Raw genomic sequence first — 72,089 nt, 5'->3', positions numbered from 1 at the left:
TCCACTGAGGAACTTTTCTAGATTAATCTGAATGTATCGATAAACAAATTTCACTTTAGGGTATCTCCGCTTCCTAAAACTATGTGCTAGTTGCTAACATATTCATTATATATGTGATCTTGAGAACAAAATCTGTTATTAACAAAATTGGAAATGATTTCCAAATATGCACTTAAGCTCTCAACGTTACAGTGATACTGTAATGGTGTAGCTTGCAGTCAGTTTGGTGTAGTGTTTCGGTGGGCCGCCTTTCTCAAGGCCCAGCGGCCGGGCAAGGGGGCGGGGCAGTGAACTGCTCTTCTGCAACGGGGCATTTGACGGGTCACAAACTCCAAAACTATGGACTGACGCACGGCAGCCTACCCCGGGCGGCTTTCACCCTGGCACTGAGCCCACAAGAGTCAAGACTCCAGCTGCTACCGGGGCCACTTTTCCCCGGGCAGACCAATACCAACGGGACCACCCCACACGGCCTCGTACCACCCCTGTGGAAGCCCTGCACCCCCAGCTGGGGTCCGTTGGTCCACCTTTTTCCCTCTGGTTGTGTCACGCGCTGTCTATGTTTTTCTTTGCGTACCTAGCTTTACTATTAAACATAAATAAAAAAAAAAAAAGGTGGGCTGGTTTAAGGCATCAGGTTAGAAACCAGGAGACAGTGAGCTCTACTTCTGATTTTGGCAAGGAAGCCAGCTGGGGCATGACTTTGGGGCAATCTCCCTGTTGTGGAACAAATTGGAAGAGAAAGGAGTATTAGACATGTTAGCAGCCTTGAATTATATATCCAAATAATTAAGACAGGAAATAGAATAATAAAATAAAATAAATACATGCTTTTAACAGCGGGGATTTTCAAGTTTTTCAGCCTACAGAAATTGTTTGTTAAAAAAAATAATCCAAAATATTGAACGCCTTTTGCATGTCAGCTGATCAAGTCTTGCCCTTTCCATTTGAGCTTGGTGATTACGGCAAATGGTGGTAGTGATGTACTCTCCAGGAAAAACCATGGGAAAAATCTTCCCAAGGAGCTTCTCCCTCCCCAGTCTGTTTATAGAGAGGTTTTTATATCATCTCTAGGGGATAAAATAAAAAAGCTGTCTTGGAGCAATTCAGAGAAAATTCTTCATAGATGCAGGGGTGGGGGGCACTCTTTGTTCCTTGCAGAGAGTTTTGTTTTCCTTTGTCCCTTGTGGAGTGGACAACTCTCCACCTTTACTCCTGGAAAACCCATTAAAACCTTTGCCCAAACTTAGGTTTCCAGGAAACCCAGTTTGTTAAACCCACTAAGAGCCCATATCAAGAAGAAAATTTCTGGTCAAAAGATGTCTTTTGTCCCAAAGCCACCTCATTGTAATGGTGAAAACATCTCCCACCTTTGCTCTTCTACCATAACTGCTCCGAAAGAACTAGGCGAAGAAGACATCTATGGAGATTCTCAGGCATCCAGGTCATGGCTGTCCCAAAGTTGCTTTTTGCAAGAGGCAACTGGGCTTTCTGGTTTTTTTCTTTGAAGATGTTTTGCTTCTCATTCAAGAAGCTTCTTCAGCTCTGAGTGGATGGTGTCAGAGCTGAAGAAGCCTCTTGGATGAGAAGCGAAACGTCTTCAAAGAAAAAGCAGAAAGTCCAGCTGCCCCTTGAAAAAGCACCTTTGGGTAGGTGAAAAAGAGGTTTGTTGGATGTCTAGAGGCAGACTAATGAAGACCTGCATTTGCAGGAGCCAACCTTCACTGGGGGTGGGAAGGGAATGCCATCACTGAAGTGAATTACCATACTTAATTGGATGATAAAAAGAAAAAAAGAAAAAAGACTCGGGGTACTAGAAATAAAGAAGGAAAGGATTTTCCTGCATTTCATCCAGACCAGCAGGAACTTGGAAGAGGCAGTTATTCACATTACTGATCATTTTACACACAAGGCTAAAAAGTAACTATGTCGACTTGGTTTATAAGGTAGAGGTTAAACCGCAACGCTCGTTAATAGCAAAAATTCCTTTTGCCCTTTTTCTTTTCTTTAACTCTAATTGTTAGATGTTCCTAGAAATAGCTCAAGAATGACTCTAAAGTGGTTTGTGTCTACTGCTCAAACCTGTTTAGTGTTTGAATGAAACACTAGATGGCAATAGTCAAGCAAAAGTATTACGTCTCTAGAGTTTCCTTGAAAATTGAGAGGTTTTGCCTAGACAAGATTTTCCCCTCACTGTTTGTAAAGTTAAAAGGGGGAAATCTATGTTTTGGGGGAAAACAATCAAATACTCTTGGAAATTCAGGTGGTGTAGTAAATTCATTTAAAACAATACACACACACACACACAAACAAACAAACAAACAAACACACAATTAATGGACATCGGTTAATTTGCTGGATAAAGCTTAGTACTTATAATTGTAAATGAAGATGTTGCAAACCTATCGAGAAATGGCAAGAGTGTACAGATAATATTTATGGTGTTACAGAATGGCATTTGTTTTTGAGAATATATACAGGCACAGGAACCTAGAGGGAAAAAAAAATCTGTAGAAGTAACCCAGTGGTATCTACAACAAGCTTGTGAGACAGATTAGGCCAGTGATGGCTAACCTTTTCGTTGTTGCGTGCCAAAAGTGTGTGTGTACACACATGCCTGCACCCATCATGCAATGCACACATAACCCCCCCCCGCCCTTGCGCATGTGACCCCCCTGCATGCGCACCCCCCTGAGCATGCACGTGCATCTCCCACACATGCATCTCCCCCCATGTATGCGTGGCAGATACCCAACAATCGGCTGGCTGGCGGGGGGCACGCACATATGTGCAGTGGATCTGTTCCGGGTGATGGCTTGTGTGCCGGCAGAAATGGCTCTGCGTGCCACTTCTGGCACATGTGCCATAGGTTTGCCATCATAGGATTAGGCTAAGAGAGTAACTGCCCAAAGTCCTCCAGCTGATCTTGTTGCTTAAGGAAAGACTTGAACTCAGAGTCTGCAGGTTTCTAGTTCAGTGCCTTGAAGGATGCATATTGCTTCTACTCCCAGATGCTGTGATCCTCATTTCCTTAGACTACAGTTTCTCAACCTGGACACTTTAGAGATGTATGAATTGCTTGCTAGCTGAGGGAATATGGGAGTTGAGCTCTGCACATCATAAAGTTGCTGACATTGAGAAACGCTGCCTTAGACTACAATACTTGCAAAAAATCAGATTGGTTTTTGAACAATAGAGGGGGAAATAAGTAGTAGAAGAATGCATATGAGTTTGGGAACCTTTTCATTGGTTGCTTACTTTCGTAGTCTATAAAACGGTATTTTTGTGAAACTTTAAGCCAATACTAATAGTCAATTTTGGGGGGAGGGAAGTATAATTACTCTTTTAAGGGTTACTTTTTTGTTAATTATATTTTTATTGCCATTATAGAGTTATTAAAACAAGAGCAGCCAATTTAAATCCTGCCCAAATTCTTGATGTAGTCTGGGAATAAAAAAGAATGTGGTTAATGGACTATTTGTAACAAAGGAAGGCATGTAACTGAGCATTTTTCTGTCTAATTATTACTGTTAGTTTCACTCACCCTTCTAAAGTCCACCTTATTGCTAACCTTGGCTGATATTAAGCTGGTATGAAAGTAATTACTAAGCATCTTTTTTTCAGTCAGAGTTAAGAGTGGCTCAGCAGGCTGTTTAATTCAAACAACTCTCAGTGCAGGAAATCTAAGTTCAATATCTCTGCTTGAAGAAAACGGGTAAGAAATTGCTCCCCACTTCTCATTTTAGATTATACTGCACTGTTGTGGAGACTCAGCCTAAGGAATAGCACCCAGTTGATTTTGACAGAATAACAGAGTTGAAGAGACCTTGGAGGTCCTCTAGTCTAACCTCGGCTCAAGCAGGAAATCCTATACCATTTCAGACAAACGGTTGTCCAACCTCTTCTTTAAAATATCTAGTTTTGGAACACCCATAACTTCTAGAGGCAAGTAGTTCCACTGATTAATTGTTCTATCAAGAAATTTTTCCTTAGTTCTAGGTTGGTTCTTTTCTTGATTAGTTTCCACCCAAAAACCAAAACAGGGATCAACCTGTTTGTTTTTTTGTTTTTTATGACATTTTGCTTCTTGGATGAGAAGCAAAACGTCTTCAAAGAAAAACCAGAAAGCCCAGTGGCCTCTTGAAAAAAGCACCTTTGGGACAACCTGGATGACTGAGAATCTCCATGGACAACCAGGGAATCAGAAATCACTCCTGCTGCTTCTGCTTTTTTTTTGCCTACACATGGTCAGTCTGTTTACATAAGTAAATCTTGATTTATTATTGACGATGACCCAACAGGTCATAGGTCATCTAATTGGTATTATAAACCAGAGTGTTTAATAAGACCAGTAAAGGACCACTTTTTCTCTTAAAGTTTCATTGAGTATTTCTGAAGCTTACAGGACAAAAAGCACCAATAACAACAACAACAAAAACCCTCACTGATTTACAAAGCATTAAAAAAAATAGTACTGTAATAAGGATGAGAAGTCTGAATTCTTTTTTCTTCCAGGTATTTTGATGTTTGAAAATGTGAACTTTCTTAGGGATTCTTTATGGCTACAATTGCACCACAAGAAAATGTTTTGAATTATTGATCAGTGGCTAGGAATTCGTTGTTTGTGTCTCATCCAGATGGGACATTTACTGCCACATAGATGAATATTTGCATCTATCTTTGTTGCGTGTGCATGAAAAAAAAAAAAAAAACCACAAAGAAAATGAAACGTTCCTGTTGGATCAGCAGACTTTCCCAGAGAGCGATGGCACTGCTTCCAAATTAGCACCACATTCCTGTTCTCCCAGGCTGTTGCCATCACAGGGCAGAAGAGCCAATGGTGTTATTTCTGGTTCAGCTAGAGCATGGCACAAATCCTTTTATTATTTGTGTTGTATGACGCCCATAGTCACTTTTTTGTGAGGTGAGTGGCATACCCATTTGACAAGCAATTTTCAAAAATCCAGTGCGCAGTTTGCAAGAATTTATTCCCGGTTCCTTGGCTCTTCCTTCTCTCTTCAGCTAGAAAGCCACTGGGATGCCATGGCACTCTTATACCAGATGCTATCAGCTCTTCAACGTAAGCCAGGGCAAAAAAAAAACAACCCCACAACAACACAGAATCATAAGGTTGAAAGGAACCTTGGAGGTCTTCTAGTCCAACTCCTTGCCCAAGGCAGGAGTCTTCATGCCATCCTGGACAAATGGTTTCAAATCTTTTTTTGAAAACCAACGATGGAACACCTAGAACTCCAAGAAGAAAACTATTCCACTGAGTAATTATTCTCACTGTCAGAACATTCCTCATTTCCAGGTTGGATCTCCCTCTGACAAGCTTCCATCCCATTGCTTTCTTGTTCTGCCCTCGCATGCTATGGAAAATAAATTGACCTCCTCTTTCCTGCCACAGCACTTCAAGTATTGAAAAAACTAAGCTTTCTCTTTGTTACAATAAACACAGCTAGTTCCCTTAACCGCTCATGATACAATTTAGCCTCCAGACTCTTATTGTCTCTGTTCTTCTCTGCACTCTTTCTAGGGCTCAGCATCTTTTTTGTATTGTGGTGATCAGATCTACACACAATACAGGTACTCCTCAACTTACAACCATTCATTTAGCGACCATTCAAAGTTGCAATGGCCCTGAAAGAAGTGACTTATGACTGGTTTTCACGCTTGCAACTGTGGCAGCATCCCCCCTGGTCACGTGATCAAAATTTGGGCGCTTGGAAACTGGCATGTACATTAGCCCGGTGCCCATGAAGGAGAAACTTTTTAAAAAAAATTTACAAAACCAAATTTTTAAAAGGAAAAACAGCGGGAAGGTATGTCAACCTGGATACGCTGGGCAGAGGTTGGGGTGGGGAATGGTGAAGGTGGCTCACAGCAAAACACTCCAAAGCTGGATCAAATCAACTCATTGGAGGGCAAACGGCAAGGAAGGAAGGCGTGTCCTTCCCATGCCGCAGCGGCAGCAACGATCACCCCACCTTCCACTTTCTCCTCCTCTTTTTCTCCCCTTCTCCCCAGTTCCTGAAGAATGAACTTCCGCTTCTCACCCTGTCGAAATCCTTCACGCCTAAAGGAAGGAGGCGCCACTGTTAGCTTAGTCGAAGGATCTGTGCGTGCCAGCTGTGCCAAAGGGCAACTGGAAAGGGTAAAACACAGAAGGATAAACCAGAGGAGGAGAGGGGGGGGGTCGGGCGAGGGAAGTGTCACTTTTTTTTTTCATTTGTATAGACTAGAGTGAATCATTCTTCTCCCAGTCAGAAAAAAAAATATCTACTTGTGGGCTGCATGGATTCCAACGCTGCTTCTCCGTATACTTCGTCCTCACACACACACTGCTTCCCAATCTGCTTCGCTGCCCTGGCAGCCCCCCCGCCTTTTAAATGAGCCTCTCGGTTGGTTAGGAGTTACGTCGGTGAAGGGAGTAACATCCACAGGGTGGTGGGGAGGGAGAGGGAAGATATTAATGTGAGGGACCCATATTAGTCTTGTTCCAGCACTTAATAATCCTCTCAGCCGCCCTGTGCAGCAACCAACAAAGCCAAAACAGTCCTGCCTAAGTACTGTAGAAAGTCAGCACCCACCCTCCTAGAGAATGAAAACATTTTGGGGAATATTAAAAAGGCAGGATAGAATATTCCCCCTAAAGGAGAAATGGGGGCAAAATCTTAAGGAAGACAGAAAAGAACACCAGTCTCCCTGCCCCCAGCAGAAATTGAGGAGGTCAACTTTTAGAAATGCAGATTAGGTAATACATTCAGAAAGACTGCGCCAGACGGAAACTCCAGATAATCAATTAGGCAAGACAAGATTAGCTCAGACAAACATCTAAGATTTGCACTTCTCCTTTTGCCTATAGAGCCAGCCACGACCCCTACCTGACCCCATAGAAATAAAAAGAAGATATAAAACCCCACTCAACTCCATTTTGTCCACCGTCCCAGAATTGCAAGCTGTGTGTTAGTTCTGTTCACCAATAAACAGAATCTCTCTTTCCAGTCAGCTGACTTGGAACTGGACCTGGATTTTTTTTCTTTCAACAATACAGGACTTTACTTACCACTGAATTGCTATCTTGTGGGATAGTGCCCAATGCTCCAGTCTGTCAAGATCCTTCTGAATCTTGTGACTATCTTCCAAAATGTTAGCAATTCCCCCCAGCTTGATGGCATCTGCAAATTTGATGAGTACCCTTCAACCCCCTCAACAAGGTCATTCATGAAGATGCTGAAGAGCACAGCCCCCAAAACAGAAGCTTGAGGCACTGCATCGAGAACATACCATTGGTCATCCAACTGCAAATCCATTTGGTGGTGGTTTAGTCTAGCGGCTCTAGCCCACCTTGCTTTATCTTACTGAGAAGTAGTAAGTTGTGGTCTACGTTATCAAAAGGCCTTTACTAAATTCTAAGTACACTATATCCATAGCATTTCCATGATCCACAAAATTAGTTATCAAAGAAGGCAACAGTATTTATTAAGCATAGCCTGCTTTTAACAATTCCATGCTGGCTCCTAACAATGACCTGGTTCAGTTTCTGGTGCTCACAAACTCAATGCTTGATTACTATTTATGATGCAAATACTCTAAGCAATTTAGTCCCCATTCCACTACCTCATCTACCGGGTAAAGTCCCATTTCTCTTGGGCTCATGGTGAACTCTTCTTCACTCCTCCATAATCTTCTGGTGCTATGCAAATATTTCCAGTGATGCAATCTATTAGCTTGATCCATTGGATGAAGTCCTACTTCTCTGTAGCTTGCGACGAGCTCCTTTTCACTCTCCCAGAATTCGCTGGTGCTATGCAAATACTGGCAGTGTCATCATAAAGGCTACCAGAACTTTTAGGGTGTAATAACAGAAGATGGAAGCTGATAAGAGTTACTTTCAGCCTTCTCTTACATTAAAGAGGAGCCATCTCACCCAAATCGGATTGGCTCACCCAACTAACACTATCAGAAGAGACCTACTTGGCATTCCGTCTGCCAAAGAATTTCAGCTAGTAGGATCCAGAAAAGCCTTTTCTGATTTGGCCCATCAGAGGTAAGGTCCACCTCCCTCCTCCTGATCTTCCAGAACAGCGCTAAAACTGAATAATAAGTTTATGCAAATAAAAAGGGGCAGAGCTTGAAGTCCAAGACTGCTTTTATCATTCTGCCCTTCCTTGCTCCAACACAGATTCCACTGACCCCATAACCTGTTATCCTGTAACTTAGGACAGAGGTCTCCAAACTCGGCAACATGGAGCTGGCTGGAGAATTCTGGGAGTTGAAGTCCACAAGTCTTAAAGTTGCCAAGTTTGGGGACCCCTGACTTAGGATAACGTCATAGTAGGATTCTAAACTCCCAGGCCAGTATGTATGTATGTATGTATGTATGTATGTATGTATGTATGTATGTATGTGTATGTATATATATATATATATGGTGTTCGGCTTGGTTCGAATTATTTTCCCACGTCATTGTAGTTCTTTTAAAGTTGTAGCAACGTTTCAGCAGAATCTCATCTGCCATCATCAGGCTTCTGTATTGGCCCCAATACAGAAGCCTGATGATGGCAGATGAGATTCTGCTGAAACGCTGCTACAACTTTAAAAGAACTACAATGACGTGGGAAATACCCTAACCAAGCCAACACCATACATGTAAGTACCAGCGAAAACTTAAGAAAACAAATATATATATATATATATATATATATATATATATATATATATATATATATATATATATATATATATATACACACACACACACACACACACATACATACATACATACATACATACATACATACATACATACATACTGGCCTGGGAGTTTAGAATCCTACTATGACGTTATCCTAAGTCTTGGAGTTTGCTGTGTTCTGCTTCTAATATCTTCTGTCTGTAGATATTAGAAGCAGAACACAGCAAACTCCGAGACCAATAAACACAGACCAAGACTCTCAACCAATCAGGATGAAGAAAAACCATTCTGGCACAGCAATAGAGCTGCCCCAAATTTAAATCTGAAACCACTGTAAAAGTCTAACTCACAGGCAGACGACACAATACAAAAGCCTGATGATGGCAGATGAGATTCTGCTGAAATGTTGCCACAACTTTAAAAGCACCACTACTATGACGGGAAAAATACCTGAACAAAGCTGAAGGCCATACATATAAGTACCCTGAAAACTTAAGAAATATATATATATATATATATATATATATATATATATATATATATATATATATATATATATATATATATATATATATATGTTTTCTTAAGTTTTCATGGGTACTTACATGTATGGTGTTCGGCTTGGTTCGGTATTTTCCCACGTCATTGTAGTTCTTTAAAGTTGTAGCAACGTTCAGCAGAATCTCATCTGCCATCATCAGGCTTCTGTATTGTGTCCGCTGTGGGTCAGACTTTTACAGTGGTTTCAGATTTAAATTTGGGGCAGCCTATTGCTGTGCCAGAATGGTTTTTTCTTCATCCTGATTGGTTGGGAGTCTTGGTCTGTGTTTATTGGTCTCGGAGTTTGCTGTGTTCTGCTTGATGGGTGTCTCTGATATCTTCTGTCTGTTTTTTGGCTCTTTTTGTATCTTGATTGGCTGGCAGCATTGTGTTACTTTAATGGAGGCCTTTAGTGCAGCTTGGCTTCGGGTAAATGGACGGCTATCATTAGTTAGGAAGCTGGGTTTCATCTGGGTGCCTGGTTGGGGTGTGTTTGAGCTGGAGGTATCAGGGGGATCTGTTTGTGCCCAGGTGTTTGCCTGGCTTGTGGTGTGGATATTTTTTTGTTTGTGAGTGCAGGCTTCCAAATGATTGACAGCCTGGTGGAATCATCTCTTCTGTTCATGCTTTCTGGTCTTTTTTCAATCTCTATGGCTTCTCTGATGACTCTGTGGCTAGGGTTTTCCATAGTGGCCAGGGTTTTGGTGCCATTGAAGTTGATGCTATGACCTGTAGCTTCCATGTGTTGGACTAGTGAGGAAGTGTGTTCCAGCTTTTTGACTGCATTTTTGTGTTCATCCAGGCGGGTACTTATTCTTCTATTGGTCTGTCCAATGTATGTGGCCGGGCATGATGCACAGGGGACTTCATATATGCCTTGGTTTTCCAGGTCAATTTTATCTTTATATATATATATATATATATATATATATATATATATATATATATATATATATATATATATATATATATATATATATATATATATATATATATTTGTTTTCTGAGGTTCTCATGGTATTTGTATGTGGATCTTTGGTTATTGGGTTCTCTCCCGCGTAAGATTCAAAGTATCTAGGCAACGTTTCGGCGAGGTCCCACTCGCCATCTTCAGGCTGGTGCTTTCGGCTTAGTGCCAGTGCAAGCAGTGTGTGACCGGAGCTGCCATCTCTCTATATATACAAGTGGTGGGGGATGGTGTGCTGGGCTGGTTGGCTGTGCTGCAGCCTCTTGATTGGTTGATGGAGTTGATGTTGGTATAATGGGCTGTGTAATGGCCTTTTGTTGTAGAGATATCCTGGATCTTGTGCTGTCATCTCCTGGGTCGTTAGCCTCTTGTGTTTTAACGGCTTGGGTAATGGGTTGTGTGATGGGCTTGTGAGTTCTTTTGTTGTGGTATCCTGGGTCTTGCGTTGTAATCTCCTGGGTCGTTTGTGTTTTGATCTCTTTTCGATTAGCCTCCTGTGTAGTAACAGCTTGGGTAATGGGTTGTGTGATGACCTTGTGAGATTTATTGCTGTGGTATCCTTGGTCTTGTGCTGTGATATCCTGGGTCATTTGCTGTGTTGTGACTTCTTGAGTTCTTGAGGTGTAGTTTCTTGAGTTTTCTGATGTGATGTCCTGAGCGGGTGGCTGTGATGTAGCATTTTGGGTTTTTAATATGGCTTTGAGTTTGGGGTCTGGGTCTGTGTTCGTTTGGCTTCGAGTTCGTGGTCGTGCCACATCTTCATGGTGGGGGTCAGTTCGCTTCATGTATGGTTCAGAGGAGTTTGAAGTGGGTAGTGATGCAGCTGCAGTGCGGCTTCTGGTCTGTGGTCGTGTCTCATCTGTGTGGGTGTGAGTCTGATTTTTACGTGGAAGTGTGGTGGTGGCATCTTGTGTGGCCCTCATGGGTGTGGGTCTGGTGTCATTTATCATGTTGGGTACATCCAAAACAAATACAACCCCCCCAAGCACATCCTAGATCTGACCAACCACTGTCTATCCAATACATACTTCACCTACAATGGACAAAAATACAAACAAATAGAAGGAGCACCCATGGGATCACCCCTCTCACCTGTCATCGCAAACCTCTACATGGAACACTTTGAAACACAAGCTCTAGAAAAATATGATCACAAACCCAAACTCTGGCTCAGATACGTAGATGACACCTTCATAATCTGGCCACACGGGAAAGAAAAACTGAACAACTTCCTCACACACCTCAACAGCCTACACCCCAAAATACAATTCACCATGGAAACAGAAGCTAACAATCAACTTCCCTTCCTAGATGTCTTGGTATACAAAAACCCAATGGCTCCCTAGGACACACCATCTACCAAAAGAAAACACATACAAACCGCTATCTACACGCACTCTCACACCACCACCCAGCACAGATCAATTCCGTAGCTGAGACACTCATCTCCAGAACAAAATGCTTAGCTGATGAACAACACCTAAAAACCGAACTAAACACTCTCACCAACGTACTAACAGCCAATGGATTTCAAAGAAAGAAGATCACCCACCTAATCCAAAAAGAAACCCCAACCAAAATCCAAGACAGAGAACAAGAGAACGGCAAAGCCCTCCTCCCATATATAAAAGGCACTACAGACAAAATCAGCAAGATCCTCCAAAAACACAACATTAAAACAGCATTCTGCACAAACAGAAAAATATCCACCATCCTAAGAAACCCTAAAGACAAAATCGAGTTAGAAAACCAAGGAGTATATGAAATCCCCTGCACTGCCTGCCTCACCACATACATTGGACAAACTAACAGAAGAATAAGTGCACGCGTTGAAGAACATAAGAACTCAATCAAAAAGAAGAACCAACCTCTTCCCTGGTCCAACACCTCAAAGCCACAGGACATGAGATTGACCTTAAAAATACCAGAACTATCGCCAAAACTGAACACCACAGCAGCAGAATAATCAGAGAAGCCATAGAGATAGAAAAACGCCCACACAGCATGAATAAAAGAGATGACACCTCCCGCTTACCAGCCATTTGGAAACCCGCCCTCATGAACAGACGAGTACCCAACATGATAAATGACACCAGACCCACACCCATGAGGGCCACACAAGATGCCACCACCACACTTCCACGTAAAAATCAGACTCACACCCACACAGATGAGACACGACCACAGACCAGAAGCCGCACTGCAGCTGCATCACTACCCACTTCAAACTCCTCTGAACCATACATGAAGCGAACTGACCCCCACCATGAAGATGTGGCACGACCACGAACTCAAGCCAAACGAACACAGACCCAGACCCCAAACTCAAAGCCATATTAAAAACCCAAAATGCTACATCACAGCCACCCGCTCAGGACATCACATCAGAAAACTCAAGAAACTACACCTCAAGAACTCAAGAAGTCACAACACAGCAAATGACCCAGGATATCACAGCACAAGACCAAGGATACCACAGCAATAAATCTCACAAGGTCATCACACAACCCATTACCCAAGCTGTTACTACACAGGAGGCTAATCGAAAAGAGATCAAAACACAACGACCCAGGAGATGACAGCACAAGACCCAGGATACCACAACAAAAGAACTCACAAGCCCATCACACAACCCATTACCCAAGCCGTTAAAACACAAGAGGCTAACGACCCAGGAGATGACAGCACAAGATCCAGGATATCTCTACAACAAAAGGCCATTACACAGCCCATTATACCAACATCAACTCCATCAACCAATCAAGAGGCTGCAGCACAGCCAACCAGCCCAGCACACCATCCCCACCACTTGTATATATAGAGAGATGGCAGCTCCGGTCACACACTGCTTGCACTGGCACTAAGCCGAAAGCACCAGCCTGAAGATGGCGAGTGGGACCTCGCCGAAACGTTGCCTAGATACTTTGAATCTTACGCGGGAGAGAACCCGAATAACCAAAGATCCACATACAAATACCCGAGAACCTCAGAAAACAAATATTGCACCTCTACGGGAGGAAACCCACCATCTGACCAGGACTTATGAAAAACTTGAAGTCCAAAGAGCTTCCATTTTATGTGACCTCGCATTCCTATGCAACTGCCGAGATCAAAATTTAATTCCCACAAGCTTCCAATTGAAATTCCACACCAACACAGCAGCCACCAAACGCATCCTAAAAAGAACAGAATTGGCCCTAATTAGAAATGAACTTCACACAAAAAGATTTCTCCTAGACCAAATCAACAAAGATCTTCTTACACTTCACCTCAGACTCAGCAACAAGATTCACCCCTTACTTTGGGACAAATCCAAACAACTCGCTGTCTGGAGAGCCAAACACAGACCACCCTCAAGACAGACACACACACCAACAAACTCAGAAAACTACAACAATGCCAGAAACCAACTCCCCCCTCACAGCCACACATGAAACAAACAGTGCACAACATCTCAGACAAGATCCTCACCGAAGCCGAAACCAAGGTCCTTTCAAAAGGATTCAACTTTGCTGTTGCTCCCAAACACATCCCCACAGAAACCATCATATGCGGAGTTGAAACCAGCCTGACCAAAACCAACCCTGATGAGGCTAATAGAATCAGACTCGAAATCACCAACATCCTCTGCACTAGCAAACCACCCAAAAGCAACTTATCCAAAGAAGAACAAACTGCACTACGTAACCTGAAAGAAGACACCAGCATAATAATCCTACCAGCAGACAAGGGCAACGCAACAGTGGTTATGAACACATCTGACTACCAAACCAAGTTAACCAACCTACTCCTAGACCCCACATACAAACCCCTAAAGACAGACCCCACCACCTACCTAGAAAAAACCACCAGATCCAAAATAAAAGCCTCCCCCATCAGTGAAGAAATCCAGCAAAGAATCATACCCAGAGAGAAATCATCCAGATGCCCTAAGCTTTATGGTCTCCCCAAGATACACAAAGAAGGAACTCCACTTAGACCAATAGTCAGCTCCATAGGCTCACCTCTACAAAACCTAGCCAAATTTCTCGCCAAACAACTACAGCCCTATGCAGAATCCATCAACTCACATGTAAGAAACTCATTCCAGTTCATCGAGATCATAAAGAAACAAAACTTACAACCCAGCGACCTACTAGTTAGCTTCGATGTCATATCCCTCTTCACCCAAGTGCCAATAAAAGAAGCCTTGACAGCCATCCAAAACAAATACAACCCCCTCAAGCACATCCTAGATCTGACCAACCACTGTCTATCCAATACATACTTCACCTACAATGGACAAAAATACAAACAAATAGAAGGAGCACCCATGGGATCACCCCTCTCACCTGTCATCGCAAACCTCTACATGGAACACTTTGAAACACAAGCTCTAGAAAAATATGATCACAAACCCAAACTCTGGCTCAGATACGTAGATGACACCTTCATAATCTGGCCACACGGGAAAGAAAACTGAACAACTTCCTCACACACCTCAACAGCCTACACCCCAAAATACAATTCACCATGGAAACAGAAGCTAACAATCAACTTCCTTCCTAGATGTCTTGGTATACAAAAAACCCAATGGCTCCTAGGACACACCATCTACCAAAAGAAAACACATACAAACCGCTATCTACACGCACTCTCACACCACCACCCAGCACAGATCAATTCCGTAGCTGAGACACTCATCTCCAGAACAAAATGCTTAGCTGATGAACAACACCTAAAAACCGAACTAAACACTCTCACCAACGTACTAACAGCCAATGGATTTCAAAGAAAGAAGATCACCCACCTAATCCAAAAAGAAACCCCAACCAAAATCCAAGACAGAGAACAAGAGAACGGCAAAGCCCTCCTCCCATATATAAAAGGCACTACAGACAAAATCAGCAAGATCCTCCAAAAACACAACATTAAAACAGCATTCTGCACAAACAGAAAAATATCCACCATCCTAAGAAACCCTAAAGACAAAATCGAGTTAGAAAACCAAGGAGTATATGAAATCCCCTGCACTGCCTGCCTCACCACATACATTGGACAAACTAACAGAAGAATAAGTGCACGCGTTGAAGAACATAAGAACTCAATCAAAAAAGAAGAACCAACCTCTTCCCTGGTCCAACACCTCAAAGCCACAGGACATGAGATTGACCTTAAAAATACCAGAACTATCGCCAAAACTGAACACCACAGCAGCAGAATAATCAGAGAAGCCATAGAGATAGAAAAACGCCCACACAGCATGAATAAAAGAGATGACACCTCCCGCTTACCAGCCATTTGGAAACCCGCCCTCATGAACAGACGAGTACCCAACATGATAAATGACACCAGACCCACACCCATGAGGGCCACACAAGATGCCACCACCACACTTCCACGTAAAAATCAGACTCACACCCACACAGATGAGACACGACCACAGACCAGAAGCCGCACTGCAGCTGCATCACTACCCACTTCAAACTCCTCTGAACCATACATGAAGCGAACTGACCCCCACCATGAAGATGTGGCACGACCACGAACTCGAAGCCAAACGAACACAGACCCAGACCCCAAACTCAAAGCCATATTAAAAACCCAAAATGCTACATCACAGCCACCCGCTCAGGACATCACATCAGAAAACTCAAGAAACTACACCTCAAGAACTCAAGAAGTCACAACACAGCAAATGACCCAGGATATCACAGCACAAGACCAAGGATACCACAGCAATAAATCTCACAAGGTCATCACACAACCCATTACCCAAGCTGTTACTACACAGGAGGCTAATCGAAAAGAGATCAAAACACAAACGACCCAGGAGATTACAACGCAAGACCCAGGATACCACAACAAAAGAACTCACAAGCCCATCACACAACCCATTACCCAAGCCGTTAAAACACAAGAGGCTAACGACCCAGGAGATGACAGCACAAGATCCAGGATATCTCTACAACAAAGGCCATTACACAGCCCATTATACCAACATCAACTCCATCAACCAATCAAGAGGCTGCAGCACAGCCAACCAGCCCAGCACACCATCCCCACCACTTGTATATATAGAGATGGCAGCTCCAGTCACACACTGCTTGCACTGGCACTAAGCCGAAAGCACCAGCCTGAAGATGGCGAGTGGGACCTCGCCGAAACGTTGCCTAGATACTTTGAATCTTACGCGGGAGAGAACCCGAATAACCAAAGATCCATATATATATATATACATACACACACACACACATACATACATACATACATACATGTCTAGGTGTGTTCGGGTCTTTTCCCATGTAAGATTAAGAGTATCTTGGCGATGTTTCGGCGAGGTCCCACTCGCCATCCTCAGGCTGGTGCTTTTGGCTTTGTGCCAGTGCAAGCAGTTTGCCGAAATGTTGCTTCAACTTTAAAAGCACAACTATAATGACGTGAGAAAATACCCGAACAAAGCTGAATACCATACATGTAAGTACCCGTATATGTATATGTATTTGTATTTGTATTTGTATATGTATACGTATACATATACGTATACGTACATGTACATGTATATGTACATGTACATGTATATGTATATATGTATATATATGAAGGAAGTGTTTGATGTAGCCAAAACATCTAGGAACTGAGGGGGAAAAAATAATGAATAAGATTCCTAGGACAGCCTGATGACTTTTTTTTGACCACCCCACCCTCTCCTGGACGATCCCACGGCTTCCATTTGGATCCTGACTAGGCCAGGACATAGAAAGCTTACATGTGCAGCAGCTGACTTTGAAGTGATTAATATAGGCCCTACCATTCTGGATGTGGGTTTGGAATGACATTCTAATATTTCTCACATTAAGTAAGAAGCACATATAGTTCTGCATAGACAAACAAAGAATGGGTTTCAGTCCTGGAATCTTTCTCTTGTTGAAAAGAAATCTTAAAACCCTCCCCTCGCATTCAGTCAGATTTGGCAGAGTCTGTTGCGCTTCAGGATTCCACAAGGTCATTTTATCTTCCCAGGTCAAAGCCTGAGAGTGAATCATTGATATGTTTAAGAGGGAAGGAAGTCATTAATATTTCTGGGCTGCATCAGGTTAAAGGAGCAAAAAGAAAATAAGGCTAACTGACATTTTAGGTTGTTCCTATGCTTTTTGTGGGCTGTTAACTCTGGAAAGAATGGCCTTTGCATCTTGGCTTTTGCGGAAGAAATTCAGGATAGAAGCCATTTACTGGCCCTTATTCAGTTCAAAATCTGGACTTTGTTAAAGTCAGCTTTTCGGCTTTTAAAGAATAGGTAATCTATTGCTCATTGCTCTTTGGCTTTGCACGTGTGAGTTGCTTTCTGTCTTACTGCAATTACACACACGCATGAGTGTACCTTGAGTTATGTCCAATCAAATGCGTTTGCTAATCTAACTTGTGTATAAATTAAAGAGTTTATTTGGGTTGGTTTTGTTTAGCATGTGCTTTGGTGCATAGATTCACAAGCAGGAAATCAGTAGATTTATTTCAGACTTTTCCTGCTTTCATTATCCAATTTCCTTCTCAGGCACACCAGATTCAGGCAGTACAGATGGCGGGAATAAGTAACATTTTGCTTGTTCCGCTTGAGAAACCATTATCTAGCCTCGGGGCAGTCCCTGAGATTAGTTCCTTATGTTCACGACTAAATATGTTACGCTCCCAGGAGATTTTGTGTCGATTGGGTTAGCTCTGAACAATAATTATTTGGAAGATGCTGGGTGGGAAGCACCTTTAATGATCTGCACTGTGGTGTGTAGGAATCTTTGTGTCTATTGCCTTTTGTTTGAGTTTAAAGTTTCTCAAGCTCAAGAGGTGCCGCAATAGTACAGAATGAGTTCACTGGTAGTAACTCATCTATTCCTATTCTTCTATACAGTCTTCAGAACTAAACCTCATTTGTTTCATTGCTCTAGCGCAGGGGTGTCAAACTGGCGGTCTGCCGGCTGGATACGTAATGCACAGGCCACGCCTACCCCAGCTCCGCAAGGGGGGAAAACTATACGATACATCACGTGATAGCAACGTGAGGTCGCAAGTTTGACACCTGTGCTCTAGAGCAGGGGTCTCCAACCTTGGCAACTTTAAGCCTTGTGGCAAAGCTGTCTGAGGAATTCTGGGAGTTGAAGTCCACAAAGCTTAAAGTTGCCAAGGTTGGAGACCCCTGCTCTAGAGTTTCTCAGTTTCTCAATCTCTATAACTTTAAGATGTGTGGACTTCAAGTCCCAGACCTCCCCAGCCGGCGGGGAAATCTGGGACTCGAACTCTACAAATCTTAAAACTTGCTGAGGTTGAGAAACTGTTCTAGAGCACAGGGATCAAAGTCGATTTCGTCATGTAACATATCGCAACATGTTTTGTCTTTGCAGAGCCCAGGGTAGGCATGGCCTGTGTGTGACGCATCTGACTTGCATACCGCCAGCTCGACAGGCCTGCTTTACAGAATCTATACAAAATCATAGCCCAATGGTTATATCACTGCTTGATTTTTTTCAACAATTTATGTTTTTCCCCCGGGCATTCTTTCATTTGATCTGCAAAAAGATACTTGAATTGTCAAAATGATATTGATGAATTTGGTGGAAGAAGATTGCCATCAGATTAGACCAGTGGTGGGATTCATTTTTTTTTTTACTACCAGTTCTGTGGGCGTGGCTTGGTGGATGTGGCAGGGGAAGGTTATTGCAAAATCCCCATTCCCTCCCCACCCCACTAACCTGCTTTCCAGCTCCGTTCTCCTGTGCAGGGCAACAAAAGAATCACCAATCATCTGGGACTCAGGAGGCAGAGAATAGATGGGGCGGGGCCAGTCAGAGGTGGTATTAGATGGTTCTCCGAACTACTCAAAATTTCCATTTCCGGTTCTTCAGAACTGGTCAGAATCTGCTGAATACCAGCTCTGCCTTCTACGGTATATAGAGAATGCTGGCTGATGCAGTGTAAGGTACAAATTCTACTCAGGATTGTCCATTGTTGACATGATAATTCATGTCTGGCACCTTTTTTGTGGAGTCATTTATGTGTCTACCTATGTCTGGGCATTCAGCGGCCCATTTGACTTTCCATTGGAAATCAACAACCATATTTGCCGGTTCTCTGAACTACTCAAAATTTCTGCTACCGGTTCTCCAGAATTGGTCAGAATCTTCTGAATACCACCTCTGGATTAGATGCATTCTCCTTTTCTGCACTGTTATTCTGCTTGTCTGATTTGCAGAGTTCCAGCGTTCCTCTCCTGATGCAAATGTTGTCTTTCCTCTCTCCTTTTAAAACCTAATGTTGATAAATGGTAAAAACATTACAACTATAATCATGGTCATTGTTTTTCTAAAGCATGGTTTTCCTAATAAAAATAAAAGAGGAAAACCTCTAAATGTTACAACCTTTTAAATTTTACAGGCTGTTTTCCTAGAAAAATAAATTGAATTATACAAATATAGTTTGAAACCTAGAACCACGCCACCTTCGGTCCGATCTAAGTATAGTACATAAAATTATATATTGCAATGTCCTACCTGTCAATGAATACTTCAGCTTCAACCATAACAATACAAGAGCAAACAATAGATACAAACTCAAGGTTAATCGCACCAAACTTGATTGTAGGAAATACGACTTCAGCAACAGAGTGGTCAATGTTTAGAATACTCTACCTGACTCTGTGGTTTCTTCTCCAAACCCCAAAAACTTTAACCTTAGACTGTCTACTATTGACCTCACCCCTTTCCTAAGAGGTCTGTAGGGGGTGTGCATAAGCACACCAACATGCCTACCGTCCCTGTCCTATTGTTTCTTTTTATTATTCTTAGATGTATCCACTTCATGTATTCATAACTATATTTATACTTATACCTCTTATCTTTTTTTAATCGCTTAACAAAATAAAATAAATAAATAAAAATAAAAACATGAAAACTACAACATGCAAATGACAGTTATGTAAGTTTGCATAATTTGTGCAATAATGTCATGACACCTATGTCAATATTTGAATCCCTCTTCGGTGGACATTTGGGATATAACAGACATCAAAGCATGCTGGCACATGCTTCTCCTTTTGGGTAACATCAAAATGCTGACTTCTGTATCTTCTTTGTTTGTTTCATTGATTGATTTTTATCCCACGTTTGTTATGTTTATTGTATCATTTATACTTTCTCAATGAGGCTGTTAGAAGGTGTTATGATCATAAAGCTACTGTTTACATCTTCTTGTTTTTCAAACTAGCAAGAGATTCTTTATTTCTGGAATCTCCTTTCACCCCTAAAATCCAGGAGGTTCTTCCTAATAGCACAACATTCTGAAATATTAGAGCCTCTGAAAGTTTTTTTTTTTCTTCAGACTTTCCAGCATTTTATATATATATGGATCCTTATTAAATTGTTTTCCAGTCAAACTGGATTCTGGAGGTATCCCTTAATCTTTTCAATAAATTAATAAGCAGATGTTTTATTTCTTTTTTCAAACTTGACTTTATAACATTTCATGACATCAGCTAAATGTTAATTGAAACAATATGCATGACTGGCAGAAGTGGTAGATCTTTTCTCAGTGGTTGTCTGAAATCATTCTTAATATTGCTACTGTTTGGTTTTTTTTCTATGAGAATATTAGGTTTTTTTATGTGGAGTTTGATGGAGAACAGTAAATCAAATATTCCTAGCCAAAAATTACCTAACCTAAAATTGATTAGTTGAGATTCTTTATGTTCAAGGAACACACATCAAGCTGCTTCCAGATACAGCTTCTTAGTGCTCACTCATTTAAAATATATTTTGTGGTTCTTCCATTCTTCTTTTCTTGCCAGCTTTTTTTAAAAAAAAGTAAAGCAAAAAGGTGAAAGAAATAGTGGGGAAACATGGAAAATGTTACATTGAAGGCAGCAGTTACTTTTCTACCCTGAATAGGGACTGTAATATAAAGCTTCCTAAAATAAAAACATTTATATGAAAGTAATATGAGACTCCAAAACAGGAGGGAATTAGATTGATTTGGCAGATTTCCCAATATTTTCTTCTCCTAACAGCACTTTTTATATTTTTGATCATCAAACAAGATCATCAGAAAGATAGCTTCTCATATTTCTTTAGTGGTGTTTTTTTTAATTAAAACAAAGGATAAATTCTAGTACTATGCTGGATTGCCTTATTTTCTTGACTGTAATAAGAATGGGCATTTTGGATAGATTCTTGTCTCCAAGAATCAGCATGGGGTAGCTGGAGGAAACAAGGAAATAAAAGAACATTTGTTCTATATATTTTGAAGAAAGTGTGGCATTACTGTATGCTTTACACAATTCGGGTTTAATTTATTCATCATTTTTATTGCATGCTATACACAGTGCATAGTTAATGAAACTTAAGTTGACCATTTCAGATGGCTTTTCCCCCACTTTGCATATTGTTTTACTGTAGGCAGAGAAAGCAGTAGCATATAAAAGGGTTGGAAGCAGCTTTCCCCAATAATCATTCTATTAAAAATAATTAGCCTCTTTGGAATGTTCTGAAATTTTTTTCTTACCACAAAATGGTAGCCAGAGCTCCCTGTGGTCCTAAGTGATTTATATTTAAACAAATAACACTGTTCAATGCCTGTTTAATTGATTACGTGACATCTAACATGCAATATGCCAAAGTAAAAACATTAATTACCTTCTTAGAATCAGTGATTAGTTGCTGCAACAACAGCTTGTGTGTATGGATTTGCTGTTTTGCTGTATGGCCCATTTGTGCTTCAGCTTCAGCTGATCGACAGGTGGCTGGATATTCTTCTGTAGAATTTTACTGATCGAAAACAAAATCCATATTGCTTTCCATAATGGCAACTTATTAATGCCCTGAAGTAGTAACGCATCCCCAAAACCAGAGGTGGTATTCAGCAGGTTCTGATCAGTTCTGGAGAACCGGTAGTGGAAATTTTGAGTAGTTCGGAGAACCCACAAATACCACATCTGACTAGCCCCGCCCCCATCTATTGCCTGCCTCCCGAGTCCCAGCTGATTGGCTGGGTCTCCTTTTGTTGCCCTGCACAGGAGGATGGAGTTGGAAAGCAGGTTAGTGGGGTGGAGAGGGAATGGAGATTTTACAGTATCCTTCCACTGCCATGCCCACCAAGCCACGCCACACCCACCAAGCCACAGTCACAGAACTGGTAGTAAAATGTGAATCCCACCACTGCCCAAAACAATGGCATCAGGGTAGGTGATGGGAAGAGGGGATCAAAGGCATCCAAAGAGCAGGTGTGACTGGTTCATCTAAGATCTGCCCTTTTCTTACATGTATTGTTTATGTCACACACCTATAGAAAGGGAAGGGTGGCAGCTGCCATTTTCTTGCCAATGTCCTTCCTCCTTGCAAAGGCTCCTGCCCCAAACTATGGCACTATCCCCTTCTTGCTTGACAGCCAGTGTGTGATTCTTATTGTGGAATTAAATGCTTGGTTTCAGCCAGTCAACTTGTTCCTTCAGAAGTGTGGTGGGTGTTTCAGGCATTTTTTGACACCCTTGAGGTAAACGTTAACTTCCTTTGTAGCGAGCAGTGGCTTTTGCTCTGCCGTTTTCCATGAATCCCAGCTTCATCTACTGGAGTGCTTTCTAGTGGTTTCCTAAAGGCTAAGTTATGAACATCGACTCTAGTCAAAATGAGAGCTCTGAAGATGCCTCTGGGACACGTAGTCCTCAACCTACAACCACAATTTCTATTGCTAAGCGAGACATGTGTTAAGTGAGTTTTGCCCCATTTTATGACTTCCTTGCCACAGTTGTTAAGTGAATCACTACAGTTAAATTAGTAACCCGATTGTTAAGTGAATCTGGCTTCCCCATTGACTTTGCTTGTCAGAAGGTCGCAAAAGGGGATCACATGACCTGGGATGCTGCAACTGTCATAAATATGAGACAGTAGTCCAGTGTTTGAATTTTGATTACGTGATCATGGAGATGCCACAGCAGTTGTAAGTGTGAAAAATGGTCACTTTTTTCAGCGCTGTTATAACTTCAAATGGTCACTAAACGAACTGTTGTAAGTCAAGGACTACCTGTACCTATGTGGGGAGAACTTCACTGCAACGATCAAGTCAATCTTTCTGTGGTTTATATTGGTTATGATTAATAGGAGTTGTCACATAATTGTTCCTAGTTATTCATTTAATTGGATGGATTAAATTCAGTTGACTGAAATAAAGGAAAAAAGACACCCAACTTTGGGGTTATATGCTGATTGATCAGTAGCACTATCATAAGCTCTTGAGAAATAGAGTGGCATAGTAAAACAAAAAGTAATAAATTAGAAGTTTTAAAAGTGCTCAGTAGTAAGATAAACAAACATTCAGAAAATCTAAAGAGGGATGTGTGATTCAAAAAATTACAGTTCTTGTAGAAGGTAATACATCAGGTTTGAACTGTAGAGTCCTTGGTGCACCAAGGATTCCACAAAAATAATGTTATGTTATTTACTTCCAAGAGAAATTCTTTACAAATGCATATGTATTTCTGGTTCTGTGTAAATGCAGTACTAACAAATTTATGATAATCAAAATATACTATTTATAGTTTTGGAGAAAAGCAGAAACTGTAGAAGTAGCCCTGTGCATATGACTTTGATCTGTCTGGCAAATTAACTTCTACTGTTCAACCTCAGTCAGTAATGAAATTAGTTAGACTGTATTGCAAAGCAGTTGCTCATCTTGCAAATTCTCATGGAGAGAAATTAGCAATTATTAACTTCAAGGACATAACATAGCACCCATGGAAATAAGTTTTGGTTTACCAGCATAATAAGTAGTAGGCAGAATGGCAACAACTGCATTTAATATATTTTATACAGTTGTTATATATGTAGACCAGTATTCATTTTGTCTTGTTTTATTTATTTTATTTTGTTTCTTAGATCTTGAGTTGGTGTCAGTCCATTGCAGAGATGATGCAGAAAACAATATGTTGGCTTGACATGTAGTCTCTTGCGTCCAAGGTACAATTGTTCACTTAAATAAGGGTAGCACTTTCTGGCACAATGACCTGTCATTACTTAATTTGGAAAAGTTTACTCTTTCTCCTTCTTTTCTTCAAGCTACCATTATGGCCTTTGGCCAATGAAAGTAAAATGATCAGATTTATGTAACAAAATTCAACCCAGGCTTCTTCTAGCATCTGTATTTTTCCTTCCACTATGGCTTAGTCTTTGGTCCAAGTCCTCTCTAAATGTCTCTCCCTACACAATCAGAAATGTATTTGTAGAAACTAATGGGACTACATTACTGTAAAAACTCATGGCAGATGGGTTCTGTCGGTATTTCTCCTCCACAGTTGCAATTCTATGTGGCATGTCATGGTGAGGGAGTACTATGACATCTGCATAAAGGATAAATTCATCAGGGCTACCACTACTACATGACTGGAACAACACCAACTGGAAATCTGAATGCATTCCTCCACATGTAGATTCATGGATTTTGACATGAAAAACCACTGTAGTATATGCAGTTGAATAAATTTAATCAGGAACTGCTGGTTAGTAGAATGTGCCTAAATCTGAGAAGACAAAAAACATCAGGTTCGTCTGACAAAACAGAAGACCCAAATGGGGGATGAAATAAGGAGCATATAGTAACGTCATTATATCAGTGTGAGTTGAAACTCCATGACTTGTTCCCTAGTCCACATCTTCTCCCTTGAGTCTTCTTCATATCTCTGAGCTCTCAGCCCATGTTATACAGGTTCATAAGATCCATCCCAGTATTACAATTTGGGTTGAGTTGGACAAGCATTCAGATGGAAGACTTCCTGCACAATGGCAGATGAATTTCTGTCTGTTCCAGGTTTCCCTGTCGCACCTGTCCACTTGTTTGATATCCAGGACTAAATTGAGTGAACTTTCAACCTAGCATCAAGGCAGTATCAGAGACTAACTCAAAGCTTTCTCTTCAACAGGATTGTCAAACATTTCAAATAAACTGGGCAAAGGGCAAATGTTACAAAAGAAATATATGCAACTGATTAACTTTCTTTCTTTCCTATTCCATTGTAAAGTATATTCATTTTTATTCACTGTTCTTTCCCACCTACATGGTCCTACAGACTCACTCAAAACACTCATTTTTCAGAAGTGATATTCCAAATAAGATGCTTTTCTCACATCCTGGTAAATCTGTTTGTTTTAATAACAACTGGGGATCTGAGTATATTTTATTTTATTTTATTGTTTTATTTTATTTATCTAACATTTTCCTATCTATTTTAATATTTTTTATCTTATTTTATTTATCTAACATTTTCCTATTTACATCAGCCAAACATTGCTGGACTAGAAGTAATTGGCTCTCCTTTTTTAGGAGAAACATTAAAACTGAGTTTTAAACATTAAAACTTCGTTGGATTATTCTACTAACATATTTGACTCATTTACTCAGAACAAGCTCCTAGAATTGAATTCTAAGTTGAGTATCTTATTGCCCCACACTTACAGAGGAATAAGTTCCACTGAACTCCATTGGAACACTTTTCAAAATACCAATTTTAATACTAAGTTATCAGCTTCAGTGATTAAAATGACCATCCTACTTTAACATCCTACTTTAGCTAAACTGGCAGCATTAGCTAACACCCAAGAAGATAGGCTCAAGATCCAAATGGATCTTGACAGACTAGAACACTGGGCCGTATCTAACAAAATGAAATTCAATGTAGAGAAAAGTAAAGTCCTACACTTAGGCAAGAAAAACCAAACGTACACATATAGACTGGGTGAAACCAGGCTCAATAGCAGTAACTGTGAGAGGGATCTTGGAGTCTTAGTGGACAACCAGCTAAATATGAGCCAGCAGCAGCCAAAAAAGTTAATGCAATCCTAAATTGTATTAACAGAGGGATATAATCAAGATCAAGGGAGGTACTAATACTACTCTATAAAGCCTTAGTAAGACCACACCTAGAGTACTGCATCCAGTTTTGTTCACCACATTACAAAAAAGATATTGAGAGTCTAGAAAAAGTACAGAGAAGAGCAACCAGGATGATTAGGGGACTGGAGACTAAAACATATGAACAACAGTTACACGATCTGGGCATGGCTAATCTAGTAAAGAGAAGGACCAGGGGAGACATGATAGCGTTCTTCCAATATTTGAGGGGCTGCCACAGGGAGGAAGGGGTCAAGCTATTTTCTAAAGTGCCTGTAGGCCAGGCAAGGAATAATGGATGGAAACTGAACAAGGAGAGATTTAATCTGGAAATAAGGAGAAATTTTCTGACAGTGAGAACAACCAACCAATGGAACACCTTGTTCTCAGAAGTTGTGGGAGTGCCATCATTTGAGACTTTCAAGAAGAGATTGGACTGCCATCTGTCAGAAATGCTATAGGGTCTCCCGCTGGGTGGGGGGTTGGACTAGATGACCTACTGGGTCCCTTCCAACTCTGATTATCTGTTATCTGTTAACATGAGAACAAGTGGATCTGAACCATTCTGGGAATAAGAAGAAGATAAACTTTCTTCTGCCTCCTTCTCCCTTATCTTTTGTAAACTAATTCTATAATCCTTCTTCTTCCTTAATAGTACAAACCCTCCTGTAATAATAATAAAAAATACTACTTTGCTTTTGGTTCCTTTGTAGTTTTCATTAGGATGCCTTTGCAGAATTCATATCTAAGGTTAAAATACCACTTAAAACTATATGGATGAATGGACAGGTGGCGAAAGAACTGAGTAGGCTTGTATATTAGCTTCTATTCTAAGCTCATAGATTTTGGAAACTACTGTGCTTGAGATAAAAGACTTAACATCCTCACCAATACAAATAGATGGCCTGGCTCCTTGGCTCCTGTTTTACCCTGAAAAAAAATCTTTGCTGAATCCTAGGCCAAAATTAATGGACAAAATGTTGGAGAAACAAATGTCTGCCTTCCCAAATTACAGTGCCACCCTCTCTGGAGGTCATGCCCTTCTAATGCTAAAATTCTTTTGTTAAGTAAGTTCACCCAGTCTTTTATCCATAATAAGATAGCTGCCGAATAATATAATTCCCAATTTGGAAGGGCTAGACCCCTCTACTTTTCGCATCTTGTAAGGCCTTTACATTGATCCTGGGTTTTTCCCCTGCCAAATAAATTTAAGTGTGATCTTATTTAATTCTTCAAAAATTTTTGGCAACTTAATTGGGATTGTCTGGAATAAATAAAGAAATTTTGGTAATATATTCATTTTAATCGAGGCAATCCTGCCCAATAAGGAAAGCTGCAACTTATTCCAGGATTCTAAATCTTTCTTTGTTTGTTGAAGTAGTTTATCATAATTGTTCTCTTTGAGTGATTTACCTTGTGGTGTTAACCATATTCCTAAATATTTGACCCTTTTGTTACCTGTATCCCCATCATTGTTTCTAATTCTTCCTTCTGGTTTTCTGTTAAATTTTTGGTCATTAATTTCGTCTTTTTCTATTAATTTTTAATCCTGCCACTGTGCCAAATTGTTCTAATTCTTTTATTAGATTATAACCTTTTTCCATGGGTTCCTCCAAAAAGAAAACCATATCGTCAGCAAACGCTTGTAGTTTATATTCTTCTGATTTGACCCTCACTCCTCTAATTTCAGAATTTTGTCTAACCCGTGTTAAGAGTGATTCTAGGGCAAAAATGAAAAGAAGAGGTGAGAGAGGGCAGCCCTGTCTGAAACCTTTTTCTATATTTATTGGATCTGTTTGTTCGCCATTGATTAGTATATTAGCCTGTTGTGTGTTGTAAATTGTTGTTATAATGTTTTCAAATTTGGTGCCAAGACTCATATTGTAAATTTTTTGAATTAAAAGTGCCAATTTAAGTTATCAAATGCTTTCTCAGCATCTAAAAACATGAGTGCGGATTGTTTCTCCGGTGGGCTTCATAATATTCTAGGACATCGATAACGGTTCTTAAATTGTTCTTTATTTGTCGGGATGGAAGAAATCCATTTTGATCTTCGTGTATATGTGGATTTAAAGCTTGTTTTACTCTATTAGCTATGATAGAAGTAAACAATTTATAATCGCATTTAAAAGTGAAATCGGTCTATAGTTGTTGATGTATCTATGATCTGCATCCTCCTTCGGGATTAGCGAAATCAGCGCCCCCTCCACGAGTCCGGCATCTTGGCTGCCAGAAGTACCTCATTAAACACTTCCAGCATCAGTGGTCCTACTAGTTCCAATATTGCTTTATATAGTTCTGCCGGAATCCCATCTGGTCCTGGAGATTTGTTATTACTTTGGTTCTCCATTGCTGACTTCAATTCAGACCATGTAATATCTTTATTCAATAACTCTATCCATTCCTCTCCAATTACCTTGTCATTCGTCTCCTCTAAATAAGTTCTTATTTTATCTTCATTAACTTCCTCCTTTTTATATAATCTTTGAAAATAGTTGTAAATGATATCTTTTTTCTTCTCTATCTCATGTTGTAAGACATCTTTCTCATCCATTAGTTGGTGTATCAATCTCTTTTCTTTCACTTTTTTTAAGTTTATGGGATAGCCATCTTCCTGGTTTATTTGCATGCTCAAAATAATTTTGTTTGGACCTTTTCAAGTTAATTTCTATTTTATCTTGTTCAAGTAAGTTCAATTTATGTTTAATTGTTATTAACTGATTTTGTGTTCTCTGGTTTTTAGGGGATTTTTGAAGTTGTATTTCTAATTCTTTAATTTGTTGTTGGAATTTATTTTGTTGGGCATGTATTCTTTTATTTCTCATGGCATTATAGGAGATTGTTGTTCCTCTTATAATTGCCTTCATTGTATCCCAAATATTTTGTTTCAGTGGTTGCTTTATTATTATTTTCTTTTAGAAAATAATTTAATTCCTCTTTCAGCTTCTTAATGTATTCTTCTTCGTTTATTAACTGAGTATTTAGTGTCCATCTTTTCTTTGTTTTTCTCCTATCTCTCCAAATTAGTTGTATTGGGTTGTGGTCGGCCCATTCATTTGGTAGGATTTTAATTTCTTTTATTTCATTGGCCAATTCCCCATCCATCCAGGCCATATCTATTCTGGTCCAGATTTTGTGTGGATTTGAATAATATGTGAACTGTTTCTCTTCTGGGTTTAGTTTTCTCCATAAGTCTATTAAGTTTAATTCTTTCATCATGTCCTTACAGGGCATAGAAAATTCTCTTTCCCTTTCTTGTTCTTATTCACATTACTATGGTCTTTTGATGATCAGCAATGGAGTTGAAGTCGCCTATCATGCAGATATTCCTTTTTTCGAAACCTATTATTCTCTGATGAAGATCTTTAAAAATTTCCCTTGTTCTTCATTTGGCGCGTAGATTGCTACCAATAAAAATGTGATATGATTAATCCAAATTTGTATAACCAGAGTTCTTCCTTCCGGATCCGACCAGATTAGTTCTGCTTTTACATCATCTTTCACAAATATTGCAATTCCTTTCTTTTTATGTTTGTCTGCTGGTGCTGTAAAAAGTTTTCCAAGTTTTGGGCAAATTAAATATCTTTCATCCTTTTTCCTAATGTGTGTTTCTTGTAGGCATATTATGTCAGCGTTTTGTCTAATTAATTTAGTTAATATCCTTTTCCTTTTAGATGTTGAATTTAAACCATTTATATTAATGGAGAGGAGTTTCTTTCCTATCTCCATTTATCTAGGTCTGTTTAGTTTTTGTCTAGTGATGATTCGGTTTTCTTCTTGCTGTTGTTGTGAGATTGGTTCTTCTCTCCCTGGTTGTGGTTTGTCGTTCCCTAAATTTTGAGGAAGTCCTTCTTTTTGGTTTCTATGGCGATTACGATCATCCTGTGGTTTCCTTTTAGTTTCCTCCTTGGTGTATTGGTTATCCGTGCCTATTAGCTGATCATGAAAGTCTTGGGCCTGTTCTATAGAATCTATTTTGATTTTTCTCTCTTTCCAAGTTATTAACATCCCTTCTGGGATTAACCATTTAAAAGGAATTTCTTTTTTATTTAAATAATTGGCCAAGAATTTATAATCCTGTCTTATGACCCTCACTTTCCTTGGGATTTGTTTTAGGATCGTAATCTCTTTACCTCTATATGTTATTGTTTCTTCTCTGGACCTTTTAAGAATTAGGTCTCTCACACACCTCCTTGTGAAACGAATATGAATTTCTCTTGGGCAGTTATGGCGTCTAGCATAACTTGTGCTGACCCTATACACCTCATCAAATTCTTTGATTAGATCATCTTTTTCTTTCCCTAACCATTCAGCCAATAGTTCTGCCATTAATTGTTCTAGTTCTTCATTTTTCGCTTCTACCACATTTTGAAACCTTAAATATGCCGCTGCTTTATCCATTTCGAGGTGGACGAGGGAGTCTTCGGTTTCTCTAGTTACATTTCTAAATTCCTCCTCTATCCTTTCAAAGTTTGTCCATTTGAGACTTTCAAGAAGAGATTGGACTGCCATCTGTCAGAAATGCTATAGGGTCTCCCGCTTGGGTGGGGGGTTGGACTAGATGACCTACTGGGTCCCTTCCAACTCTGATTATCTGTTATCTGTTAACATGAGAACAAGTGGATCTGAACCATTCTGGGAATAAGAAGAAGATAAACTTTCTTCTGCCTCCTTCTCCCTTATCTTTTTGTAAACTAATTCTATAATCCTTCTTCTTCCTTAATAGTACAAACCCTCCTGTAATAATAATAAAAAAATACTACTTTGCTTTTGGTTCCTTTGTAGTTTTCATTAGGATGCCTTTGCAGAATTCATATCTAAGGTTAAAATACCACTTAAAACTATATGGATGAATGGACAGGTGGCGAAAGAACTGAGTAGGCTTGTATATTAGCTTCTATTCTAAGCTCATAGATTTTGGAAACTACTGTGCTTGAGATAAAAGACTTAACATCCTCACCAATACAAATAGATGGCCTGGCTCCTTGGCTCCTGTTTTACCCTGAAAAAAAATCTTTGCTGAATCCTAGGCCAAAATTAATGGACAAAATGTTGGAGAAACAAATGTCTGCCTTCCCAAATTACAGTTCACACCCTCCCAACTACTGGATAGTTTGCAAAAGAAATTCCAAAATCTGAAAGCAGCTCTTGATTTGGCTAGCTGTAAAAACCAAGTGATAAGGAGTGGTTGTTTTCATCATGTACATCTAGCGGGGAAAAGGAAAAAGAAAAAAGAAAAAGAAATGGGTGGTTACTTAAAAAGGCCTTTATACTGATCAGCCTCTGTTTTCTGTTCTCTGTTGATGGTCAAAGAATTCCCTGCAGTTCTGGTTCTTTGGGAAATGAAAAATATAGCTGGGGAAAGAATACAGCGTCTCTCAGGCTTACGGTAGAGCTTCAGTTCAGTTTGTCAATTTTTATTCTCTTTCAACGTGGGTAAAATGAAAACTCTTCTCTTTCAAAACCTGAGAGAAATGACAGGAATCATGACAGGGCTTGTTTTGACATAGGACTACCTCAGAACCTCATTTCCTTTAATGAAAGCTGAGAATCTGGGATTTTAGAAGCATCAAAATCCTGGATTTCTTAACTGTTTTTATGATGTAGGCCAGTGGTTCCCAAAGTGGGCTGTACCGCCCCCTGGGGGGCGGTGGGATGCCTTAGGGGGGTGCTAAGAGGCAAAGGGGCCGGCAGGGGAGCACTAAGAGGTGGCAGGGCACCCCATTGACTGTTGCAACGCTCCGGAGCTGGTGCCTCGAATGTGGCAGCTCCGGTGCAACAGTCAATGGCATTGGTGGATCACCTAGGGCAGGGGTGGGCAAACTTTTTGGCTCGGGGGCCGCATTGACTTTTAAAATTTGACAGATGGGCCGGGTCAGCACAAGATTTTTTGGGAATCGCCCTCCCCCCCTCTTCTCCTCCTTCCCCTCCCCTCAGAGGCTCCCTGAGTCAGGAGTTGCTACCACCGGCGCGGCTCCAGTCCCGCGTTGCCTCGGGAAGGGAAAGGCAAAAAGGAAGAGCCGCGGCGGTGCTTTGCAACGGCAGCAGCGGCACCAGAGGCTCAGGCTCAGCGGCTCCTGGTTTTGCCTTTTCCTTCCCAAGGCAATGCGGGAGTGGAGCGCTGCGAGCTGCGCCGGCGGTAGCAACTCCTGACAGCCCCAGCCGGACACCTGAGCGGAGCCCGGGCGGAACTGCCTGTTGCTGCTGCCGGAGCACCGCCGGGTCGCCTCCTCCAAGCAGCCCGCCCGTCCGCCAGGCTTCCCTCCGCCGCGTGGCTTGGGGCCAGGCGCGAGCGCCTGCGAGTTAAAAGGAAGCCGAAAGTTGCTGGGAAGTTGCTCGGGTTTCCGGGGCTTCAGGCTTAAACTTTGCACAGGCAAAGTTTGCAGGCGGGAGCATCTTCCCTCCGAGGAGCGGGAAGGGTTCTGCCCGGCGGGCGGGCGGGTGGGCTGCTTGGAGAAAGCGACCCGGCGGTGCTCGGGTTTCCTCCACCGCGCGGCTCGGGGCCAGGCGCGAGAGGAAAAAGGAAGCCGCAAGTTGCTGGGAAGTTGCTCGGGTGCTGGGAGCAGGCTTTTAAAGTGCCGCCCGAGCAGGACCGCCGGGCCGGGAACGGGGCACCAAGGCAGGGCAAGGCTCCACCAGCAGCGGCCTAGCTTTAGGTGGCTCCAAGCAGCCCGCTCCAAGCAGCCCGCCCGCCGGGCGGAACCCTTCCCAATCCTCGGCCGGAAGACGCTCCCACCTGCAAACTTTGCCTTTGCAAAGTTTAAGCCTGGAAGCCCTGGAAAAAAGGGGATCGGCGGGACTCACCTTCGGAGAGGTTGCACTCGAAGGTGATTTCGAACTCCCAGCCGAGGCCTTTGCAAAGTTCTTTTCTTTCCTACTCCGCACTGTTTTGCAGCTTTGGGGGCACGCGGCGCAGGGCAATAGCCCAGCTATTTTTTTTCAGGGGCGGGCCGGATTGGACAGACCAACGGGCCGGATGTGGCCCGCAGGCCGCAGTTTGCCCACCCCTGACCTAGGGGGAGGCAGAGGAAGGGGGGCTTTGACCACATGCCCAATATCCAGTATCCCGCTCAGCCAAGCCCACCCCTTTGTAGTTGCCGTGCCTGATAGCAAGTTCGCAGGCTGCCCCTCCCACCAGGGAGCAACCTCCCAAGCTGCCCCCCCTCCCGGGGCACTCACATCGTAGAGGGCGGTGCTGTTCCCTCCTTCCTGGAGCAGGGCAGGGTTGAGGAAGCCCAGGGCAGGCAGCTTTGCTCTACTTTTGCAACATGCTGCCGCTGCATTCGACGTGTCAGCTCCTCAGGCTCACCCCATTGAGCCCCTCCCTGCTGTCTCTTAGTGCCCCAAGGGGGCCGGCAGAGGGACGCTAAAAGGCGGCAAGGCAGCGTTCGAGGCACCAGCACTGCAGGCTTACCCCATTGACTGTGGCACCACTCCAGAGCCAGTGCCTCGAATGCGGTGGTGGCGGCTTTGCTTTACTTTCCCAAAGTGCCGCTGCTGTTGCATTCTGTCTGTCTGCCTGCCTGCCTGCCTACCTACCTACCTATCTACTAATATAGATCTATCTATCTATCTATCTATCTATCTATCTATCTATCTATCTATCTATCTATCTATCTATCTATCTACTTACCTACCTACCTACCTACCTACCTACCTACCTACCTACCTATCTATCTATCTATCTATCTATCTACTTACTTATCTACCTACCTACCTATCCATCCATCCATCCATCCATCCAAAAGGTCTGTCTGTCTGTCTTCCTGCCTGCCTGCCTACCTACCTACCTACCAATATATCTATATACCAATATATCTACCTACCTACCTGTCTGTCTCTCTATCCATCCATCCAGCCAGCCATATTCAAGGGGCCAGCCCCACAGGTAGATCGGGAAAGTAGAGCAAAGCCAGTCTGGGAGGGAGGGAGGGAGGGAGAGAGAGAGAGAGAGAGAGAGAGACCTGATGCATCAGATTGAAATGAGGCTTAGTTTAGACGGAGGTCCTTTTCCACATTGAAACATCTTTGGCTTCTATTAAAGGTTTTGTGGATGAAACATGGTCAAGATTATCAGGAAGCTCTCACATTTTGTTGAGGCTTTAAACAGGATCCATTGGACCAGATCTCCACCCTAAAAAATTACTTTTCCCCAATGTATTACAGTGCCAATTCTGAAGAAGGCAAAACCAAAATGTACTGGTAAATTACAAGGAGAACACATATAAACACACACTCCCTTCTAACTCTACTGGAGCAAGTGATTGGACTAGAATAGATATCTCATCATCTTTCTCCTCCCTTCCTCCCTCCTTTATTTCTTTTTCTTTCTGTCCCTTCCTTCCATCCCCCCTCTTTCTTTCTGTCCCTTTTTTCTTTCTTTCCCTTTTCTCTTTCTTTTCTTCTTTCTGTCTCTCTCTCTTTCTTTTCTCTCTCTCTCTTTCCCTCTCTCAGGCTCACCCCATTGACTTGGTGCACCACTTCACTCGGACTTGCTTGGGCAGGTCCCTCCAGGGGAACAGGCTCAATGGGGTGGACCTGCGGGACCGGCACCTAGAACACGACAGTGGCGGCATGTTTGAAAAGTAGAGCAAAGCCAGAGGTTGGTAATTTTTGCTGCAAAGAATCACAAAAGCTTCTGGGCTGTGCACAATGTCAATGCAATTCAGCAACATAAAATAAAGAAATAAAAATAAAATAAATCAACAAGAATCGGCAAAGCAACTCTGATTAGATTTTATTCACTACTAGAATCGGAGATGCTTTGCCGATTCTAGTCCAATGACCTGCTCCAGAAGGGTTAGAAGGGAGTGTGTGTGTGTATGTGTGTGCATGGCTGTCAAAAACACGTCAAGTAGCTCTGGGGAGGCCAGTCATAAATTAGAACACTTGCTAAACAATCGGCCATTAAGTGAGGACCACTTGTTTTTGGTTTGCCAGTCACCTGGCCATGCCCATCCAGTCACATGACCACCAAACCACACCTACCCGGTCATGTGACCAGCAAGCCACACCCAGCCAGTAAGCCACGCCAGCCAGTCACATGACCAGCAAGCCACACCCACCCAGTCATGTGACTAACAAGCCATGCCCTCAAATTAGGCCACACCCACAGAAATTTGAATCCCAGCCCTGGGTGGGGGGCACCGAAGATGCGTTTGTAGCACCAAGGGGGTGGTGGACTTAAAAACTTTGGGAACCACTGATATAGGCCAAAAGGGATTTTTAAAAATGTATCCCCTCCAGTATGCAATTACTTCTTTAAAGCCAGGCAGGTTGGTGGAAGAAATAAAGAAGAAACATGTCTTTTGAGGCTACAATTTGATGCAAATTTATGAGGCAATAAACCCAGTAAATTCACTGGAGCTGACTTCAGAATAAATAGATTTATTCTGCAGGCCCTTAACCAGTTCCTTTTTCTTTCTCTCTATATTTCTCACATGATTACCTTTTGTTCTTGGTAAAAGGTCCTAAATTCATCCCCCCAAAAAAAAAATTATTCTGATATTCTGACTTGAGAATTCAGAACTTAAGACTGAGTCAATGAGACCAGCCTGCAAGGGACAAACAAAAAGCAATGAGCAAGTTTCATATGAGGGGGACAGCTAAAGAGATTGGAAACTTATGATGCAAAGAATGAAGAAAGGGCCAAAGAAAGTGGAAAAATAAGAAACGGATACAATAAAAGACCAAGCCCATTGTTTAAAAAAAAAATAATTGCCAGCAGAAGATCTTGAGTGTTTCCATTTTTCCACAGACTGGCTGGTTACAGCACACATACCTTAATTTTCCTAATCAGCAAAATAGGTAAAATGATATATTGTCATATTGTAAAACAGCCCTTAAGTGTTTGTGTTTGCTCTTCTGCCTTCATTAAGCCGTGAAATCTACTGGGTGGTCTTTGAATGTTATTCACTTTCAGCCTAATCTGTTGCAGAGGCTGGATAAAATAGAATGGGGATATACTGTAATGGCATATAATCAAGCAACTGTAAACAAATTGTTAATAGTCTGAAATATCTTTGAATATTAGTAGCTCGGGTTGGTAAATTATGTTGTTGGTTTGAACTCTGAACTTGGCAATTTGGTTGCAAACGTTTTGCCCCATTCGAGGAGAAATCTTCAGTGATCTTTGGATTGTGTGTTATTAGTCTTTTATTTGAGGAAATCATTTTCTTCTTATTCACTGCACCTCGTCCTAACCTCTTTTGCAATTTTACTTCCTTTTCAACATAAACATTATAATCATGAGCCACATTCCAAAAAGAGAATATATGTATGTAAGGGGGAAAAAGTACCTCTTTGGGTAGTTCTGTAAAGTCCTGCATTTTAGTAAGATTAAAACAAATTGAACTACAATGAGAATTGGCCAAAGACATTAAATATCAAAAGGTGCCAAGCTATGTTCCCAAATATTAGGGACTTTCAGAGTTCTTTTGTTGTGCTCTTTTATGATACGAAAGAAAACGATATGTTTCATCCACAAATTACACAGGACTACACTTGCCATTTGAAACTTTCCAAGAGTTAGAACAGCCAGGGATATTCTTAAGACCTGTGGTTTGAAACCATTCCAAGATTTGATCCCAAAGCGGGTTTTACAAACAAAATACCCCAGTGGAGACAGAATTACAAAATCTCAAGCAGTGATAGTCATTAAAAAAACGTTTTAAAGAAAAATGCAAGATTCCCATAGTTAGCAGGTGTTTGGAGAGAAAATTAGGCTTTTGAAAAAAACGACCACTGGAAGTATAGAGTGGAAGAACTTCCAAATTGCATCCGATCCACCTAGTTCTGTAGCTGTAGCAGAAGATTGCAGAGCTTTGAAAGTAGAAGATCAAACTTCTCAGATGCACCCTAATAGTGCCATTTTTGTGCTGGTTCACTTTTGAAACAGACAGTGGGCTAACTCAGGATTCTAGATTAATAAGGAACAAAGGGAAAAGAAACTCTCCATCTCCAACTACCAATCCCCTGGTCTCCAGATGAAAATCTGGGTTACATTATGCTCTGTAGCATCATCCCACATATGAAACCTAAATTCTTTAAGTGATTTCAGACAAGGTCTGTATTGTATCTTACAAAACTTCCATAACAGCCCGCTATTTGTCTCTTTTACTGGGCTCATTTATTCATTAAATTTATATTCCCGGATTAATTTACTTTCCAGCAAAACAGAAACTATAAAGCTCTTCAGCTTAACACACTCCAAATGCTTATTTGGTAAGTTGTTGGGGTGAAAGTTCATCTAAGTAAATGGCAGGATCTGTGGTCAGCATGCCCTGCTTCAAGTCCAAATTGGCTTTTGGAGGGACTATGAAATCCAATATTGAACCGAGAGGCGAGATGGTCTGAGGTCAAATTCAATGCCTTTCCCATCCGGCTAAATAAATATCATTTGGGATAGTCAGAGCAACCCTGAAGCTCTGTGAAAATTGAATTAGTCCAGAATCTCTAGACAGCAAAACCTATATAATGTAGACAATTAAATAAAACAATATCAAAAGACAAAATGTTTGCAGCCAAAATGTATTCAATAAAAAGTGGGAAGGAAAGGTGAACAAGTCAGATAATACACGCTTTATAATAATTTGAAAGACAATATAAATACATAAACGATGGAGGCCACTAAATCAAGTCACTGCTGAGCATTTCACCTCAGTTGGGAGACAAAATCTTTTCATTCAGGCACATTGTGGCCTCAACCCTGTTGCAGGATGAGCACTGTGAGAAGGTGTTTGAATGCAATTCTCTTCTTTATGCCGTTCTGTGGCTGTTACTTTTTTATTCACTCCCCTGTCACTTTGTAGTTCTAGATTTTCTTCTTTAATTGCTCCATAGAATTCTTATGGCAGCTCCTCTGAGTTAAAAATGTGATGATCCAGGCAATCTAGAACATAGACTTTATAGCAGTGGTGGGATTCAATTTTTTTTACTACCAGTTCTGTGGGCGTGGCTTGGTGGGCATGGCAGGGGAAGGATACTGTAAAATTTCCAGTCAGAGGTGGGATTTGCCAGTTCTCTAAACTACTCAAAATTTCTGCTACCGGTTCTCCAGAACTGGTCAGAATCTGCTGAATACCACCTCTACTTTATTAGGGTCCCATGCAACAAACATAGACTTGGTAAGGTCCAGTGGTGGTATGCTACCAGTTCAGACTGGTTCACCTGAACCCGTAGTAAAAAAAAAAGCCGAGGATCAGCTGAGAGGAGGAAAAAAATCCTCCAACTATCAGCTGAGAGGAAAAAGAAAAGTGGAAATATTGGCCCTCCCACCTGCCCCTATGCTTTTTTCTCAGCTGATTGGCGCTGCAGGTCTCAGCTGGTATGGGGAAAGCTGCGTGCTGTGTTTGGCAAAGCAGGCCCACCAAGCCATGCCCACTGAACCGGTGGTAAAACAATTTGAATCCCACCACTGGTAGGGTCCAGAGGTGGTATTCAGCAGTTCTGACCAGTTCTGGAGAACTGGTAGTGAAAATTTTGAGTAGTTTAGAGCAGGGGTCCCCAACCACCGGGCCCCGGCCCAGTACCGGTCCGTGGATCATTTTGTACCGGGCCGCCTATTTTGCTTGGGCGCCGCCATCTTATTTCGACGGCACTTGAGAAAGTGCTTCCGGGTGAGCTTGTCGGTTGTCGATTGGAAAACGGCGTTTGGGTGCTGAAGGAATCCTCGAAATCCTTCGTTTCGTCGAAGAGGGGGGGCGGCTTCGAACGAAGAGCCGTCCCGATGGCGGTGGAGTCTCGCGTTACTCAGGAGGAGATTAAGAAAGAGCCCGAAAAGCCCATCGACCGCGAGAAGGTACAAAGGAGGAGTTGAAGGTGGCGGGGAGAAGCGGGGGACGGCTGGCTGGCCAGTCGCTCGGCTCGCCTTGCCTTGGTCGTGCGTGCTGATGCCGGTACCGGTCCATGAATCATTTTTTACATTTTGTACCGGGCCGTGGTACAAAAAAGGTTGGGGGCCACTGGTTTAGAGAACCGGCAAATACCACCTCTGGCTGGAGATTTTACAGTATCCTTCCCCTGCCACACCCACCAAGCCACACCCACAGAACCAGTAGTAAAGAATTTTGAATCCCATCATTGGTAGGGTCCCATGCAATAAACATCTGTGTTTATATTCCTTGACCCAAGTACAGTTATAAATTTGATTTGCATACCCAATTCAGGACATTAACATCTGGCTGCAAACCAATGCAGCATGAAGTGGCGAAAATAAATTGCATCTCTATCTGAAATAAGGCATGCAATAAGAATATAATGTTCAGGAGGTGTAAATAGACATGAAGGATACTAGGCTTGGCTGGTGCTCTAGGAAGAGCAAGGAAAAGTTAAAGCAGTTCATGTTTTTACTGTTTATATAAAGAATTCTATGTTTTGTTTAGAACATATCAAGAAGGACTTAATTAATTTAATTAGGGATCCTGATCATCCCAAAGGTACTTTTTCAGCAGGCAACTGGCCTTTTTTGTTTTTTTCTTTTGAAGATGTTTCGTTTCTCATCCAAGAAGCTTCTTCAGCTCGGAAAGGATAGTGGAGAATGGAAGGATTTATATTCCATATAAATGTAATCCTTCCATTCCCCACTTTCCTGTCAGGGCTGAAGATGCTTCTTGGATGAGAAATAGATAAAACTATGGAGTCCTTGGTGCTCTCTGAGCTTGGTTGTCTGAGCTTGGTTGCTTTCTTGCAGATATTTCACTACCCAGCAAGGTAATACCATCAGTACTAGAAAGGAGCACAGTTTGCTCTTTTTATATATTAGTATTTTTCCTATCAGTATTGGTGGGAATATTCTTATGATTAGGTATTTATTTACTGTAAATTTGTTTGTCTGAGCTGGCAGTTCCTCGATTGTGGTATTATTTACTTCTTGATTGGAACTACTAAGTCAGACAAACAACAGTAAGCAACAACCTAATCAAGGAACCACCAAGAACACTCCCACCAACAAGCCACTTGCATATAAAGAGAGCAAATCCCATTCCCTTCTAGCACTGATGTTATTATCTAGTTTGGTAATAAAACATCTGCAAGAAAACCACCAAGCTCAGAGAGCTTTAAGGGCCCCACAGTTCAACCTTAAGATACAAATATTCTCTCTTCCATTGATAGCTAAAACTAGATTAAAGAGGCCGTTGCTAAACATTTGACCAACTGAATTAGAACTACTTTTGCCAAAAGAAAAGGGTCATTCCACTCACCTGCACTAGACTTTAAATCTGACAGAAAAATGGATATTAGCTGACATTTTATGATTACCATAACACAAAAGAACGAAGGAAGTAGTACCTTCATAAGCATTTCAGCAGCTTTGCCTGCCAAATTTGGCCACGGTTCTTTTAGATAAATAACTTCTCGGTGACGTGCTGTGCTGAAATTACATAAACAGCAGAAATTACTAAGACCTAGGCCCCCGGGATTTGTGGGTTTCAAGATTTTCTGCAATCAATATTCTGACATCTGCAAACATTTATCCCTAAGAGTTGATGCCAAAAAGCTGCAAAAAATGAAAGAAATGCCATCACTTCACTTGATACACAAATTATTTTGCCGCTATGTGCCATTATTTATTCTGTAGCTGAATTTATATAGAAAGGAGGATGGTGCAGACTTGATTCTAAATTTAACAGAAAGTGTTATGAAGAGCGTTACAGGTGATAGCATGTATTAACACATATACATAAGAGCTCTCTGGCAATCCAGCCTATGAATTTATTAATATATTGCATACAATTATTTGCTAGAATTATTTTCTTGTCTTTCCTCTAAGAACTCAAGGCAGCTTACATAGAAATGCTTCATTTTACCACACCACTGAGGGTAAGTGACTCAATGAATCTCTGTGACTAAGAATGACTATGAAGCTGAGTTTCTCTAGCCCTGATTCATCATTGTTGCATCAGATAGTGAAGTTTATAGTTTTAGGATTATGACTATTTTCATGAAGATTCATTGAAAGATCTAACTAGGGCAAGATGACAAATGAAGATACTGACAGAACTATGCCAAAGATTCTCAGTCTATGGGTCTTGTTCAAAATGTACTAGTAATATAGTTATTGGTCTCAGCAAGTAGGATTACCTGAATAACTTTGGGCAGAAACTAGGCATTATTTGGCCTTCATAGCGGAGAGATTTCAGGACTGTAGGTTAGACTGGACAATCAAAATAATCCGGTAGAAGGCAATGGCAAACCATTTCCATATTGCTACTAAGAGAGTGTCATAAATATGTCCATAAAATAATGAAGAGCTGAGCTCAACTTGAAGGAAGCTTTACTTGAATTAATTTATCTACTCCTGCTTGAAAATGGAACTGTTGATCACTGTCATCCTTTTGGGCTAGCTTCGGAAATTGTTCCTGCTTTTCTCCTTCCTCCAGGGCCGGTTCCAGTCCACTGACTGGAGGGATAGAGGGAAGCAAATCTAGCCCATGGCCCCTACTTTGTGGGATGACTGAGAGATCTTTTTTCCCTTTCTATTTAATTTTTACATGAAGTTGTTGGGTGAGGTGGATCCATCCGTTTGGGATCTCTCTATCCCAGGACCTTTGAATGATGCTGTGGATGTCCTATCCTAGTATCTGGGGGATGTTGGGGGTTGGATGGGATGAAATGGGCTCTGACTTAACCCAAGCAAGATGGAACAGCTATGAGTATTTAGACCAGGGGTCTCAAACTCAATTTACCTGGGGGCCGCTGGAGGCAGAGTCTGGGTGAGGCTGGGCGCATAAGGGATTCCACAAAAACGTTGTTAAAAAAATATCCTCAAATGTCATCAACAGTTAATGATTTCTCCAATACATGAACTGTCCTGAACACATGAATGGAACATTGAATGAAGATCATGAACAGTTCCTCAGAACATGGCTTCTCCAGCTTAATGCTTGCTGCCAGAGACTTGACAACGCTTCCTCTCACATATCTGAGCCACATTTGGCTTGAGAGAGGAGGCACTTGAGACCCTCAGTATGGCTTGAAGATGATCATCAGTAAGTCTGGACCTGTACTTGGACTTGTTAAAGTTCAGGGTGGAGAAGAAGCCACGACAAGGAACAGTGGGCGGGACTTCCTTCAGAGGTCCATTCCCCCTGTGGGCCGCACTAATATTATACTTTCATATCACGGTGGGGGCCACAGGATATCGTCCCTGCGGGCTACAATTGGCCCACGGGCCATGAGTTTGAGACCCCTGATTTAGACTCTCCTGAGACAGACAAGGTTCTTCCATCTTTGGTTCTGGATAGTTGCACTACCCTAGACAGACCCAGTGTGCAATCGGGGCATCCTGGATTTACAGCTTCTGCTTGAGTAGCGGGTGGTAGCTGTGGCTCGAAGGGCCCTTGCACACCTTAAGATGCTGCACTAGCTGTGCCCTTATCTGGACCGGGAAGCCCTGCTCTGGACTGGTGTGTATATTAATTTTGGAAGTTGCTATTATTTGTATTGTTTTAAAATGTTCTTAGTATTTTGACTGTCATATATTTTCTGAATTGTAAGCCGCCCAGAGTAATTGACTGAGATGGGCAGCTATAGAAATTGAATGAATGAATACCCATAATTAGATTTACATCCCATCTTGTATGTATCCACTGAGACTAATTGTATTACCCCCAGCAATCCTATAAAGTAAGTTAAATTGAGACATATTGGATAAGTTTGAGTTAAGACCGTACCCTTTCACTCTTGATTCTGGAATTGAACCTTAGTTTCCTGATCCTAAAGTCACATCTAAATTGACTGTTATTAATCTTTTATTTTTCAATTTAGGGAACAAATTTTTTTCATTCTATACCAAAAAGTGAACACAAATCTAAGAAAACTAACTTTCTAGCTTTATTCAAACAGAGATATTGGAAAAGCAGTCCTTTAAAAAAATAAAATAAGCATATGCATGCCTCTTCATTTCACAGTGCAGTAAAATTTGACTCTAGTTTTGCCATGGTTCCTTGACTACAGAATGCTTCTAATGCAAGGTTATTTTTCTCCATGGGCATTAGAGATGTATTCTTACTTAGCAGAGCCTAGACTTATGTATAGAAAACACATTTTTATATTAGAGGCAAGATAATTGAACATTCATTGCAATCTTATGTTTTTTTAAAAAAAACTTAGAAGGGATACCATTTCATTCTAAAGTATGTCTACCTTGCAAGCTTATTATTGTCTTGGAAAATTGGTTTCAAGAATTAAGGCAGCCCTTTGACTGGGATATGTTTGTAATTTGTACAGATTACTTTTATTACGAACATACTATCTTTTGTCTGCAGACATAATTTTCCAAATAAGCATTTGTTATATTTTATATGATGGCTTTTATTTTTATAAAAAAATATGATTTTATTTTGGTCATTCCCATAAATTCATCACAAAATTATAACACAGCGATACATACCAATCAATAAGCTAATGCTGTATCTGTACATAGTTTTTACAAGAAAAAGATATTGTAGTCTATACAATGAAAAGATAACAGTTCCAAAGGCATATGAAATAGAAAGTAAATGATATTATATGCTCTTAAGGGGAAAAAGTTCCAGGTCCTCGGAGTCAGTGTTTTCAATACTCCTCATAAAATATAAATTCTTGAGCAATGCCTTAAGTTCACTTTTACCAATATACATCATCTACTATATTAAGATTAAATTGTCAGAATTCCCCACCAGCAATGCTGTCAGAGGAGCTACATGTACATGTATCTTACAATGAATGTTGCTTTTCTCCTGCTAAAAACAAACTAGGGAAGCATTTGTCAACAAGTAGCAGAAGTAACAAATCATAATGATCAATCCCCCCAGATCTGTGAAACTAAAATATATAAATAATTAACTCATTGCCTACCAGAATAATTCATTTATTGTATCTGCCCCCAGCCAAATTTAAACCAACTATTAGGAAGCTGCATGATATAATAGGATTGCTAAAACCGAAGGACATAGCAAAAAGGAACCCTTCTCAGATTTCAGTCCCATTATATAGATTTTATGTTGCCATTTCTGAGTGCATCACAAAGTGGTGAAACAATCAAATGCACTTTGAAATTTTTTAAAAACCTGTCCGAAAAACAGAAGTATATTTACTACTTTAACTAGATCTAGATCAACACTGCTCTGGAAATAACATTTCTCAGATTTTTGGTTTCATTTTAAAGAGCGACCAACTCTAATAATACTTTAACACACACACAATAGAGTGTCAAAGGTCTTTTTATTGCTTCACGTTTCTGAAAAAGGAATGCTGCAGAGCATCCTTTGCAGTCATTCTTGTAGCAGGGTTTAAGTCCAATAGTTTATCAAGGAGATCATAGGCACTATTAGGAACTCTGTCCCATCCTTTGGGATCAGATGGCTTTTGTATAGTTTTCTTTTCTTTGCCACCATCTTCATGAGTGCTTTGTTTTTGATACTGCGTGTGCTTTTTGGATGCCTGAAGGGCAGAATCTGACACGTTGCCTATTCCAACTGATAAAGAAAATTCCTGAGAAGGGTTCATCTGTACATCACCTGCTGAGTTGTCAAAGCTGGTAGTTTTCCCCCTCAGCCTTTCACAGAGTTTCTTTAAATCCTGTGCTGGGATTTCTTTGCTGCACAGGATTGATTTACCTAAATGAAAAGCACTTGTTAGAAGATTCTTCAGAACGCACAGCCATTTTCTGCAACACTTGTCTAACATTGCAATTAAAGAGTTAGTAGCAGCTGCTGGTCCCTTAGTGGAACCAAGTTTTTAAAAGTGAAACGCTGATTTCACTCTTCCAAATTTTACATGTATGGACTTGACATACAGGCAATTCATTTTCCATACTGCTATTTTGCGAAGAAATACAGAACAGCAAAGCAAAGCATTGCTAAGACAATTCTTATTGAATCCATTGGCAATATTAAGATACACAGCTATGGGTATATAATCAATAGTGCAAATGCATTGCCCCAGGCTGAGACAATATCTCTAGACATCTTCACACAGAGAGGGGAAGGAAGAAAGAAAAGAAGGAACGAACACATCGCACCTGATCATACATATTTCTGGAAAAAATAAGTATGCTGTCAAATTCTGGGTTGATTGTCCTGCATATGTTGGTCCCACTGTGCATGACTATGAAGATATAGCAGCCAAGAGTTGACTTAGCCAGGCCTCAACTTTGCAATTCATGGCTGCACTTACCTCATCAACTGGAAATCATTGAAGCTGTGTTGCTAGAAATGGATGTGTTGTCTTTTCACAGCCAAAACAAAGCAGCCTGTTTTTATTCTGCACCTGACTTACAAGTCAGACCTGCAAGTTTTGTTCTCAGTATGGAATTCTCAAATCAACTGTTTCAAGCTTAAAATATCTTTGAGCTACTTTGCACTACTCTATGAAGAGGCAGAAGACTGTATCTACTGAGTAACCCTTAATATTGGGGATGCAGAAGACACTACAAGGTGACACAATACCCAAGACATATAAACAAAGACTTAACTGCTACTATCAACAGTGAGTTTGTACTTTTTGTTGTTGCTTTGATGGATACGGGAGAAATCTAGAAACCTTCTAATTTGGTGAAAAATTGTTATCCTCACATATCTGAAGCGTATTCAAACTGAACACCTGTGGCTCTTTGGAGTGCAGCAAAAGCAGCACTGAGACGGTGGCTTTTGTTTTATCTGTTTAATTTTTACTACAGTGCCAAATGTTAACTGAATTGCTGATTCTGCCATAGTAGGGTTTTGTTGAAGAGATTTAGAAACATTTCCCCATCATGATCTTTTATTGTGATAAGTTTGATGCTTCGTGCAAAGTACTTTGCACAAATCTCTGGATGATTATCCGGTAACAACTAAACACTGTAGGTAAAATGGAAAATGAGGTGGATTGCTCATCCAGGTGAAGCAATCGTGGGAATTGAAGTTCTTCTGTTGCCAGTCTTTCTGTGGAGAATACAAGTAGTCCTCAACTTACAACAATTCATTTAGTGACTGTTCAAAGTTACAACAGCACTGAAAAAAAGTGACCATTTTCACACTTACAACCATGGCAGCATCGCCATGGTCACGTGATCAAAATTCTGAGACTTGTCGAGTGACTCATATTAATGACTTTGTGGCTTCTGTGATCATCTTTTGCGACCTTCTGACAAGGAAAGTCAATGGGGAAACCAGATTCACTTAGCAACCATGTTACTATGATTCACTTAACAACTGTGGTGGGAAAGGTTGTAAAATGGGGCAAAATTCACATAAAAAATGTTTCACTTAGCAACAGAAATTTGGGGCTCAATTGTGGTCGTTAAGTCGAGGTCTCCCTGTACTGCTATTGAGAAATACAGCAAAAAGAGGTCTGATTTACAATTCTGGGAAAGGAGAAATTGAATAAAAGAGGAATACAGATCTAAGGAGGAATAATTCAGAGCCAGTAACATTAATTAGAATTAATTAGCCACATATTTGCTTGCAGCTTTTTCATTTCACAAACTGGATGCTGCTGATTTGATTTGTATGTTTTGTTTCCTATGGGATTATTTAGAAGCCTGACATGATTTAAGGAATTTGGTCCTGACATTTAGATGAATGAATTCCAAGGCTATTTTATCTGAAGTTGTGTAGAAATCCATGAACATAATCCTAATTATCTACATATAGATAAATAATAATGAAGTTAGTTACAAACAGGTTAGAAAAACAATGACAAAACCTGCATACCAAATGTTCTAGCAGCTTGAATGGTTTCTCTGGAGCCACGAATAGTCATGATCTGTGCCAAAGCTGTTAAATCATCACTAGCCCTGTAAAATGGATACCGACCACTCAACAGGGAGAGAAATATAATTCCTGCAGACCACATGTCAATTGCTGCAAATAGAAACAAGACTTTAGTAACAATGACTAGTTATTCTGATTCATTCCCAGGGTTAAAAAAAAAAAATCTAAGGAGTCAAAGCATATTATAGAAAGCAGTATTTATATGGTTCAATGTAAGACTGCTGTCTTCCCGGGATTTCTTTTGGCTTTTCATATTTTATAATCTTCCCCAAATGAACTTCAGGAAGAACCAAGCAAGGACAAAGGATCTGCAATAATATCTTATAAATACTCGATGCAATTTATGAAAAGAAAAGGGTAAAACAAGCCCTCATGGAAAGATCAATGAAGGAATTAGTTCAAAATTAAGTCAAAGCAAAATGTTTCTGATAAGCTTGAATTTGCATGACTTTTTCTCCCCAAGAGGGAACCTGGGCTCCTCACTATCTGTCTCATTGCAACATATCCTAAAAGTATTGATCGTAAAAGATATCAATAGACGTAATGATTCAGCAGCAGCAAGTTTTTTAAAATAAGAAAACATATTATAGAATTCAGATACTCTGACTGAAACAACATCAATTTAGATGAGGTTTTCTGAGAGACAGGTGGAGATAATATTAATATTCCCAAAATGCATAAGTTCCTCATCTAACAGCTAGTTTCTATCTGCTTAAAATATTAAATAGTTTTGTCAGTTGGAAACTTTAAAAAAATCTGCCTGCAAGAATATTATGTTAATTATGCTGGCTCTAAGCCAGCATGCTAATGAATCTTACATATTCAGAAGGGCTTTTAAAACATTAGCACAAAACTAAAATCACTTGAATTTTCTACTTTCCCCCCCCTTTGTTTAAAATAGAAACATTGCAGTGAATATTTCGGATAGTTTCTATCTAAAGTTCTTTTAGGTAATAAGTTTTAATAAAAGAACATTTTAACAGTTTTAATGGATTAAGTAGTTTGTGTAATTTACTGTACCTGTGGTTTGATTAGGGCACTTTGTTAATACTTCTGGTGCTCTGAATCCAGGAGTTCCTGCCCTTGGGGCAACCTGCTGACGTCTTGGAGTTAAATAGAAAAAAACATTAGAAAGTAATAGCATATGATTAGAACAGGGGTTGCTAACCTTTTGCACCTCAGGGACCACCAAACTCATAATTTTAAATCCCAGGGACCACTAACCAGTTCTGTTTGCGTGGCCTAATTTGTGGGTGTGGCTTGGTGGTCATGTGACTGGCTGGGCATGGCTTGTATGTAAATATTATAAATACAGTATTTATATAAATATTGATTTTTATATATATATATATAAAAAAGAGCAACTTTTACCCAAAATCAGGCAAAGCAGGCAGGCAGATTGAGTTGCTCACAGAATCACAGATTCATTCAGAGATCTATCTGCAATTGGCTAGCTCAGTCTGTCACATAAAATTTGCTAGCAAGCAAACTCACAAAATTAACTCACAACACACCATGTATGTAAATGTTGGATTTTTTATTAAAAAAGAGCAACTTTTATCCAAAATCAGGCAAAGCAGGCAGGCAGATTGAGTTGCTCACAGAATCATTCAGTGATCTATCTATCTGCCATCGGCTAGCTCAGTTTGTCATGTGAATTTTGCTTGCTGTGAGTCTGCACTGAATAATAGAACCTTCAGTCCTAAGGGAGATTTGGCTGTGCTTAAAAGAGCCGAAGATCTAAAGATTAGCTAGAAAGCAAGAAATCCAACCATTTCCTGCTTTCTAGCTAATCTAAATCTCCCGGCACAGCAGAACAGCTGATGGTCAGAAAAATAGCAATTTAGCAGGCAAGTTTGCCGGATAAGGAGTGAGTGGGTGGGGAGGGTTCTCACGGGCCATGTGGGCGGAGCAGCCTTGTGTTTTTGCGCAGCCTGGATTAATTGCTTTGTGGGGGGGTGCTCTGGGGTGAGATTTCTCTGCGGCCCACCAAAAATTTTTCACAGCCCACCAATGGGCCGTGGCCCACCGGTTGGCGACCCCTGGATTAGAACGTTCCATAACCAAAGTACTTTCTAGATCAGGCCTGCTCTACACATTGAGGGCAAAAAACCATATGGATACATTAAAAATCCTCATGGGCCACAAAGAAATTATTGGAATGATGATAATGTAGTTTGAGGAACAGTGGAAATGCTGGAGGTATTTGATAGCATGTCCTTTGTGATTGCTGTAAGTTTACTATTTTTTTTTAATTACAAAGGTCTGCAGGCCACACAAGGTTACCTGTATATTGTGCTGGCCTGATCTAGGATGTACTTTTATATGGTGATATTAGACTTCTAGCAAGATAATAGGAGAGATTTCCAGCGATTGCAACTCCAGAATTCTCTGCCAGCACATCAAAGCCCAACTTGGAAGCCTAAAAATTGAAGCTATCACATCCAGAGGCACCATGTTAAGGAAGGTTGTTCTACATCTTGCTTTCTGGCTGCAACATTTTTAAAATTAACCCAAATGTTTACTTCTCCTTTATTAGGAATACATACATAGATAGAGATGCAACTTATATTTCTTTACATAGTACTCATGAGTAGAATTGCAAAAGGTTATCATTATGATTCTAAAGAACCTATCCATTTAAGCTTAACGTATAGATTTTGGACATTATTTTTTCTACTGCTCTGTGCCTACGATTGCTGTTTTGATACTTGTACAAACTATCTAACTGATACTAACCAAATCAGTTTACATAAGGAGTATAATAATAAATGTACTTTTCTATACTTATGCATTCTGCATCTGACATCCTCCCAAGCTGACACTGCTATAATGCAGAAATGGAACTGGAAAGGGCTCAAGTCTTTGTTGGTGTTGAGAATTCTTGTACGAAAAGTGTTACGCCATTATAACATTATGTGGGTGAACTAAGAGTTTGATTTTTTTCTCCTACTGTTGTATTTCAAGGTTCTAAATGTAGCATGTGCTTAGTAAATCCACTAATGTATCCATAGTTATAATGCTGCCTGGCAACAGAGTGAATATTTTTTCCTGCATCAAAAATGGATTACCTTGAAAGACAAACGGTGCAGACGCTATCTTTTGCGTAACAGTCACAGATCAAGTGAGGTGGGGTACCACTGGCAGCTTTCTTGCCTAAACCATTATTTACAACAGAAGTTGCCTTCTTCTTCACCGACAGTTTCCTGACTGGAATATCCATTATCCTGGGTTGCTTTATGAGCAGTAAAATAAAAGTTGCATTTTAATGCAAGGCATACTCAAAACACAGTACTGATTTATTTCATGAGACTGAAAATGGTTTGCCGCACGAATGCACAACTATTAAAGAAAAGAGTTAAATATAAAAACTTACTCAAGAAAACATATCAAATTACATGGATCAAAATATTACAAATAAAATGCCATTCCTATTCCCTAATTGCTTAGCAGAACTCAACCAGTCCAGGCTTCAAGTTTTCTAATAGCAATAGCACTTAGACTTACATACCGCTTCACAGTGCTTAGCAGCCTTCTTTAAGTGGTTTACAAAGTCAGCATATTGCCCCCAACAATCTGAGTCCTCATTTTACCGACCTCAGAAGGATGGAAGGCTGAGTCAACCTATAGGTAGTCCTTGGTTAGTAATTGGGACCAGAATTAAGCTATGCAGTGGTAAAGCATGACATCACATGACTGCATCATTGAGTGACAACAACCACAGCAGTCCTTGTTGTATTAACTGTATCCTAGCTGGCCATTAGTTGAGGATTGACCCTGGTCCCTGCCAGCCCTTCTCTTGAACTCCATCTACCCATGTTCCTCCCCACCCCACCCAATCTCTTCTCTTCTGGCTACCGTACACAGTGGCGATGGCACTAGGACTAAAGTACCGCCTGGATCTTTACCAATCAAGACCAGCCACTATAACCTCCCCAGCCTGTAACTCAGCTCCAGCACCACTAGCACTGCTACCACGACAAAGTACTGCCACAAACCTCATGCTGCAACCAGTTCCCCAGTGCAAACTCTCCACCACCCCAACCACTTAGTTGGTGTGGCACAGGGCCACCAGAAGCGCCCCTGTACTTGCAAGTACAGGTGGGCTGCCTAATGCCTAAATATTGATCATGTGACTGGGGGGGGAAAAACTGCAACGGATGTAATTTTGGGGACTAGACATAACTACATTTCTTCAACACCGCTATAACTTTGGTCATTGAATGAATAAATGAACGGTGGTTTCCCAAAGACAAACTGTTCCTCTGAATATGAACTACATTTATCTGTGATTAAGAATGCTTACCTTAACTGTGGAACGGGCTTGAAATGCTGAGCTTCGTACGTTGAAATTTTTCTCCCCAAAAATCGAACGCTGAACACAATGACAGTCTGGATCCTCCTGTGAAGTCAAGAAAGGACAATGAGGATTCTACCTCTAATTCTTAGCAGTGCATCCTTTAATTAATCAGCAGATACTAAAACCACTGTAGTTTATCAATTATCCTGTTTTTACTCAGGAGCTCATAATGCTTCATCCTTCCATTTTATAAAAACATCCCTGTGAAAGAGTGGAAAATTAGCATGGTTTTAAAACAGGAAGAACCATGAATAACATGTGCTTTATTGATGACATCATCCTTAAAGTCAAAAATATAAAGGATCTGCAAGATCTAGTAATAAAAATCAAGGAGCACGGTAGAGAAATTGGACTAAAATTAACTACAGTGACCAAACTAATAACAACAGGAAGAACAAACCTTACAATTAACAATGAAGGTACTGAACAATGGATAGCTTTTGCCTTTTTGGATCCACCATTAACAGTAAAAGAAGCTTCATGCAACACTCAACAGTTAGCATTTGGCAGAGCAATCACCAAGGTTTTGGAAACATTACTCAAATACCATGATGCACCTGTACCTACAAAAATCAGAATTGTACAAGCTACGGCAACAGTCCCCAACATTTCTGGCTTTGTGGACCTGCAGGGGGGAGGGGATGGTTCTGCGCAAGTGGTGGGTGAGCAAACGTGCAGCTCTATTTGCAGAAGCAATGGGCATAAACGCCCATCCATCACCTGCACCAATAGAATTGCGTGCACGTTCACCTGCTGGTCATGCAAGTGGAGCTGCACATGCTTACCTGCCACTTTCGTGGCCCGGTTGGGGATCCCTGAACTCCATGCAACACTCTATGGAAGTGGAAATTAGACTTTGAAGAAACAAGAGCAAATTAGTATTGATGCTTCCGAGCATTAGCACTTCTGAAAAACCATGGAGCCAAGAAAAGAAACAAATGTATAACTGAACAAATCATCCCAAAGAGGCACAAACGAGCAGGCTCATCTTACTTTGGAGACATTATGTGAGCATCTGCTTCTCTGAAGCAAACTCTCATGCTGGGAAAATCAGAGAAACTGCCAGCAATAGTGTAAATAGAGTCAGTTATAGTGATGATGGAAAAACTGAAGGACCAGCTAAAGTCAGATCATCATGAAAAGTATCTGTGACCTGATGACATATAACCAACCAATCAATCAATCTATCTGCGAGGTAGGTCGGCTGAGAAACTGAATGTGGGTCAAAGTTACTCAGTAAGCTACTGGGATTGTGGTGGATCAGAACCTGGGTCTCCCCAGTATCAGTATAACAGCCTAACCACTTCACCATAGGTGAGATGGGAACTTGGTTTCCAAGTCCATATTTGGTTGGTCACGTGTTGCCACCTGCTGAGACAAACCCCATATTCATTCAGTGTAATGCATGGAGCAGTTACACTTAAAAATGAAGAGGTATATAATGAAGCAGACCCAGATTTTTTTTTATTCTGTAGTAACCCATCTGGAACCCATTAATACACAACCTTCTCATAAAATATTATATAAGAATTCCCCTCCCTTACTCTTCCCCTTTTCCTCTCTTAGGCTTTCCTCTCTTTCCCTCTTGGCCTATGCTAAGGCCTGTTTGTCTTTTTGTTGTACATAACTGGTAGTTGTGTTGTTCTTTTAAAGGTAAAACTAATAAAGTATTTTTTCAAAAAAAATATATATTATATAAGAATAATTATTTCAGAATAACGAAATCCGATTTTGATTATGATATCTGATACTGATGTTCCTCCAATATTTCACAGAAATACAAAAACTCTGAAATAGAATGAAATATTATTCTGGTGTTATATCTCCCCCTGTTGGATAAAGTTACTTATTAAATAAATCCATCCAGCAAAATTATGGGGAAAAAAAAGAAAGAAAAGAAACTAGAACCTTTCTTTTGTGTCCTTGTTTAATCTGTGTTTGTGAAATGGAAGAAAGCCTTTTATTAGCTGTTTTTGTAGCTGGTTGATGAACGAGCTGCCTTGATGTTGGGGAAGTAACTTGGCTTCCCACAGTTAGAGGCGGTTTATTGTATGCAGAAATCCTTTGCTGAGTTTCGGATGGAATAACTTTGAGAAGTTCCACTTTTGTCTCAGGAGTTCCTTGTGCCAAGCCAAAGTCAACCAAGGCATATCTAAAGACAATTAAAAATATAGTTAATGATAATACTGACTTTTCCTATTAACAGAATCTAACCACTTCTTCCTTGTTTAATACTATTCAGATATTGAAATACCATTTATATTATATCACATTTAATAACAGAATGAGAATCATAAATTGAAAAACTATGCATAAACAAGTCTGCTAAATGTGGCAAAATTAATTTGCAAATTTATCATTTTACCAAACTGGCAGGCTATGACTTCAATATATCTCCTCCCATCTACCATAAATACTTGATTTTTCTTGACCTTGTTAAGACATTTGTGATCCAATTATTTTTTACTAAATACATTATTAACTTACTAGATTTAATACACTCTACCTTATAAGATCATAGTGCATACAAGGTAGGTCAGACTTACTGTTGCAGTTGCCTGTTATAAAGGAAATTACTGGGCTTGACATCACGATGAACGATACCAAAGTGATGAATGCGCTTCAAAGCTTTCAAGAGGTTAAACATGTAGTTTCTTACTTCTTCAAATGAGAGAGAATCCAAGATGTCCTGTACAAAGGTTGTAATAAGTAAGTGTGCATTCACTCACAATCAAACTCTCTTAATTCTTTTAATAAAAAGTATTTAGAACTCACCGAAAATGATTCATGTTCCAGATAAGGCATAACGATTACCACGTGATCATTTTTTCTAAAACAATATTTAACTCCCATGACATTATCTTGTCCTCTACCGAAAGGGAAAAAAGTTCTCTCACAAAGAGAGAACATAGCATTGTTAGCATGTTTCCACAGATCTTTTCTGAACAAATACTTCAGTATTCTTTAAGGAAAATCATTTCACACTAACAGCTTTCCGTTGATGACATACAGAAAACAAGTTTATGAAAATGGCTGGTGTCATTTTTCAAAAACTACTTTTGTAATCCTAATGATGTTTGCAATCATGAAGTGAGATACAAATTTAAGATACACAATAAAGATGATTTAGAATGTTCAGATCTATGCTTGTATATGTTGAAGATATTTTCAAAGGGCTAGATATAACACCCTAAAATATGTCTTGCAAAAAAATTGTGCACATTAAGAAAACAGTGCACATTAAACATCATTTAAATTCTTTTTGCATCTATCTATCTATCTATCTATCTATCTATCTATCTATCTATCTATCTATAGATGTATATATGGAGGGAGGGAGAGGGAGAAGGAGAGGGAGGGAGGGAGAGAAAGAGAAAGAGAGAGAGAGAGAGAGAGAGAGAGAGAAAGAAAGAGAAAGAGAAAGAGAAAGAGAGAGAGAGAGAGACTTGGAGTACTAGAGTTTAGGTTATATTATTTGACAATTTTATTTCTTTAAATAATTTTAGGGCATATTACAACCTTACCACTATTCAGTATTAGAATGTAAATATTGTTTGACTAATTACAATTTAGCCTACAAATTCTGTTAGTAAGCAAGGTAGTTGTTAAGTGAGTTTTGCCCCATTTTATGACCTTTTTGTCATGGTGGTTAAGTGCATTGCTGCAGCTGTTAAGCAAATCTGGCTTCCCCTGCTAACTTTGCTTGTTGGAAGGTTACAAATGGTGACCATATGACCCCGGGACAGTGCAAATTTAATAAATACATGCAAGTTGCCAAGGATCTGGATTCTGATTATGTGACCATGGGGATGTTGCAACGGTCCTAAATGTGAAAACTGATCAGAAGTCACATTTTTTGATGCCGTTGTAATTCCCAACAGTCACTACATGAAATGAAATAATATATACAGTACCTATATATTATTTCATGGTCCATTTATATATATATACAGGTAGTCTTTGACTTACAACAGTTCATTTAGCAACCATTCAAAGTTACAATGGCATTGAAAAAAAATGAATTATGAGCATTTTTCACACTTATGACCATTGCAGCATCCCCATGATATACATATTGACTTACATTTTATGACGGTTGCCGTGTCCCGGACTCATACGATCCTCCTTTGTGCCCTTCTGACAAGCAAAATCAATGGGGAAGCCAGATTCGCTAAACAACTGCAGTGATTCACTTAACAAATGTAGCAAGGAAGGTCATAAAACGGGGCAAAACCTACTTGACAAATTTCTCACTTAGCCTTATAAATTTTGCGTTTAATTGAGTCATAAGTTGAGGGCTATCTGTGTGTGTGTGTGTGTAAAAATTATTTTTACTTCTACTATAAAAAGTAGAAGTAAAATATCTATAAAAAGCATAAATCAAAGTAACTTAAATGCAAAGAAGTCCATGGTGAGCCTTGTGGAAATGTAAGACCTCTGTATACTTCCATCTCCATACATACCCTGCTATTATAAGACACTGAAGCTCCGCAGCAATTCGTACAGGATGACTGGTAGGAATCAAGTATTTCAAAGCCACTTTTTCTTCACGGCCTCCTCGTAACTGGCCTACTGCCAGGTAAACAGAACTAAATGTTCCTACAAAAATAATATAGATGTATTTAGCAAAAAAAAATAGTAGTTTCCAGTTGGAATTAGTAGTCAATTTTGTTTTTCTATAAATTCTTTCTGTAAACCAACAGATCCCCATCAAAACCTTTTTGGATCCTTGCATAAGTGATTTTAAACTTTGTTTTTTTTTCTTTTTTTTTAAAAAAGCACTGTACAATTGAAAGAACATGAGCCCTGTCATTGTGATACATAGTTCAGATGAACTTTAAGAAGGAAGAAGGTTACGTTCGCTGTACCGGAGCTGTACACTTGGATTTTTAAAAATAAAAGAGCTAGTGATCCTCAAAACATTTTGCCTGTTGTTTTTTGAGATTCTCCAAACGTATGGATGTATATGTCCTCAAAGTATGGGTACAGAGAATAGATTCTATACAATCCAGAGAAGGGCATATTAGATTTTTATTTTTTAAGACAAAAGATTTAATCACATTGGCTTTCTATATCAAAAATAAATAAAGAGAATATAAGCCAAACACCACATCCATCAAATTCACCCATGTTACAGGCTCTATTGTCCACTGAGAGGTTTGTGGGGAAAAATCATCCACCTTAGTTGAATTGCCTCTCAAAACAAAGGTAGATGATCTATTGCAGATACTTGTATTACTTTCATAGAACTTATTCCATGAACAACAGATTGAGAAAAACTGCTACAAAACGTTACTTCTGTAGTGATCTTACAGTTTTGTAAAGTTTAAAGTTCTGAATACATTTTCTGCTCTAATTTAGACAAGGTTGATTATTTACTTAAACCATTTCCATTTTTTAAAATCTGCTCTGAGTTAAAGTAAAAAGTGTATTGAAAAAATAAGTACTGTATATACTCGAGTATAAGCCGAGTTTTTCAGCACATTTTTTGTGCTGAAAAAAAAAACCCTCGGCTTATACTCGAGTGAGATTCCCCTCTGAAAAAAAAAATGGTGTGGAGCTCCGGAGCTGGGCAGCCGCTTCCCTGCTTCCGTGTTTCCTTTGCAACTTTTAAGCATGGGGGTAATCGGAAGCAGAAAAGTTCTTGCATGAGGATAAAGTTTTTTCTTTTTTTAACTGTTTTTAGGAGGGGGGAAAGACCCACCGCCATGTGAGAATGCTCAGACATGAAATCTATCAACCCAAAAATAATTGTGTGTGTGTGTGTGTGTGGGGGAATTTTAACAGAGGGAAGATGTAGGGAGAAGGCAAAAGCGACGGAAGATCCTTCAGGGGAAACTGAGGGGAGACTCACCCTTGGTCCAGATGAGCCCCTTCCCCGCCCTAAGGAAGCAGAGGCAGCCAGCAAGGGCAGGCAAGCCCCACTTCACGGACTCTGTCCGTCCTCACTCCCACCCACCCACCCACCCAAAGCCACGAAGTCCCCCAATCGTGCAGCCCAGAATCGCCCTCCCTCAGGGGGCAGCAACGATGCCCGGTGTTTCCCGAGACAAGAAGCTCCACCGTGGAATGAAAGCGCCCTGGCTCTAGGCTCAGAAAACAACGCGAAGCCGAGGTCGCTTCGGCTCCACTCAGCTCGTTTCCTCAGCCCCAGCTGCTTTCAGTCCGCTCAGGAGGAGGAGGAGGAGGTGGTGGTGGTGGCTCGCGTTGTTTTCTGAGCCCGCGAGCCTAGAGCTCAGAAAACAACGCGAGCCGCTGCCACCACCTCCTCCCCTCCTCCCGAACGGACTGAAAGCAGCTGGGGCTGAGGAAACGGTGAGCGAGCCGGCGACCTGCTCGCGTTGTTTTCTGAGCCCGAGCGAGCCTAGAGCTCAGAAAACAACGCGAGCCGCTGCAACCACCTCCTCCTCCTCCCGAACGGACTGAAAGCAACTGGGGCTGAGGAAATGAAGCTGAGCAGAGCCGAGCGACCTCGGCTCGCGTTGTTTTCTGAGCCCGCGAGCCTAGAGCTCAGAAAACGCGAGCCGCCGCCACCACCTCCTCCCCCTCCTCCCGAACGGACTGAAAGCAGCTGGGGCTGAGGAAACGAAGCTGAGCGGAGCCGGCGACCTCGGCTCATGTTGTTTTCTGAGCCTAGAGCCAGGCGCTTTCATTGCACGGCGGAGCTTCTTGTCTCGGGAAACACCGGGCGTCGTTGCTGCCCCCTGAGGGAGGGCGATTCTGGGCTGCGTTTGGGGACTTCGTGGCTTTGGGGTGGGTGGGTGGGAGCGAGGATGTTGACTTTAAGCACTGCCGACCAAGTGTTTCACAAATACCAGTGGGACCTCCATCCACCACCACCCCTCCCTCTTTTGCCTCCTTCCTTCTGATCAATCAGGCTTTCCCAGTATTTGCTCACAGCTGCGTTTTCTCTTCTGTGCTAGGCGTTGAACGCGGGATTTCTGATTCCCCTTACACGCGCGTGGATATGCCGTGGGGCGTTTTCTTCAAACGCCCACGGGCAGAGAACACTGACTTTCATGATAGTGAGATCATTTCCCAAATTAATTGATTCACTAACCCAAAGAAGAAGATGTTGATGACAGTGGGAGGCAGAGTCACTCTCTCCTTGCAAGAAAAAAGCAAGAGCCTTCTTATGATCTCTCTCTCTCTCTCTCAGTCAAGCCCTTTCCAGCACGCGTGATCGCCGCCAGCACCTTGCAAATGCAAAAACCCCGGATTTTGCATTTGCAAGGTGCAGCGGCGCGCAGATCGCGCGTGCTGGAAAGGGCTTGACTGTACCGGGAAGAGAGAGAGAGAGAGAGAGAGAGATCATAAGAACGGCTCTTGCTTTTTCTTGCAAGGGAGAGAGTGACTCCTGCCTCCCACTGTCATCATCATCTTCTTTTGGGTTAGTGAATCAATTAAACCTTTCATGATAGTGAGATCGCTTCCCAAATTTCCCTTAAATCAGGGAAGAAATCAGAAACAAACCTTTGGACTGAGAATAAGCCTGTTCCTATGATGCCATTTTTGTTCACTGCAGTGTGAAAAGTGTGAAAAACACTTCTTTTTCTTCATCTTCTTGTTCCCTATTTACTGGTCTCTTTCAAAGAGGAAATTGTGAACATCAAACTTATTCTCAACTGTCCTAGTGAAAGTTTTTATTGGTATCTATTTTTATTTTTGAAATTTACCAGTAGCTGCTGCATTTCCCACCCTAGGCTTATACTCGAGTCAATAAGTTTTCCCAGTTTTTTTGTGGTAAAATTAGGTGCCTCAGCTTATATTCGGGTCGACTTATACTCGAGTATATACGGTAGTTACTTGAAATAATACTTTTTTTCTTCTTTTCTTTTTTCCTTTAATGACATTTTCTCTTCTTTGAAACCCTTTCACCTAATTTGAAGCTGTTTCAGCAACACAGCTATCTATGCATGTGATACTATTGTAGAACTACTTCCTTGTTCTTCAAACAGATTTCTAATCCATCAGGAATAAGGAAAAAAAGAGTACTAAAGAAAATTCACGGACAAGTCTTAAACAAGCAACTACTGTATTTTTCAGAGTATAAGACACACTTTTTCTACCCCCCAAAAGAGGGTGGAAATGTCTGTGCATCTTATACAGCAAATGTTGCCAGAGCCCCACCCACCCGCCAGCCCCACCCGCCAGCCTCTGCCTCCAAGCAATTTTCCTCCTTGCAGCAAACAGCAAATGGCTTGGTCAGCTTCAGCACAGCCTGATTAGCACAAGCAGCTGATTGTCGATTGGCCTCCAGACAATCAGCTGTTTCAGGCTGCAGGGACTGCCATTGCCCATTGCCACCTCAGTGAACCCCATTTTCAGCCTCCATGCACCCCATTTTCCACCTGTTCTGAACCCCGCCACCTAGAATGGGCCAAAACTGGGGCACGTGGAGGCACCAATAGGCGATGAAGATCCTTGCCGCCTGGAACAGCTGATTGTTGGAACGGCTGATCCAACTGACAATCAGCTGATTGTGCTAAATCAGGCTGTGCTGAAGCTGACCAGGCTATTTGCTGTTTGCTGCAAGGAGGCAAATTGCTGTAAGAGGCAGATTTTTTTTTTCTTGTTTTCCTCCCTGAAAGCTAGGTGCGTCTTATACTCCGAAAAATACAGTATTCACTTGCCATACTCCTGAATAATGTCAAAATAACAGGAAGCATGAAGTTGGGTATCTCCCAACTATGTGTACAGATAGTCAACATGTGACCACAATAGGGATTAGAATATCATTGGAAACAAGGAGTTTGCTAAGTGATTTGCAACCATTTTTTGCCAACCTTTCTTCCAATTGTTAAACAAATGACTGCAGTTGTTAAGTGAATCACATAAGTCATCAAGGAAATCCAGGTTTCCCCATTGACTCTGCTTATCGGAAACCAGCTGGGAAGGTTGCAAATGGTGATCTCATGAGCCTGAGATGCTGCAGCTTTATAAATACATGCCAGTTGCCAAGTGCCTGAATTTCGATCATGTGACAATGGGGACAACGAGGACCAGTTGTGAGTCATTTTTCCCCTAGGGCTGTTGTTACTTCAAACAGTCAGTAAACAAATCATTGTAAGTCAAGGACTACCTGTATTGTTCCATAGCTCACATAACTATGTACTTTTCTTCTCAGTAAAGAGAAATTTTTGCATAAGGTCCTCAACTTAAAAGCATAAGGGAGCCTGTTTATCAGTAATAAGTTATGATAATTATAAAGCATAGTTATAAACCCATCAGACTGACCTGATTTTTATGATCTCTTTTTGTGACAGTCATTAAGTTAATGCCATGGTCGTTAAGTAAACCAATGGTTCACCATGGGTCAATTTAGATGAAAACCGGAAGTAAATGCTGATTTTCACCAAGTGTCATAAATTGTGGTCATATGATCATAGGATGCTGCAAATGGCTGTAAATACAGGCTGTCATGCATCCTAAGTGACCAGTCATAAGCCAAGGACTACTTGTATGGAAAACTAACATCTTGAACAACCAGGTTATTTCTTAGCTTTTTCTAAGACTTTTGGTAGCAGTGGGGATTACGGGAAATATTTAATGCTGCAGGTTTCCATCTATAGCCTGAAGAAACATTGCTTACTATTTACGAATGCTACATCTAAAAGCCAAGAGAACTATTGCAATTGCAAACAAAAGTTTAAAGCAGTTCCCAAAGGAGAAAAAAGAACAGGAGAATCTGAACTATCACATAGAGAACAAATGAGTTAACTCTCTTTCCTACCTTCTATTCATTGTGGGATGCTATGAGAACCTATCTACCAGGCAAATTTACAATGTGGTAGGGGTGGCTAAGATACTTACTGGTCAGGCAATGGCCAGTAAATTATCCCTGTATTCCAAAGCATTGATTAGTCTTCTTCCCCCATTGTTTATTTTTTTTAAAAAAATGGACACATTAATTACAAGGTTTCCAGTCTGTAGTTTGACCCAGCAGGCAAGTAATAATACTAAACTCAGAAATAATTTATATAAAAGGGGCTCTGGAAAATTTGGATAGATGATCTATAGTCCTTTGAACTCTGATTTTCAAAACACTTTAAAGGAAAATCATATTCACCTTCACCAATTTTCCCTTTGATTCTGAACACATTTGCAAGCTGAGGTACTGCTTGATAAAGCTTTTCAATATCTGTAAGTGCTCCTATGGAGAAATTTTTAAAACAAGTTATTTTAGAAACTGAAATTATTCTCCCTTACTTTTATATAAGGTTTGCAACATAATGATTTAATCGTGAAATTTAAAGCATTAAAGCTGTCCTTTAAGTAGAGCTAGGAAACCTGTGGCCCAAATGCAGCTACTTACCATTTCAACATTTTTAAAAAATACCCATACATAATAAACAATAATCAAAATTTAAAAATAACAAACTTTTACACAATAAACAGTAATAGGCCTGATTACACTAAACATCATCTCCAGTTTACAGTACCAACATGCTAAAAACTGATACTGAATTAAGACGAATGCCCCAAACATTTTATTGAGAAATTTTATATGGGCATTTTAAACAGATAACTCTGGACAATCAATTTACAAAAAGAGTATTAAAAACATGACCAAAGTTCAAAATAATGCGATTCAAAGAAGAAAAATTGAAGCCAACCGTGTAACAATTTTACAAAATAGAATCATACTGAACTCCACAAATGTCCTGACCTAATGAAAAAGAGAATTGAGCCCCGAAGCATAAGGGGGTCTGGCATTCAACTTTTCCCCCATCACACTAGAACCCAGTGTGGCCCCCACACTGGCCCAGAAAGATGCCGTGATCAATGGTCTTGAGAACCACTCAAGAGATCAAGGAGGGCAACACCTTGAGCCCTACAAAGACAAGTGTAACTAATGCCATGGTATGCCTGAAATCTGACTGAAAAGTCCCAAGTAATCAGTAATTATTACTTTGAGATAAAGACACAAAATGGACTATAAACCAAAATTTTACAGGAAGTTTTAGGAATTTAAATTTAATTCAGAAAAATTAAAGTTGTGGCTTTTCATATTTTTATCACTAGATGGCACAGCAATGATGTTGTATTTATTTTCTGGGTATCTGTAAGAGAACACAACAACTATCAAGCAGGAAGAAGAGGAAGGGAGACTGAATAGCTCAGATGCTGTGTTTGGAGTCATAGTTTAAGCATCTCCTGGACTGTTTCATTCACTCTTGCTATTGCTGCCATTACTGTCCTGGCAATTTTGTCCTGCCTGGAGTTTCAAAGTAGTACAGTAACCACTTCAAGATACACATATAATAGGTTACTTACAAGCACCTCTATAATTCCAAGTAGTTTCATGTATTCTGGTTATATTTATAAACAGATTCCATATATGCATTAAGGCAAAGCCAAATAAACATCTCAAGGCTTAAACTGATGTGCAAACTGGCTTGTTTTTAACCCCTGTAGTTTAAATTAGATCTATTATTTATGGAAAGCAAGTTATTAATGTTAATTTAATTAATTATATTAATCACCCAGTTTATTTAACATAAAGAAATGTTAAATAAACTAGTAAATTTGAAATTATGTATATACCAGAAAAAATCAACTTTATTCTTCGACAGGTTGTTTTTTGTTTGGCTTTTATTGCAAACCCCAGATCCAGTTTTCAACCTCTGTAAATTTATATCAATTCCTGTTATGTCTGTGGAGATTCTGAATCATCCAGCTCATGGTTGTCACAAAGGTGCTTTTCAAAAGGAAACTGGACTTGTTTTTTTCCCTTGAAAATGTTTTGCTTCTCATCCAAGAAGCTTCTTCAGTTCTGAACTGAATGGTGGGGAATAGAAACATTTATGTTCTTTGCAGTCGTTTGGTTCTCTAAGTTAGCTCTCTGAGAGTTGTTGAGACCACCTGGGGGTTTATCAGTTCTTTCAGGATCACCTGGATCAGGGTGTAAATGGGTATGGAACCTTGTTGGGGCTGCTGAAAGGACTATGTTGCAGACAGGAGATAGGTGGCATTGTATCCTTCTCCCTTTGTGGAGAGAGAGCTGTTCAATTTTAATGCAGATGGGCTCTCTGACCCCCCCCCTTTTAAATCAGCGGTCCTCTCTGTCCAGAATGTGGTCCTTGCTGTCCTTAACCTTTGTCTTTCAAATGCAGATGGACTGATGGGTTTCCTATGCTGTGCCATGCATTTGTGAAGTTATTTCCCCAATGTAGCTCAGCTTGTACCTGGATGTTCTATCTTCAGGGTGGGCAAGCTTCTGCCTTAATGTATTCTTGTGTTTAAAGTATGCACATATGTTATGCTAGTTGAAAATCCTCCTGTATTCCTTCACAGGAATCCTTCATGGGAATTCCACCACTCATTGGTATACATATAAGAATGAGACTTAGGTCAAGATTAAAACATAGGAAGTTGAAGTTTTCACCAAATACCTCAATTCTGTGGCGAGGTATATTGTTCATACAGGAAGATGTTAAAAAAAAAATAGTCAGCTTTCCTGAACTGAGCAGTAACATTAAGGAAGACAGAAGCATCGACACCGAACTATACAGGAGACCCCCCCACCCACAGATGAGTATTACCTTTTGATTCTCTCCACTCACAATGGGAGTGATCAGAACCCTACATCACAAGACTGAAGGTTTGCCTATGAGCAAAGGAGGAAACAGAAAAAGAACTGAAACAGATCAAAGAACCCCTCAGAACTTAGGCCTAAACTCTTAGGCCTCAAATCTAGAAAAAGATCCAGCAGGAGCTCCCCCATAACAAAGAAGGGAACAACCAACGAAGCAATATTGTCATTCCATACTTTACAGCAGTGGTCCCCAACCTTTTTTGTACCAGGGACCAGTTTCACGCAGAAACACTTTTTCAAGGACCGGGGATGGGGGGGTGGGGTGGCGGGAGTCCGAGTTTGGTGGTTTGCTTGCAGACGTTTCATTACCTGACTAGGTAACATCTGATGTTGTTACTTAGTCGGGTAATAAAACGTCTGCCAGCAAACCACCAAGTTCAGGGAGCGCCAATGCCTCCTCATTGCAACCCTGAGCGACAGATATTCTCTTCTATTGGGACATTTAAAACGGAGGGTTTCAGCTGCAGATTCAGGAACTGCGCCTGGCTGAGGAGCGCCTTCAAAACTGAGCGCTGGGCGGTGGCAGCCCACGGCTGTCTCCGCGGCTCAGGACAAGTCCCTGCAGGACGGCTGAGAAGCCCCGCCTCTCGGCCCTGCCTCCCTCAGCCTCATCCCTCAGGTGTCTCCCTCCCTCCCTCCCTCAGCCTCATCCCTCAGGTGTCTGCCTCGTTCCTCTCTTAGTCGCTCTCTGCTCCTCCACCAGCCCAGGAAGAAACTGCTTCAAAGAAGCCGGCAGGGTGGCTTCCTGTCGGCGCAGCTCCTCCAGCGCCGTTCACCCCACACAGCCGCCCGCGGTTCAATCCAGTGCTCCGTTCTGCCTGCCTGCCTTAGTTTCTGGTTGTTTCGGAGCAGCTTCGGCTGAGAAAAAGAGGCAAATAGTTATTATTCTCAGCCGAAGCTGCTCCGAAACAACCAGAAACGAAGGCAGGCAGGCAGGCAGAACGGAGCACTGGATTAAACCACGGGCGGCTGGGTGGGGGTGAACGGGCGCTTCGGAGGAGCTGCACCGACAGGAAGCCACCCTGCTGGCTTCTTTGAAGCAGTTTCTTCCTGGGCTGGTGGAGGAGCGAGAGAGCGACTGAGAGAGGAACGAGGCGGGAGGAAACCGAAGCCGCTGAGCCGGAGAGCAGGACAGGCTTTGGTTGCTTCTTCCCTCCCCTTCTCTCCTTTGTGTTCTTGATCCCTGATCCCAGCAGCATTCACCGAAGGCGAAGAAAGCCGCCATTTTTATTTTATTTTTTATTTTTATTTCTTTGCGGCCTGGTACAAAGTGATCCACGGACCGGTACCAGTCCGGGGCCCGGTGGTTGGGGACCCCTGCTTTACAGGAATATCTGAAAAGCTCAGGGGGATTTTCAACCAACACAACATTGATGAGAATGAAGTCAGAATTGAAGAAGCTTCTTAGATGAAGCGAAATGTTTTCAAGGAAAAAAAACCAAGAAAGTCCAATTGCCTTTTGAAAAGCACCTTTGGGTCAATTCCTGACACTATGAAAATGTAAGAATCATTTGTGGAGTGTCAAAATACTAATCAAGATTCCAAAATGAGAAGGAAGCATAAATTATCAGGAAAATGATACTGAGAAGATTTTAGACTAGCACTAAATATACATACCTTTCTTGTTGCTCTCGTGTTTTTTAAATGAATTTTCAGCATTCAAGGGAAGTTGTTCATCTAGATAAATTGCCTCCATGACCAACTATTTGAAAGGAAACAAATAATAATAATATGGAATGAAGTATTCTCAAAGAAATGACGGAGGCCTCCCAGAAGTTAACAGAATCATATAAATCCTGCTTTTTCCTGCTTCCCCCAAATATGTCTGGAAAATGGGTGTGCCTATGTAGGCCATGGGACTTCGTTGTTGATGTTATTTTTATCCCACATTTATTACTTTATAATAACTCAATGCAGTGAACATACAGGTATGCAGTACTCCTTCCTCTTATTTTCCCCACACAAAACAATTCATGAGGTAAGTTGGGCTGAGACAGTGACTGGCCCAAAGCCACTCAGTCATTTACTCCAAAGTCAAGACTAAAACTCAAGTCTCCTGGTTTCTACTCTGATGCCTTCACTAGACCAAACACGCTCTCTTTGTGTAATATAATTTGATCCTGGATACTTGAAAGTCCTAAGGGGCTTAGTGAGGCTGTTCAGCAGTGTGTGGCTTTATTTACAACTGAACTGCACTAAACAGAAGAAAAATAATATATTGGACCATCTTTTAGTACATAATGAGATCAGAATGCTGCATAAAAAATAATCCTGGCAATGCAAAATTCCTGATCTGATTCTGAGAAACAAAATTAGCTTTTTCCGTCTAGACTTAAGTGTACTACGCAGGCGATATCTCCCATAATACCCAGCCAGACACATGGTACCTAGAACAAAGACATCTCGATTTTTGGTGTTAAAAAGAGCGAAATATTATACGAAGGGAGAAAGAAACCTTGTTTAAGGTGAGGCTATGTCCCAGCCAGAAAGCCCCAGACCCCAATTTACAGGCCCCGGAGAATAATTTTCCAGCCGCGAGGAAAGGCTGTCATCGTCTTGAACTCCTTACTGGGCTGTTTCCTTCCTTGTTCTTCTCGCCCTCCAAAACACTCGCGACTCCTGGGCTTAGTGGCTCCAAAGTGGGCTGTCCAACAGTAACGACCCAGCCGATTTCCCCTGCAGGATCCCGCATCTCTCGTGGCCTGTTGTGTTTTTTTTCTCTTTTGTTACCGTGTACGACTAGCAGCGTCAAAATGCAAGCCGCCCTTTCCGAGAACTTCCGATTCCCCCATTTGTACCTAGCGCCAAGCGGCGCGGTTGGCAGCAAAAAAGGGGAAAAAGAGGCCAGCCCGTGAGGACTAGACCGGGAGGAGAGGATACACGTGACAAGGGGCAGATGCTGGCTGGCTGAACCGGTGCTGTCACTCAGACGACGTCTTGGGAGAGGCGGGAAATTATTTCACACACAGGATGGCGAAAGAGGAGAGGGGAAATAAAAGCCGTGTTCCTTTCCTTCCGCTGGGTTAAGGGCGGGAGAGAGGAAGAAGGTTCTGTTTTTTGTCTCAATATTTTATTAACATCTGACCTGTCCCGGCAATGGCAGAAGAAATATACGGAGGGAAATATGTGTGTGTGTGTGGAGTTAACAGTGGTTTTTTTTTAATGCTAAAGAATCGAGGCATTTAAAACAACTGGAGTGGGTTGGGTTTAGTGGGCAGAGCGAAGGGAGGTGGGAGGCTTGATGATAATATTCTTAATTAGAATTCCTGGAGACTAAATCATCTACATTCAATTGAAAAGGTCTCAGTCATTTTAAAAAAAAGGGGGGGATGGGCCTGGAAGTAGCAGTAGCAATAACCCTTAGACTTATATACCGCTTCACAGAGCTTTACATCCCTCTAAGCTGTTTACAGAGTCAGCATATTGCCCCCAACAAGTAGTATGTTTATTTCTAGAATGAGTTCACATATACGTTTGTTAGACATATACACTGTGTTCGCCCTATTTACACATCATGCTTGCCCGTTTCCAATCTTAATATACTACAACCAGGGCGGTATTTTCCAAACCTGGCAGCTTTTAAAATATCTGGACTTCGACTCCCAGAATTCCTCAGCCAGAATGCTGACCGGGGAATTCTGGGACTTGAAGTCCATGCATCTTAAAAGTTGCCAAGGTTGGAAAACACTGGTTTTGTACAGAGTGCATATGTGCTCCCTTGGCCTGGGATATAAGATGGCAGACTTTACCTTGTTAAAACATAAGTGCAATGTGTGACCCCCTTCCCCATGAATTTTGGGTTAAGTGTTTCCTTGTCTGTGGTTGAAAATGAGGAAAACAATGTTTGGAAATGGGGTACTGATTTCAAAAGTATACATAAAAGTCAGTGTCTTTTCTGCAAAGGCTTTAATTCTTTTTTTGAATCTCTTGGAAGTTTCTGGTTGGTTTGCTGCCAGAGGTGGAATATTTGTTAAATTTATATTTAATGAATAAAACAACAGTAGATAAAACACAGTTGTTTAAAAACAGTGCTACAACTTCACCTAAAGCAGGCTGCAATAAAAGAATGCCTTCCCACAGATAATCACAAATTGCCTGTAGTTACATACCCTTGCATTCAGTTGTTTTATCTTGTACAGCGTGGTCTCTAGTCTCTGATCTGAGAAGAAAAAGTTACAGTGGGGAAGAAGCTTTATCTTGTAGCTATCTTTCTAAATAATTACTGTAGGATAGCCTGGGCTGGGCCCCTCAGTGGCTCAGAGCTTTGTTCTTTCTGAAAACATTTCTCACTAGAAAAAATAAAAAATAATGGATTTTTAAAGTGCAAATTAAACTAGAAGGCAAGGAGCAGCCTCTGGGTCAGAGATCGCCAACATTTGGGGTTGGTTAGACACAGTTGTAATTTTGAGAATGTTTCTGGTCATTCTATTGTGTTAGCTTTCCCATTGACTAAATGATTGCCTTAAGACATAATCATTAGTATCAGTTTGCCAAGTTCCTGAATCTCCCTGTATACGTACATTTGTTAGACGGTTGGCATAGTTCAAAAAAAGCCACTTAGCTTCTCATACTCCTTTAAAAATAAATAGATACGGCAGAAGTCTGTTTTGACAAAAAAGGGGGGTGTCTGCAGATATAGATGCTACACTAAGTATCTTAAACCTATAATCACAAACGGTCTTCCAGAAAACCCAGGTTTTAAACTAATCTTTGAAAGGCCATAGACACCATTCTTGCCTCAGGGGGTAGGCCAAACTCTTCAGCTCATTGACCTCTTCATACAGGTTCCTAAAAATTACTATATGAAAATAATAAATTGTACTTGACTAATAATACTACAAGAAAATAATAATAATGGATAACCCCACTGATACTTGGTGGTTGATATTGACTACTTTGGGGGATCCTGCTATAAGCAGTCCAAAGGAGCCACCAAGAATTCCTGCCACTCACATACCTCCTTGGTGTCATACCTCCTCACACTTTACTTCCTAATGGGACGGGATTTTCAGCAGGCACTCCTGTTTATCCAGGTCAGGTAGACAGTAGATTTAGGATCTCTAAGACACCAAGACCAAAAACCATATATAAATTTATAAGTATAATTCTGAATTATACTTGGAAACAACTCAGCAACCACTATAGTTCACATGGAAGCAATGTTATGTGGCAATACTGTGACTATCCAGTAAGTACACAATCAGCTGCATTTTGCATCAGTTAAAGGTTCTGGGTAGCCTTCAAGGGCAGCCCCATGTTGAATCCAAGTGCAAGGTAACAAGCAACAATCATCAGAGAATCCTATTCTTGCTAAAGCTCAAGATGATGCACTAACTAAAGCTCAGTAAAGGCTTTTGGCGGACTCCCTGATTGCAAATCTAAACTTTTAGAGGGAGAACAATGCCATCAAGAGGCAAGGATAGTATTGCTGTAGAATCAGTTGGCTTTTCAGTCAACATTTACTGTGAGCTGTTTGCATTGCTTCTGAGCTTGTTTCCATGCAAGTCCATCATATTCAGGCAGAAAGGTATACTTGGGTAGTATCCAGGGGTGGGATTCAAATTTCTTAACAACCGGTTCTGTGGGCATGGCCTAATTTGTGGATGTGGCTTGGTGGTCATGTGATTGGCTAGGTGTGCCTTGTATGTAAATATTGTAAGTATTTATGTAAAGATTGAATTTTTTATTTTAAAAAAGAGCAACTTTTACCCAAAATCAGGCAAAGCTGACAGGCAGTTTGAGCTGCTCACAGAATCACAGATTCACTCAGAGATCTACCTTTCTGCAATCTGTTGCCTGAGTCTGCACTGAAAATTAGAAGCTTCAATCCTGAGGAAGGTTCAGCTCTGCTCTCAGGACACTTTCCCCTCCCCTAACCGCCTGAATACCACCCTTGACTGGGCCTCAGGGAAGCCTCCTGGGTGGGGTGGATGGGGAGGGGAGGGGCCAGCCAGTGGTGTGATTTGTCAGTTCTCCGAACTGCGCAGAATCGTAACAACCGGTTCTATAGAACTGGTCTGAACTGGTAGAATCCCACCCCAGTAGTATCAGGATACTGATTATGCCGTACTCACTGATGGCAGGATACTGGTGAGATCTGAGCCCTAAGGTACTCTATATTGGAGTGCCTGTATACTCAACATCTCTCCCAGAATCCCTGATTGGAATTATTGGCTCAGAAAGGAGTGGCATAATTCCAGAAAACTGTCTCCCACTTTAAGCTCTCATAGGCAGCTTAGAAGGATCCTGTGGTCAACAGTATCAAAGGAAGTTGAGAGTGACAGCAGGACAGAATGGTTATATTCCCACTACGCATGCGTTGTCAGAAGTCATAAATAAAATGACCAACATGATTTCTTCCTCGTACCACTTTCCCTACACTTTCTCACCAAAGGGAGGTCATGTATTGATCAATAGTAATCCAATATTGATGGTCCAAGGGCAGGTCCCTTAAGAAATGGGCAAGCCGGGGATTTCCGGTCTGTAGTGCTTCGGAGCAGGTAGGAATCCGCGACTGTGCGCGGTTTCTGCCTGTGTTCACTGCCATTTGGCTTCGGGGCTAAGCCACCTCCGTAGAAGGTGGCGAAGACAGGGGGGGTCTGGCAGGGTCGAGAGACATCGCACCTCTCTTCCCTAGCCGGCTAAACCCCTTTTCCAAAGGCAGCTGAGCGGCGGTCAGCAATGGCCGCCACATAGAAGAGCTCAGCCGGAAAAAGAAAGTGCAGGAGGAGCTGTCAAGAAATGAAAGTGATCTTTGCTGACCGGGACAAAGCAACAGTGAAAGTACCCTGGAATTTAAAGCTTATTAAAGATACATTGTTTCCAGAATGTGTCAAGCGGCGAATGGAAATTAAAGGAAAAACTTTTTGTCTTTTCACTCTCCTTCCGAACGTGACAGCGATAGAACTTTAAGAGAAATCGGAAAACTCGCATTGGAGGTATGGATTTCTGAATATTTAAAGGAAAATCTTTTTGCTGTAAGTGGGAAGGGAGAGGGGGAAAAAATTGGAGCAGAATTTAAACAAGGAGGAGACTGCCTAGAATTTTAAAGAGCTATTGAATATTAATAAGACTTCTAAAAGACATCTTAATTGGAACTTTTTGATCAAACAGCAACCCCAGAAAGAGAAATGGAAGAAAGAAAAAAGTATTAAAAGAAATAGCTTATTTGGATTGTTTGGTGACTTTGGAACTCTTTGGAATTATTTTTGATTAAAAGCACTTGGGTGGTTGTTTTGGAAAAAAATTCTTTCTCTTTACAATGGCATCGCTTGTGGATGAATTAAAAACCGAATATCAAAAATATAAAAAAGAAGAACAAGATGGGAAAGATACTTTGGGCACTCTTTTTCAATTTTTAGAAATGGCGGTATGTATCTATGAAAAATTGACTGCGCAGCAGGACGACTGGGATAAAGAAGAAGCCATCTTTGATGAACAAATAATTCTATTTGGGGAGGAGGAGAAAGAGGAAAAGAAAAAGGGGATTTTAAGGCTTGAGAAAACAACCAAAAAAGAGAAAAATGAGGTGAAAAGTGGATACAAGGTTAGAAAACAACAGGAAGGGGGAAAGCAGAAGAAGAAAAGGGAGGAGGAGAGACAAAGGGGTAAAAAGGGCAAGGAGAAGAATAAGCAAGGGAGAAAGGAAGGGATGAGAAGCCTTAATGGTGGGAAGCAAGATTTAAAGAAACAAAATTCATTTAGAGACAATGGGTAAATTTAATTGAAAAAGGGATTCTGTAAGGTACATAAGATTGTGTTTTTATATGTGTATTTAGAATAAAATGTTTAAGATATAAATGAGTATTAATATGTATGATTAGTTTTTTAATGGCATTGATAGTGGTCTTATATACTTATAAATATGTTTTTTTTGTGTGTTGTTGCTGGTTTCTTTTTATAAAATACATTGTGTAATTTTAGAATGTACTAAACAGAATCCCAATATAAGTTAAGTGTTATATTAAGTATTATTAAGTTAGGGGAAAGAGTTAAAGGCGTCATACTCCAATTAGTGTACAGGAGAAGTTAGTTTAAAGAGAAAAGATGAATGGATAGCTGGAAATAGAACAGACAAAGAATTATAAGTATTATGATCGGAACTGAGATGAGATAAATAAAATAAAATTAAGAAAGATAAAAGAGGGAAGAAACTATATAGAAAATTGAAAATGGTAACAAGATATGGAATGGTATATAAAATGAATATGATTTTTGAATTTCTATCTGTACGAAGAGTTTTAACCCGGGATCAAGCAACTTTCAGAAAAGATGTTTTATGTTTTTATGTT

General features: G+C 40.8%; 1 protein-coding gene across 8 annotated transcripts; it reads right to left on the bottom strand.

Annotated features, from left to right (window-relative positions):
* Window positions 1-37,693: 37,693 nt before the first annotated feature.
* Window positions 37,694-66,686, bottom strand: CDC7 (cell division cycle 7). 8 transcript variants are annotated; one of them, XR_015748644.1, is made up of 14 exons: window positions 66,368-66,670; window positions 65,416-65,500; window positions 61,270-61,353; window positions 55,664-55,799; window positions 53,976-54,069; window positions 53,747-53,889; window positions 53,109-53,352; window positions 51,147-51,242; window positions 49,912-50,075; window positions 47,861-47,943; window positions 46,781-46,930; window positions 44,606-44,704; window positions 40,395-40,476; window positions 37,694-37,995 (listed from the first exon to the last, which is right to left on the bottom strand). XR_015748644.1 is itself a non-coding variant. In XM_087960606.1 (14 exons), the coding sequence occupies exons 1-14, from the start codon at window positions 66,488-66,490 to the stop codon at window positions 37,918-37,920; spliced, it is 1,656 nt and encodes a 551-aa protein (XP_087816732.1). In that variant the 5' UTR covers window positions 66,491-66,670; the 3' UTR covers window positions 37,842-37,917. The 8 variants fall into 8 exon arrangements, 7 of the variants coding, with proteins under 7 accessions (XP_087816732.1, XP_087816729.1, XP_087816728.1 ...); XM_087960606.1 differs by having other exon boundaries at window positions 37,842-37,995; window positions 40,395-40,471; XM_087960603.1 differs by lacking the exon at window positions 37,694-37,995 and having other exon boundaries at window positions 40,209-40,471.
* Between the last annotated feature and the right edge of the window lie 5,403 nt (window positions 66,687-72,089).

The sequence above is a fragment of the Notechis scutatus genome, chromosome 3 (assembly GCF_049901735.1).
Source record: "Notechis scutatus isolate UNSWTSFEM ecotype Mainland chromosome 3, rNotScu1.2, whole genome shotgun sequence".
NCBI classification, from domain to species: domain Eukaryota; kingdom Metazoa; phylum Chordata; class Lepidosauria; order Squamata; family Elapidae; genus Notechis; species Notechis scutatus.
The sequence above is the reverse complement of the archived record's forward strand: the minus strand, read 5'-3'. Positions and strand labels throughout refer to the sequence as shown.

Excerpts from the sequence above, each read along its gene's own strand:
- CDC7 (XM_087960601.1), bottom strand. The coding sequence starts at position 66,490 with ATGCGGGATCCTGCAGGGGAAATCGGCTGGGTCGTTACTGTTGGACAG. Across the intron at positions 53,353-53,746 it reads TATAACAGGCAACTGCAACA|ATATGCCTTGGTTGACTTTG; the intron begins GTAAGTCTGACC and ends AATTGTCTTTAG. Across the intron at positions 47,944-49,911 it reads TGCACCGTTTGTCTTTCAAG|ACGTCAGCAGGTTGCCCCAA; the intron begins GTAATCCATTTT and ends TTTAACTCCAAG.